This window comes from Sardina pilchardus, chromosome 14 (genome assembly GCF_963854185.1).
Source record: "Sardina pilchardus chromosome 14, fSarPil1.1, whole genome shotgun sequence".
Lineage (NCBI taxonomy): Eukaryota > Metazoa > Chordata > Actinopteri > Clupeiformes > Clupeidae > Sardina > Sardina pilchardus.
In genome coordinates, this window is record NC_085007.1 from 31,908,687 (window position 1) to 31,980,775 (window position 72,089).

Here is a 72,089-nt window from a genome sequence, read left to right on the forward strand (position 1 = left end):
AACCCACTTATAGCCACTAAGTTGGAAGCACTGAAATGGAAATTAAACATGTCAATCATCTGCGGAACGGGCAGGGCTCGAAAAACTCCAGCCAATAGAATTCCTCACCCCATACCATCATTTCACAGCTCGTTCGTCAATCTAACGTCTTACTCCTCTTCCTGCTCCCCCTCCCCACCGCGCGCGACCCTTTCGAAAGCTGGTGACCGCGAGTCAGTGCTGAAACGAAACCAACTGCCTGCTGCTGCACGTCCATGTTCCCCTCTTGTTGTATCTGTCACTTCATTTCTATACAAACTAACTAAGGCAGCGGATACCTACGGAAACTCAATCACCCACGCAATAAATAAGCTATGTAGCAAAAATTACATTTTACCGTGACACGAAGAGTGCTGTAAACATGAAATCGAAACTTAACAGCTTGGAGCTACGGTGGAATAGGCGAACCAACGGGCCAGCACTAAACTCGGATATTTCAGGAGATAATCGCCCTGGTAAGAACAAACCAGATTCTGTTCAAATATACACACCTATGGCTACTGAACCATATGTACTACAACCCTTTGGAGGTGAATAAAGAATGTAATTGGGGAAGTTGATGTGAGTGATTGTATGGAGACTAGAGCTCATAGTGCTGTAGACGCCAGGCTGGCATTTCATTTAGCCTGGCTCGCTCTCGCGCTGCGCATTTGAATTGTCGCTCGTGCATGGAGGGCGGGACTTGAATGTTGTATATGTTCAAACTCTGCCGTCCGTTTTGCTAATTCCGTACCCAACCTTTAAGGTGTTAAAAAACATCGTTGTTTTAGAATTTTCGAAGGAAAGGGCCGACAATTAGTACGTTTACGTGGTATCTGTGACCAACCTTCTTGCGGATCAGTCAGGAAGCCGATTTGTGAAGCGGCAAGAACTCCCCTACTGATTGTGCCAGACAGGCTTAACTAGCCTATAACAAGCCTAAAGTGAGTGAGAACAGTACAAAACTTTTTTTTTTTCACATTAAACTAGGCTACGTTATTCCCTTAATTAAGACGATTTGATATAGGCCTACCTCTCACGTTTCAATGCGGGCACTCACTCTGGCGCGTTTAGCACGTACTGTAGGCCCAGTTCATTCATTAGGATTCAAACAGAGATGAATTCAGAAACGACCAAACATCTCCATGTTTTCCCTATTAAAATACAGTTACGCGAGTAGGCTAGTCACACTATGGTGAGTATGGTGAGACAAAATTTTGTTTTATTTTCATTGGATTGCTTATATTGACACTATTGTTAAGTAGCTATTCTCTTTAGTCAACACTATAGTACAGGGGTCGGCAATTAAGTTTGGCCTCGGGCCAGATATTTTCCAAGCCATTACATAGCGGGCCACAAGTTCACAACCAAAACAATGGCTAATTTAATTAATTAATATCGGAGGAGGTAAAAATGATAGGCGCTCTTGAAATGACAGAGCAGAGACATTCAAGCAGGCTGATGTAGGTTAAATTTGTCGACTGGTCATTGGGGGCGCTATTATATGCCTGTGTCTTTAAAAAATAAAAATAAAAACCACCAGAAAAACATTTCCACGCGTTGCTGTTAGCTGTCAAAAAAATGGCACTATGAAAAAATCTGAAGAGAAAAGTTAACAGCGAAAACAGAATCTTTAATGATGAATGGACAGAAAACTATTCATCCTCCCTAATTGTATTAATGCAAAGCCCACCTGATCTGTAACAACTAACGAGGGTGTCTCTGCATGCAAAGAGTACAAGACGGCACCACGAAACTAAGCATGCTAATTTAAAGGTTGCGTTCCTAAATAACACGCACGTTATGTTTGAAACTCGTGTTTTACTTTTCACAGTTCTATGTGCGTAAATTGCCTGTTTGATGTCAGGCCTGTTTAAAAGAAGTCGTGTTTTAATTATAACCATAAGCCTATGTCCGTTGTTTGAATGACAACATGTGTTCTAGGGACTAGCTTGGAATTTGAGAACCAGCGCTGTCCACTGACTTCATTTGTTTTGCATGTTGTGCGTTAACGCTGCACCTCGCTGCGTGCTTCTTCACTCGTATTCAGATTAAACAAATATCTAAGCATTTAGATTGCTTGAAATTCTTCTGTTCTGGAAAGTTACGTTTCAAAATAAATTAATAAATTGAGACAGGCAGGCCGATTTTTAAATTTTTTTTTTTTTTCATTCTCTGGTTCAAAAGATCTCACGGGCCAGATATTTTTGCTTGCGGGCCGCATCTGGCCCGCGGGCCGCCTATTGCCGACCACTGCTATAGTATGATCAACTGCTAAATTTAATTATTGTGTTGTTTTGTTGGTATGTCGCTTTGGACAAAAGCGTCTGCTAAGCACCACCACCATAACCATAACCATAACCATAACAAAATAAAACGTGGTGCATTTCTAAGCCAGGGGCGCCAGCAAGGGGTGGCCGTGGCCATCACAACATAAACTCTGCATAAATTCTGCACAACATAAAGTATATAAGTAAATAGGCTTTATACATTTTACAGTATGCTCTGCGTTCACCCACGCATCCAATATACTCGTTTCTCAGGAAAAACACGTATTAGGCTACATTACATAGTAACCGGGAAACGGAGTGCTGGATACGGAGTGCTAATAGAACTTTATTGTTGGTAACCGGAATAGGCCTACTGTTATTCGTCATGTAAACAGGGATATTAATAACCGGCTTTCTCTGTGTTCATGTAAACACCATATCCTGAATATTATCAAAATCGGGATAAGCCTCATAACCGGAATACTAAAGTGCATGTTAACGCAGTCAATGACTGCCCTGGCCATTTACCGCCCACCAGGCCAACTGGGTGGCTTTGTGGACACTCTGCTGTCCTCTGTCCCTGAGCATGACTGTCCATGCTGTCCGGAATGTATGTCCCTGATACAATTGAATTCAATTTATTTATATAGCACATTTCATGTGGTACATACAGACTCAATGCGCTTAAAATAGACAGTAAAACACATTAAAACTTAAAGTAAAATAAAATGAAAGTACAACATTCAAGTTAAAATAATAAATGTAGTGAAAAATAAAAAGTTTAAGCCTAAAATTTAACTAAAAGCTGATGCAAATAAATAGTTTTTTAGACTTGTTTTAAAAGAGGTCACTGATTGAGATGATCCTAAGTCTTGAGGTAGGGAGTTCCAGAGTGTAGGGGCATAGCATGGAGGTATTATAAGAACTGGAGAAAGTGAACAAGTCCCGCCCCCATTCATTTCAATGGGAATGCTAGGCTATCCACCTTATTCCTTAACCCGGAAATATGTATCGTTGCGATGGTTACGATACGGTTTTCAACTTCCGTTCATTCTGTTAACATGTGCGTTCTCCGTAGCGAACTAGATTATGCCTCAACTTAGATTTCTTTCGAAATGTTGACAATTCTGCCCTCGGCATGTATACTACATCATATATAACCGATATAAAATAGAAAAGTTTACTTTTATATGCGTTATGATATGTTAAGCACCGTAAACCGTCACGTTAAAACAGATACAATGCAGCTTCGCCGGAAATAGAAAACCGTTTCGGTGTCATGGCGACCCCCATTGTTGGCTGCGGAATATCGTGGATACACATTGATCATGTCAGAGATATAAGATGGAGCTCAGCCATTCAATGATTTAAAAAACAATATGAAGTATTTTAAAATCAATTCTTTGTTTTACCCGGAGCCAGTGTAGTGGTTTTAATACAGGAACTATATGATCATATTTTCTTGTTCTGGTTAGTACTCTGGCAGCTGCATTTTGAATTAACTGGAGTTTGTATAATGTTTGCTTTGGAAGTCCAGCGAAAAGAGCATTACAATAGTCTAATCGACTTGAGATAAAAGCATGCACTAATGTTTCTGAGTCATGTTGAGAGAGAAGGCATCTAACTTTGAGATAATAAAAGGCAGTCTTTGAGATGTTTGAAATACATTTCTGGAAGCATCTAGAGTTGCGCTTAGATTTCTGACATCCTCACATGGAGTTGTTGAGAAGGAGGTTAACAGAGGATGTAGCTTTTCTCTCAAAGCCTTTGGGCCTACTAGCAAGATCTCAGTCTTATTGTCATTAAGTTTTAAAAAGTTTTGAGCCATCCAGGTTTTGATAGCAGAGATACATTGGATAAGGACATTCAAAGGGCTCGGGTTATCTGCAGGGTAGGAATTTCGTTACTTTAGGGGCAAGGCCATTTGGCATTCACCTTCTTTTGTTTTTTAGGGGCACCAAGGCCACATGACAGGGCACAAAGGCCACTGACTGAATAAAATTCGATGGGTTTTACATTTCAGGATTATCTCGACACAAATACATAGACCTTCTAGCCGCTGTAGGCTTCGAGAAACACTAGCACAGCCTCAAACTTCTTTAAGTTGAGGCCCGGTTATGGCAGACTTTGGGGTCATAGGGCCCACTACACGTACCTCCACCCCTCCCCGATCAATCATTATCATTATCATTATCACAACTCTTATTATGCTATATTTTTAGATTTGCACTTTCACTTCAAAGCAGTAAAAGTAAAGTGCCAAAATTGTTCACAAAAAGTTTGTGAAAACTATGCACATGCACATGTCCTATGCACATCAGAGGTCTGCTTTACTAATGTAAGATACAATTAATAGTTCATTGCTTTTGCATGGTTGCATGAGAGATACTTCTGAAAACAACAGCAACTATATGGGTGCTATTGTTTTGGGATATTTCACTCATGCAAGCATCATAAGTCGTTTTCAGACAAGTTTTCTGCACATTGTAATTCTGACGATAGCGGACATTCAGACATGAAGCTATAGCGGAATGTACAGTAGCCTAAGCTATACGGCCACCTGTTGTTCACATCTAATTTAGAATTTCCGTTAATTGGGCTTTGGTTCGCTGGGCAGATAATGATGGCAAAATTATTTAATTATAGTTATGGTTTATAATGAAGTTTCATTTGAATGCCTGAATGTAAGGATTCAGGAAACAATACAAACTTTTGTCTATGCAAACGGCCGTGCAGATAGGCGTAAATCTGGAGATCTTTAAATGAAAGACAATCGTCTGACCATGTTATATTAAAATTTGACTAAACAATACTCAATGTTAAACAATGTGTTGTGCAGTCTCTGCTCTGTTTGAATGGAAGTTGCGAGAATCCACGTTGCTCTATTCAATGTCAAATAATTAAATAGCCTTCCGACAGGTTGAAGCGGAGCTTTGCCATCAACGTTATCGTTTAGTTTCAGTTTCTGTCAAGCAAACGAGCACACGCATGCATTCAACGAAAGCTCCTACCACCGCTTAATTGTAATACGGAACAAGACCTTTATGTGTCAAATACGGGATGATTCCGTATTATACGGAACGGCTGGCAACCCCTACAGGGGCACAAAGGCCACTGTGGCCGTACGATGGGTTTTTTTTCACAGGGCATGAAGGCCAAAGTGTAGGGCAATGGCGGCCATGGCCGCATGGCCGCGGTATAATTCCCACCCTGGTCATCTGAAGAAATAGAAATGTATAATTGTGTGTCATCAGCATATGAGTGGTAGGAGATGTTGTACTGCTGAATAATAGACCCAAGTGGAGGCATATATAAATTGAAGAGCAGAGGCCCAATAATTGATCCCTGAGGCACCCCATATAAAATGTCAATGACATTAGAGGAAAAGTTTTCAATAGAGACAGAGAATGTTCTCTCATTGATGCAACCCAATTAAGAACTGCACCTTTAAGACCAACCAAATGTTCAAGACGACGTAAAAGGATGACATGACAGTATCAAACGCTGCACTGAGATGTAAAAGCACTAAAACTGAAACTTGGTGATTGTCTGTGGCGATTTTAAGATCATTAACAACTCTGACAAGAGCTGTTTCTGTACTGTGGTTTAACCTAAAACCAGACTGATAAATGTCAAAAAGATTGTTTAGAGATAAAAACCTGAGAAGTTCTTTATATACAACCTTCTCTAGTAATTTGCCTAAAAATGGTAAGTTTGAGATTGGCCTATAGCTCTCACAGACAGAAGTATCAAGATTAGTTTTTTTCAGTAGTGGTGTAACAATTGCATGCTTTAGACGGTTAGGGAAGATTCCAGACTGTAGTGAGGTATTAACAATACCAAGGATGTCTGTAGCCAGACAGCTAAAAACCCTTTAGTAGTTGGTACTGGATCAAGACCACATGTAGCTGAACTAAGTTGTTGTGCAGTTTCTTCCAGCTCACACTGGTATACAGGAGTAAAACTGTGCAAAGTGCTAGTGGGCCTAAATTCATTGAGTGATGAATCACTAACAGCAACAATGGTAGATGTTATCCCTAATAGTTGTGATTCTTTCATTAAAATAAAGCCTACCTTACATTGCCAGACTTTGCAAAGATTTGGAAAAGATTTTTGAAAGACTACAGTCTCAGACCCTCTCACATCTAAAGACAATTCATTGAGTTTTTAGTCACAGACTAGTCACAAGCCAGTCTCAGATTAGGATTTTGCAAAGACTGTGGTCACTATTTACAAGACTGCTGCTAGATTCCTTCAAATTATTTCCATCGTGCACTAGGCTATACGTCATCATCAACAGGAACTCACATGATAGGCTACTCATATCAAAGTATTTCTTTCGCGTTTCTGCAGCATTGTTTGATAGTGTGACATCACTAACAGACATACAGTTGTTCTGTCACGTAGAATAGCCGACTAATAAATTATAAGAAATTAAATAACAAGTAATCATACAGGCTACAGCTGTCGCCTATTTTGCCCCTTCCGTTTTCGTGTTCGCGAGAGGTTACTATTGGTTTTTAATGTTCACGTCACTATTTGCATGAGCCACGACTGAAAAGACTTCCGATAATATCAAACATGTTTGATATTGTCGTAACGGCAAAACTAGAGAAAGACTGCCTCCGACGGACTTAAAACCGCTAAGATTGGCACCTTACACTAAACGATTTAGATGACGGGAGCGCGCTGCGATTCTAGCACAACTCTCAAGATTTCCGCCCGATTTTGGAAATGTAGTCGCCGACTGTTAAAACAGACCAAAATCGTGCAATGTAAGCCAGCCTTAAGTTGCAAATTCATTACACTTCTCATGAGAGTGGAGTTCAGAAGGTATCATTCGAGGGGGGTTGACAAGCCTATCAATGGTATTAAATAAGATTTTTGAGTTGTTCTGATGTTCCGCAATAATCTGAGAGAAGTACTGCTGTTGGGACATTTTCATTTCTTTATTATATTGACACAACTGATCCTTAAAGTGAATGAAGTCGGCCTGCTATTTGGTTTTGAACCATTTGACTTGATCCTCACTCGGCACAGACATATTCATGGTGACATCTCTCCATCTGTCAGATCACTTCATCATTCAGTTAGCCTGACAGAGCAAGCAGTGACTCCTCCTCTGATGTCACATCCTCTTCCTTCCGTCACATTCAGCCGCAACCTCCATAATCTCCAACCCACTTCTCCTCTGTTATTCACCTCTGGTCTACCTCCACTCAGCACATTCCCCTTTCTGCAGGTTAATGATGCCACAGGTTCACTCTGCTCCACACTGAGCTCATGTCTGAGCAAAACTGTGCCCTCTAACTGCAGCTCAATCCAAACAATCTCACCCATAGCTAAATTACACCCTCTGATTGCTGCACACCAAGCTCAAAACCACTGAGAGAAAAGGCACACATCTAAACTAACCGATGACCTCCCAAACTACCAGGCACTCCTATCCTCCTTTTCAGCCAGAATCACTGTTGCAAAGACGGCTTTTACAATGACAAAATTAGCAGTGTCACAGACAAATTCAAATCACTAATCAACCTCCTCCTACTAGGCTTACTGCTGATAATTTTTTTACAGACAAAGTGGCCACAATCAGAAGCCAATTCTCTAGTCAGTCCAGTATCAATCTGTCTCCTCCGCTCAAGGGCACTACCAACACTGTAACATGTAGCAGCCCCACTACATGTCTCTCTTTGTCTCCAGGATCCAACTGAGACAGATATTGTACTTTCACAACCTTTGATGGTTGTTGGCACTTGCATTTCTCTCTGAGAGTCAGGTATCTACTACATGCTCTTTGGACCCTCGTTGGAACTTACTTCAGTCCTTTAGGCTCACCATCACACCAGCTATCACATGTGATCAATGTTTCACTAACCTCTCGAACAGGTGGTCTCCAAACAGGTGTCTGAATTCCTCTCATGGAACGGATCTCTGATTGCATCTACATAGAAGAAGGCACACCACCTCCAGCCAAACCTCTCAAAAACGGAACTCTGTTTGTTAATATACGAGTCATTCCGTGTCAAATCAGATAAGGTTGTTGCTTCACCTTCTCAGATTTTGTTCAAACTTTGTCTATCAATAACCATTTTGGTGTTCTCAAAACACCTGTAACTACATGCATGTATTCTGTGAATGGGACAATATTGATACTTTGATAAATGTCCATACTTTGTGCTTTCCACGTAAAGTTTCATGGTCCTACTACCTACCCACATAGCATTTCAGTTGCATGAAAATGACACAAAAATACAAACACGTCTTGTTTTATCCTTATTATTGTCATGACTATTTGTTTTGGAGACTTCACGTTTTCAGACAACATTAATAGCTTGCTGGAGTCTATTGTCACCTCTTCGACCGCTCCCTGGCAGAACACTCCATTCCTTCAATCTGGAAATCATCTATCATCTGCCCCGTGCCAAAGAAGAGCAACCCCACCTGCGACAATGACTACCGCCCAGTGGCCTTAACATCCTTGGTCATGAAAAGCTTTGAGAGGTTAATTCTCTCACAGCTGCAGGAGGAGGTCAGTATGTACACCGATCCACTCCAATTTGCATACAAGCGGCAGAGGGGGGTGGATGATGCCATACTGACGCTGCTCCATGGAGCCTACACACACCTGGAAAAGCCCAAGTCATTTGTCCGGCTGGTGTTCGTGGACTTCTCCAGTGCCTTCAACACTGTGCAACCCCACCTGATGGGCCAAAAGCTTCTCCAGATGGAGGTCAATCCCCACCTCATTCTCTGGGTTCTGTCTTTTCTGACAGACAGGCATCAGAGAGTCAGAGTAAATGGCCATCTCAGCTCTGATAAGTCTATCTCCACAGGCGCTCCACAGGGCTCTGTAATCTCACAGGTTTTATTCACACTTTACACTAACGATTGTCAGAGCACTAACCCAGACATCACATACATCAAGTACTCTGACGACACTGTTATTATGGACCCCACCAATTCATATGATCAACTACAGTCTGAGCTGGCCTCCTTCGCAGACTGGTGTACACATAATTCTCTGGACCTCAACATATCAAAAACCAAGGAACTACTAATTGACTTCCGTAAGGCCCCCACCACCATCCCCACTCTAACTGTCAACAACCAGTCTATAGAGAGGGTTGATACATACAGGTACCTTGGGACAATGATTGACCATAAATTGAACTTCCATCATAACACAGACATCATCTACTCCAAATGCCAGCAACGTCTATTCTTCCTCAGAAAACTCTGTAGACTTCAGGTCCACTCATCAGTTTTGACAGCTTTCTACAGATGTTTCATTGAGTCCATAATCACCTTCAACATCACAGCCTGGTTTGGGGCACTGTCCAGTATTCACCTGAACCCATTCAACAGAATAATAAAGCTAAGTGGTAAAATAATTGGCCAACAACAGGAATCACTCTCCAGCATATACAAAAGACGAACTGTGGAAAAAGCAACATGCATATCCAAAGACACCACTCACTTTCTCCATAGTCAGTACTGCCCCCTGCCCTCAGGACACAGACACTCTTAGTCTTCTTTTATGTATTTATGTATTTTGTCTATTGTATTTATTATTATTTTTAGAGTGTGTGTGTGTGTGTGTGTATGTGAAGGTATGTGCTGCTTCTCCACATGTGAAGTTCCTAACGGAAAAATAAAGTTCTTTGATTGATTTGATTTGATTGAATAAATGATTATATTTCTAGAGAAAATAGAGTCTTGAAAATAGAGTCTTGAACATGCTTGTCTTCCATTCTATAAAGTTTAGTCTAGGAATAATACTTTTTAAGATATGAATACCTTAACATGGCCTCCAAGATAAGGTCATTTAGAGAGTGCAAAAAACAAGGGCAAAATGACAATGAAAACAATAAAATTGAACAAAAATATTTTACAGATTTTAGTTACGGAACCTAAACATTGTGTAGACAAACTTTGAAGAAAATCCGAGTCGGTGCTGCAACCATTTTCCTGGATTTTGTCTGATTTCACACGGAATGACTCATACACCATTACATCAACATCAACATTTACTCTCTCTCTGTTGCACCTACCAAGGCTGCAAGAAATTTAGGAGTCATGCTCGATAACCAACTAACCTTCTCTGATCATGTTGCCTTGATCGCTATTTTAAATTCAGTAAAGGAAAACCGAATATTGATTCTTCATTAAGGCTGCATGTATTCTTGTAGTCATTTAATCTAGTATTGGCATTGCGTAGTTTGTCCATTAGAAGGCGCAACGTCTTGCTGCAAGACACACATTCATTGCTTGACTTTAGGGTGACCATTTCCAAAAAGGAGGACATTATGTGGCATATCGGTAAATTATGTGATGCACATAAGAGTATACTCTCATTTACAATACAATTTTGTGTGGTTTAAATAAAAAATATGTTTGTGTAGCTGTATAGGAAAAAATATTAATGAAAAGTCGAAAAGTGTTCACAGTATTGTGTGTGGTAACAATGAAAGGGAAAGGCTTTGTGTCACAGTGTCACCTACTGGTCACTGAAAATACGCCAATGGCAGGGTGAATTTCTTGGGTCATCAAGTCACAAAACTGATTTTGTGATTCTATAAAAAGCCTGTCGTCCAAGAAATGCGAGCAATATTGCTGAATGTATTTCGTAAGTAATCAATTTACTATTTTGTGACGCATAGGTAGCTCTGTAAGCTGCTGACTCACAAAATGTATTGTAACAAGTCACAAAACTGATTTCGTGATTCTATGCATTTCGAAATAGAACGAAACGGAACGAAAGCAATGTTACTGAATGCATTTCGGAAAACTATTTTGTGAACGGAATGCCTTCTGTAACTGCAGTCATGGAATATATTGTCCCTTGTGTACACATCATAATTTCTGCAACACAACACATTGCTTTTTTTTTTTATTTTAAAAAGAATGGCACAGAATGGTGCATGTAGGTGCATCCCACAATTTACGTGGACAGAATTAATTTTGACCAAAACAAAGTTTATTTCGTCTGCTGTACATGAAGCATAAATGAATATATGTGTACATTTAGTGACTGTACACTACGCACATGCATGCACACACACATACTTGCACATACATGCAGGCACACACAAACACACACACACACACACACAAACACACACACACACACACACACACACACACACACACACACACACACACAAGCACATACACACAGACAAGCACAGACACACACAAGCACAGACACACATGCGCACATACACACATGTACGCACACACGCACGTGCACACACACACACACACACACACGAACCCACACATAAACACACACACAAAGACACACACACAGTAGACAGGCAGGCATATGCACGCACACACGCACCTGCACACACACACACACACATAAACAAACACACTCACAAGTGAACATGCACACACACGGACAAATAAAACACACGCACAAATGCAGACAGGCAGGCTTACGCACCACACATGCACCTGCATGCACACACACATAAACACGTACACGCATATGCAAACACACACAATAACGCACACACACACCATTACCCACACACACACACTCACAAGCAAAAACTCACAGAGATGCACACATACACAAAAGCAAGCGCATGCACATGCACACACTCATTTACATACATAAAAGTTCCAGTAGGGGATGGAGTAGGAGATGGAAACAAATTGACATGATTTATTTTTGCGAAGAGAATATGCAGGACTGAGCGGCGGCCATATTTTGCCAATTGTCATGCCCCAACTCTACCTTGCTGAGTTTGCCTCTTTCTCCCTTGCTAGCCAAGGTATTGTTTGTGGCTTGTTCATGTGTATCCCTCTCTTGGCCTGCAGGAGGAGCTGTGGAGGTTCTACCTAAATGTGCTAACTGAGGGCCTAATTGGAGGGTGGAAATAATCAGTGCTCTCCATTTGGCTCAATTACTCATTGTTTTCAATACACACCACCCGCACACCACCGCTGAACCCTTTCGCCATGCATTGTAGATTATGATTCAGTTCTATTTTTGTCAGTGCTGCGAGTTGCGAATGCTGGTGCTGGTGTGCATGGGGAAGTAATTCTTTGTATTGCATTGCCAGGCATTCATTGCTAAGGTCTTGTCACTGGGCAGACCAGAAGTTAGATTTCTTGACTGTCAAAATAACCGTACTGCACATTCACTTAAGACCACGTTTTTCTTGGTCAGTGGCATAATCATTTTCAGTAGTGTCAAATGTGTGATGTACCTGACCAGTGACCACTCCTTGTTTTTTCATTGACATGCCTATGGGTGCCTAAGTTCTTTGCTATTTAGAGAACTTGCGTGCTTAGTCAGATAATGATAGCAGCGTTGGCCACAAACCAGCAAAGACTGTTGCGTCATGTCTGCTACTGTGAGATGCCAGGTGTAAGATATGGCCAGAGTTAAGGATCTTTGATATGGCCTTATAAGACAAGCAGTGTAATTATAGATGCAATCACAACACAAAGAGGTGTGCAACTCTAAAGTAGCCTAAATGCATGATATTCCCTTGGCCTCTGGGGGCAGTGATCAATGCATGCAATTTCTTTTCTTTCTCTGGCCTTTCTTGATAGCTCATTTCACTATTTGAATGATAATTATTTCATGAGTTTCACTTCTGGGCAGAAGGTGTCTCTTTGCTGCTCTTGCCATGTTGTCTTGTGACAAACCACATTCACCAATACTAGTCCATCTTCTGCTGAAAGACAGCGTTAAGCTGCTTTCAAAACCAAGCCATGCAACTCCCAAAAAAGCTAGATTAAAACCTGATGCCTCATCCAATCACCCTCCCAAATGAAAAAAAAGTATTTTTTCCTCTTTTCTCGCTCTAAAATCAGGGCGAGACAGGATTCAGATTTGTCTGAAACTACATATGTGGAGAACTCGTGCCACCCTGGCAAGCTCCCAAGCAGCTTATTGATAGACAGATTTATTTTTCATTCATTTTGCTGTGGGACATTTTGTCAGATGTGTCACGCATCTGTGACTCTAATGGGCTAGGGAATACTGTAGTTCAGCAGGCATAGTGGTGTGAGGAGACCGGAGAGAACTTCCTAATCAGACTATGTAGAGAACACATTTTTTTGTGAAGAGCATTATCTTAGTACAATTATTGCTAATTCAATTTTATTCTAGAAATGGCCTTTTCATAACATATTTGGTATAAAACTCAACCTTCATATTCCTAAAACCAAAGCCCAGAGGGCCCCAGGAAACAATTTATAACCTGGAATCTAGAGCCACATCCTCATCAGACATCTGCTACCTGGAAACCTTTCTCCATAAAGTAATGGCTTCACTCGTCACTTCTGCATTTCATTATTTGGGAAAATGCCTCTGGAGAGAGAGAGAGAGAGAGAGAGAGAGAGAGAGAGAGAGAGAGAGAGAGAGAGAGAGAGAGCAGATTCCCACTGTGGTAGTCTTTCTTCTCAAGCAAGAAATAACACATCTCATGCCCCTGTTGCGGGGAAAAATCAGAATGCAAGAACAAAGGAAGCGTGAAGGTTGAAGAGGATGCATCAGAGTCACTGCATTCAGTAAGGGAAAAAAAACAGAGTGCAGATTAATTGAGGAATAAAAAACAAGCGATTACAATAAAATTAGTGACAAAGACATGACCCGTGAAGGTATTATGCTTGAAGAAAGTGCCACAGTCTTAGTGGAGAAAGAACTGCTAACCCTCTAATGATTAATCAACACTATTCATGATCAATTTGGATTAGTTCTTGGTGATTCTGTAGATTTTTCTATCCATCATTTGTCATGCATATGAACTTGATAAAGCAGGAGTCTGAAGTATAAAAGAGGACAAGTAATGATTTTCAACTTTGTGTTTAGCAATGTGTGTGGGTTTATCATGTCAACAATATGAATTACATTTACACTCCACAGCAGAAAAAAAAACAATTAGGCCTGGATGTTTAGTTTATAAATTCAAAAAGCTTCTCTTTGGTTTTATTGTCTTTGTCTATAGCATTTTCTCATTGAAAGTGGGATATGGTTAATGCCAATGGCCTGTTATGTGGATTGGTTGCTGTTGTGATATTCTAAATAGTGTCTTGCCATGGGGTACTTGATATTGTCTGTTCAAATTGCATATGTATGTTCTGCCAGTCTTGCAAACATATTTTTGTTCTTTCTGTGCAAACTTTAAGCAACATGCTGGTGATGGCCTAGGACAGAAACGCGTATGGTTGTTGAAGACATGGTCCAACGAAGAGTTATTGAAAGCAAAGGCTTGAGAGTGCAGTTTTCAACTTTATTTTTAGTAGTATTTTTATTATAGTCTTTTTTGAACTCACCCAAAGATGGGTTTTATTTGAATGCATGTTACTGAGTTAACATTGTTCATAGGACATTTAAGTCTATAAATGACCAATTCATGGTTTATGGTGAGGTGTTTTTGAGATATGGAATCTGGGAAAGTCTTGGTTACTCATACATTGATTCCAATGATGGCATGTGTAGAACCCTTGGGTTTGAGATGGTTGTGGACCTGTTTGTCCTGTAGTGTAGGGCATCACCTAAAGCTGACCAGAGGTGGTTCAGGAATGACCTGATTAAGCTTTCCATCACTCTCAATAATCCTTTCAAATAATCCTCTCAATAATGATTTATAAACATCCAGGCCTAAATGATTGTAGCATTTTTCTATGATATTTGGCTATGTTTGTTTGGTTACATTGTGAGTTTTACATCAGGCTGCGGTTTGCTAAACTGCTGTTGATATTCACTGTACGAAATGTTGTTCTTGATTAATAATGAAATTATGCCATCTAGTGAACATCTTGTCAAAAATTAATCTGGGTTGAAGTCGCAGGCCGAAGGAGAAGCGTTCATGTTGTCACTTTATATTAAATTGAAATGTATCATATTACAATATGCCACTATGTCATTGCAGTATGCCACTACTTCAGACAGCACTTCAATACGACCCCATCTACTCACGTACCATCGCCTGTTGATCTCTGCTGACAGTGCGGCAGACCCTCTAAAAGCCATTGGAACAGAAATTCCCAGCGTTTTCATCTGTCATCTGGTTACACTTTGTCTGATATCAACAAATGCAAACATTCACACATAAACTTCTCATTTATTGGTTAAAACTCTTAAAGAGATATTCCGCCATTTTTGGAAATAAGCTCAATTTCCACCTCCCCTCGAGCAAAACAAGTGATATTTACCTTTTTCCCGTTCATGCAGCCATTCTGTGAGGCGATACAACTTTTAGCTTCAGCCTAGCATAGATCATTGAATTGGATTAGACCATTAGCTTCTCGCCTGCTAGCATCTTGCTTAAACGTGACTAAGATTTCCGGTAATTTTCCCATTTAAAACGTGTCTCTTCTCAAGTTAGAAAGTGCAATAAGACCAACTGAAAATGAAACCTGGCGTTTTTCTAGGCTGATTTGACATGGAACTACACTCTCATCTGGCATAATAATCAAGGCAAGTTGCAAACGTACCATGGGCGACCATTTATATGTTGATATAAATGACAAAACATTAATGGCATATTTGTTTTAACCGACCCAACCAAACATGACCCGAATATCATTAAAAATATTTTTTCTTGACACATAACCACGTTGACCGCGGGTGACCGCTCGATTTGGATCAGCCCGCGCATCACTGATGGCTACATGTCGAATCCACCTATGCTGCCATGGGGAGACAGAGCTGACAGTGGTTTGGGATTGGTTTTATTTGAGACCTGAGCTGTCTTCAATGGAAAAGGGGAAAGCCAAAGAAAAGGGATCCTACTAAGAGAAGCTCAATACCAGCGCCAAGCAGTGACATTTGGAGAAACGTAGAGATTCACAACGTCAACTCTTACGACCTACCAGCTATGAGAGACCCCGATGCACTGCCCCCTCTCTCATTTTAAACTTATCTTACAATCTTAAACCCAGTAGCTCTGTGTGTGTGTGTGTGTGTGTGTAAACGGAACTCCTCTGCTCATCCACAAACCTGCTAACTGTGAGAGTGGCGCTCTTCTTTTGGCCATAAGCTATCAAATAAAGCAATCAAAGAAACAAAGTTGTTATTTTTAAAAATAATATTGATTATTTTAGCATTTTGAGTCATAGCATAGGTAGGGTGATGAAGGGAGCAGAAATTGAAAGGAAGTTTCTAGTGGGCACGGCCGAGCTCGGGACAGCTCAAGAGGACTAAGAGACTTAGGCTCAAGGGGTAAGACTCTGGAGAGAAGACGGGTAGATTGGCAAGTATGGCCTCACTTAACCACCTGAGGACCAATTGATGTGGGGACTATGGTGAGACAACCAGGGAAAACGAAGCACGACAGGGAACTCAGGAGACTGACTGAGGTTGAACTGGACCCTCATGATGCCTTTGGCACACAGACAAAAGGATAGGAGTAGTAATGTGGTCAACGGTACCTTCTCCCAAGGGTCTTCCATCCAAGGCAGTCACAGTGAGAAGGTGGTCCAGGTTGGTTACAGGCTGATGAAGATCATTAGCTTGAGAGGAATCCATGAAGTTCCCAGCAGCACCAGAGTCCACAAGAGCCTGCAGGGTGTGGTGAGGTTGATGTCCCCGGGAAATTGTGACTGGAATATGCAGGCATGTGGTAGAAGTTGTGGGAGTAAGAGTCACTCCTGTGACAGTACTCTGGCCCCTGGACATGACTGCACTTTTCCCAAAAGCTCAAGGACAAGACGAGGCACTGGGTCCATGGTGGATTGAAGCTCCGGTTGTCGTTCACATCACCTCTCGCATTTGGTTGTCAACCCGAATGGTCTGATCGATCATGGACTCGAAGTCTGTGGCCGGATACTTATTGCTAGTTCGTCTTTAATGCAATTAAACAGGCCATGATGGAAAGCGGCAATGAGCGTTTCCATATTCCACCTGCTCTCCGCCGGCAAGGTGCGAAAGTGCTCAGCGTACTCAGCCACACTGGAGTCGCCCTGACGCAGCTGGAACAACCTGTTGGTAGCCTCTCTCCCTCCGACTCGATGGTCGAACACTCACCGCATCTCAGCAGTAAAGTTCTGGTAGCTATTACAGGAAGGACCTTGCTGCTCCCCAATTGGCGGTAGCCCAAGCGCAGGCCTTCCCTGTCAGGAGGTGATTATGTGAGCAATCCTAACATGATCAGTCGAGAAGGTGGAGGACTGGAGCTCAAAGGTAAGCAAGAGTCAAGAAACCTATAGTCTCTTGGGTCTCCGTTGAATCTCTCAGGAGTAGATAGACGAGGCTGGGCAGGAACCGATGGAGAAGACGGACGATTAACCAAGGTGGTCAGTCTGGTGGATCTCATGGAGAAGTTGTTTATGGTGACTAAAGGTGCTTTCATGAGTCCGCAGTTGCTCTTTCTGGCGAAGTACTGTAGCATCAAGACTGACCACTGCTGCATACATTGGTTGAAGGACGGGAAGTACATTAGGTGTCTGCTGTGTCAGCTGCATCTGCTGGGTCTCTGCTGAGTCTTCTTCCATGGCTCAATCTTGCTGTTTTTACAGTTAAGGTTAGGGTTCATGTGTCATGACAGTGTCTTGTTCATGACAGCATCATTTCACTCTTATGTAGATACCTTCATGTAAAGTGTCACCAAAGAAATACTTACTTTTGAGAGATGTACATTTTCGTTGAAAAGACAGGTGTTCTTCACCCAGTCTTTTTTGGGGTTTCCAATATTGCTTATTATTTTGTCTGTATGTATTATCTTTTGTGTCCACTTCATTTCACCACTCAGGTTAACCTCCCACTTTTCCTTCTCTCTTGGTGCTCCGCTGACTCCTAGCACAGCCAGCGGAGAATTTGCCGTTAGTCCATGATCGACCTCTGTTACACTGGCACTGGCCATGATGAATGATTCATCCCCCCCACGCCACCCCAGAGAAAGTGCTGAGTCATCTTTGCTTCATAATTTTAGAGGGAGGCTCTAAATGGGTTTACTAGTATTGAAGGGCCCTCAGCTCTGCCTGCCACCTCTTCCAGCACTCGTAAGTGAAAACTGAACTTCTTCCTTTCAGATGGTTAAATGTATAGGCCAGAGAACTATATTTTAAACATAATCTGATTTCCGTAAAGAAAAAAATCTAAAAAGAAAGCATATTTCCATTGCTGTTTTCAACAATGAACTTAAGGTAAAGATGGTTATATATGTATTTTCAGTATACCTCAATGCACTCTTCATGTCTGTTTATAATTGTGTTTGGGGTGCTCTCTCTCTCTGTCTCTCTGTGTGTTTGACCATCAATATCTTCAGATGTATGCCCTTCATTTCCAACTTTGGTTATTATGGACATTTGAAATTCTCTGCTAGTGTGCTACATTGAGCAGGGGGATTACACTCCTGCCTCAGATATTGTGCTCCAGAGCAGCAATGGCTTTGCAGCTGACTTAATGAGAGGGGAAGGCTTTGTTGTGGTGGATTTCTCTATTCAATGAAGGTGCCTCTGCAAAGGTACTCTAACCACTTTTCCCCATGAAAAGGAATGACATCTAATACCTGAGGGCACTCCCTTATCTCCTGTCTGTCAAAAACAGACACGCTGATCATTCAGCCAAGGCTCTAGTCCACAGAGGACACAGCCAATTGGAATGAACCTGCAATATTTCCCTTCATAACCATACAGCCTTTTATCAGAAAAAAAACTCTGCAGTCTTCCTTCATCTTCCTTTCTGTATACTCTTTTAAGCAACACAGAGATGAAGACTGACGTTGTCCACAAAACTGACACAGCTTAAAAATGTGTGCTGAAAAGCATAATATGCTTTCCATATTATGGAAAGTGTATGGGAGAAAGCATAAATGAGTCAGTGAGAAACTCAGTGGCAGTTTCTTTACCTTTACTTAATATCTTCCATGTTGTTTCCTCTCCTATCCCTTCCTTTTCCTAAGGTTAATTGGGAAGGTCAATGTTAAGAGGAACCTTACAGTAAATGTGGTTACGCTACAGCTCTCACTGAGCTAACAGAGAACACAATGGAGATAAGAGCTGGTCACAATCATGCCAGTCTTATCACAGCAAATGGTATGGGCAAGGCCTAATTTTACTACGTTCTTGAGATGACACATCCATGACTTTGTCAGTCGTAGTTAAACATAGTTTAGATAATAACTGCAGTCATGCAGGTTTTGTTAAAGCTTTAGACTCAAAGCAGTTTTTTTTTTAATTGATTGATTTTTGTCCATAATGACTTCACGAGTAATTTTAAGCTGCACTTAGGCTGATTTGCTGTAAAACAGAGGATGTGAGAAGTGGAAGGAGTATGAGGAATCACAGAGGAAAAGACTCTTGAATTTAACCTCCTTGCGTTAATGACTGGATGACACAACAGATGCTCATCAGAGGACCACAGTGGGCATGACTGAGTTTATTGTATTGTATGTGTGTTGGTTACAGTGAAAAATGCATGCAGTTCATACATTGAAAACTGAAATAAGGCCCTGGGTTTTCTTACTATAATAATGTTAAAAGAGAAGCTGTAATAGTATACATACATGCTGTATGTAACAGAATGTATCCATCTCCTCACGTTTTTTCCTCCCAAATCCCCCCATGACTCTCCCATAATCTTATATGTAAGTATGCAACTAGTCGTTGCTCTCCTGCACATTATGGTTTTAGATGTCTTTGTCTTAAGGCCATGTGTGCCTGTACTCTGTGCAGAGTCCCTGTCTCTCCTCATTCTTCCTGCAAGAGCTTTGTTGTGCATTATAGGCCGTTTTACTACTGCTCATCAGCAAATATCTGACTCAGGTGCTTAAATCCTCCAAAAGACTAGGATTTATCATGGCCATTGTTTTTAAGGCATTATTTTTTTTAAGTTTGATCTTATCTTGCATCTGCCATCCTGTTCCAGATTTTCATAGTCTCACTGATCCTAGAGTCACCCTCATGAGCGTTTTCCATTAACAAGGGCAAATAAGTATTTTTGGTCCTTGGCATGCTTCACAATAATTGGTGATATAAATTGTACTAGTCATTCAATTTCTCAGCCATCTTCTTATGGGGCCTTTTCTTTCTGCTGAATTACAGTTAGTGTGTGAGGTCCAGCTCCCATGATGACAGCGTGCGCTCACCACATAATAGATTAAAATATGCACACCATGGTGTCTTAAAGAGGGGGGCAGCTGGCTATTGTGTCCTGGAGCAGATTTGACATGTACAGAATCGGCAGACATCTGTCCCTCCTCAGCTTCCAATTTAAGCAAAGGAGTACGTTCCTCCCGCAAGTAACACAGTTATAAATACATAGGCTACACACATACAAATTCATACATGCACCGGACAGTCAAACACAAATTCAAATGCTGAACTCATTTAGAAAGGGGAAACTGTCTATCCAGCCCCTGTGTTGAGCTGAAGGTGAGCGCTTCCCTTTTCATCTAAAGGTATTGTAAGTGAAATGGGCCTGGTTGTATTGCTGTATTACGGTGGGATAAAGTATCAGTGCTGGTAATCTTCCTGGGATTAATGGCTTCTTTTTTATCTGCTGCGGCTGCTCCGCTCAGATGTCTCGCCTGTCTGGAAGCCCCCTGATGGAATACTAATGATGGCCCTTCTTCCTCTTCCTGTCCCCATCCCTTGAGGTGGGGGAGGAACACTCCAAAAATCCCTCAATTTGAAAGATGGCCCTGACCCTCTAAACACACACACAATTACACACATGGATATGCCTTGAATACACTGTACTTATAGCACATTGAAATATGCGTTCTTTTATAAATTACCTTTACAACATGAGTATGAGACTATGTAAAACTAATATAAAAGCAGGAATGATCTGTTAGAGTTAAAGTCACAGGAAGAGTTGTCGGTAACACTTTACATTACAGATCGGTAATAAGTGGGTAATGTTATGGTAATATGTATGCAATTTAATGGTAGGCCCCTAATAATATTTTTAAACCACAAATTACAAATAATTCATGTGTAATTTCTAGACAATTACTGTGCAATTACCATACAACAACAATGCAAATAACTTGGGTTTAAGGGTAAAATAAAATGGTAATAACAGCTGTAAATACTTACTGAAGCAATAAATATTTAGGATTTACTTATTGTGACATAATATGTGATGCGTTATCTGTTGTTATGATGAAATAAATGAGGTAATTTCACAAGAACTATATGATATCAGGGCTGTAAAATACTGTTTTGTCTTTCGAAAGGTTTTCTGTACGGTGGGGAGTTGTTGAAAGCCTTTCGAAAAGACAAAATAGTTTTTTACAGCCCTGATACCATATAGTTATTGTGAAATTACCTCATTTATTTCAAAATTTTACAGCCCTGATACAATATAGTTATTGTGAAATTACCTTATTTATTTAATCATAACTTTGACCATTGTGTAATTGTGCCATAACCACCCCACTCTGGAGGGTGCTGCTCTCCTTTCAAGGAACATAGACCATCACCTAACCGAGGCTAGTTCCTGACGAACCAGAGGTTAGTCCAGGCAGCAGAGATATTGTCTTACACAGATCTCTGTCGTCCCAGAGTCACCCAGGTAGGCCTACACAGGGCCAAATAGAGAGGGTGTCTGTACCAAAACTGTCTCGTGCTCGACCCATTAGGGGAATTTTAGCAATCTTATTCAGATAAAAACATCTTCTATTACACAATCCCCCCAAAAAACGCAACTTAGGCTTGCTTTACTTAACATTCGATCATTATCAAGTAAGACCCCCTTGGTTAATGAAATTATTACTGACAACCACATAGACATAATGTGCCTTACTGAAACCTGTCTTAAACCAGATGAATACCTTCCATTGAATGAGTCCACACCACCTTCCTATCTAAACCACCATGTACCGCGCCTCACTGGCAGGGGTGGTGGAGTAGCTACAATTTACCACTCTAGCCTTCTCACATCTCCCAAACCCGCACAGCTTACATCTTTTGAAGTCCTAGTTCTTAATTTTATACACATACATTGGAAAACTAATCCGCCTGTAACTGTGGTCACACTTTATAGACCCCCAGGCCCCTACACTAATTTTCTAGAAGAATTCTCTGATTTTCTTTCCACCTTAGTTGTCCAAACAGAAAAATACTTATATTGGGTGATTTTAATATTCATATGGATAATGTGAACGATAGTCTCACAATTGCATTCCAATCTCTAATTGACCATCTCGGCTTCTGCCAAAATATTAATTCACCAATACATCGTCATAACCATACTATTGATCTAGTCTTGTCATACGGCATAAACATAGAGCAGTTAACAATCATACCACAACACCCCACCCTAACTGATCACCATCTAATTACTTTTGAAATGACACTACACTATGTAGTACCTAACTCCACTTACTACTATAGTCGCGGCCTATCTGAAAAAACGAATGCAGACTTTCTAGAACAAATTCCACTTACCCTTTCCACATTTCTGACTGAGGAAATATTAGAGGGCCCTTCTCTTAAAATAGAAGGTCCTTCCCTTAACCCAACAGAGGTTGATTTACTAACTGATAATGTAATGAACGCACTACACTCAACACTAGACTCTGTAGCACCACTCAAAAAGAAAATAAGAAAACAAACAAGACGCGCTCCATGGTATACCACAGAGACTAAAAGCCTTAAGCAAAAAACACGCAAACTAGAGCAAAAGTGGCGCACCACTAAAATGGAAGTCTTTCGCCAAGCATGGAGAGATAGCCTCATCACATACAAACAAGCACTTAACAAGGCCAAGTCAGCTTACTATTCCTCACTGATTGAAGAAAATAGAAATAATACAAAATTTCTTTTTAGCACAATCTCCCGCTTAACAAAGAGCCATAATGAAGTAAGCCCATCTATTCCTTTGAGCTTAAATAGTAATGATGTTATGGACTTTTTTAATGACAAAATTGAAACAATTAGAGTTATGATCAACAACCAGTCAGTTTCTCCAAATACACATACTCCACTGCTAAATGATAGTGAAAACATAACAGAATCACAGCTGCAACCTAGAACAACATTTAATTCATTTACACCTATCGACACATTAGAGCTCACCTCCACAATTTCCTCATCAAAATCTGCAGCTAGTCTGCTAGACCCTATTCCTACTCACCTTCTTAAGACTGCTCTCCCCCTCCTCGATAATGCCTTACTTCAGATTTTAAATAATTCAATGCTATTAGGACATGTTCCACAGCAGTTTAAGATGTCTGTTATCAAGCCATCACTCAAAAAGCCTAGCCTCGACCCTAACATCCTAGCTAACTATAGGCCTATTTCTAATCTCCCTTTTATGTCAAAAATACTTGAAAAAATAGTTTCCAAACAAATTGGCGCCTTCTTACAAATGAACAAAATTCAAGAACTGTGAATCTGGCTTTAGAGCCCACCACAGTACCGAATCAGCCTTAGTTAAAGTGTTTAATGACCTCCTCATTGCTGCTGATAACAGATATGCATCAATACTAGTCCTCCTTGACCTCAGTGCTGCTTTTGACACCATAGATCATGACATACTACTTCACAGGCTTGAACATTCCATAGGTATCAAAGACTCTGCACTTGCTTGGTTTAGATCTTACCTTACTAACCGCCAACAATTTGTACAGGTCCATAATGAACCATCCACCCAGACTATGGTAAAATATGGAGTGCCTCAAGGCTCAGTACTAGGGCCCCTATTATTTTCTCTTTATATGCTTCCCCTAGGTTCTGTAATTAGAAAACATGGCATTCATTTCCATTCTTATGCAGATGATACACAATTATATATTTCCATAAAGCCCGATGAACCAACCCCGTTAGCCAAACTCAACACATGTCTGAGAGACATAAAAATTTGGATGACTAATAACTTCCTGCTATTGAACTCAGATAAAACAGAAGTTATGGTTTTAGGTCCTAAAAAGATTAGGGACATCCTATCTACATGTACATCAAAAGTTACATATAGTGATCTCTCACTGACCTCATCCACAAGTGTTACAAATCTAGGAGTTATAATTGATCAAGAACTTCTACTCAATAGTCACATAAAGCAGATCACAAAAACTTCATTTTTCCATAAGGAACATCTCAAAGATAAGGAAGTCCTTATCCTTACCAGTCGCTGAAAAATTAATTCACGCTTTTGTCACTTCTAGGCTAGACTATTGTAATGTACTATACACCGGCTGCAATAATACCTGTCTAAAAAGCTTACAGCTTATACAAAACGCAGCTGCTCGCACACTCACTAGGACCAAAAAATATGAACATATTTCCCCCATCCTAGCATCTCTACATTGGTCACCTGTTAAAAGTCGCATTGACTTCAAAATTCTACTTCTAACATACAAAGCCATAAATGGCAGGGCACCCGAATATATTAAAGATCTTCTAGTCCCATATAATCCACCTAGACCCTTACGATCACAAAATACTGGACTTCTTGTAACTCCAAGAATTTCAAAAACTACAGTAGGAGGCAGAGCTTTTTGTTACCGCGCACCTCACCTCTGGAACAATCTTCCTCCCTCAATTCGTTTAGCAGACACCCTCACTATTTTTAAGACTTAAGACTTCAAACATATCTCTTTAGTGCTTCCTATAGTTAGGTATGGTGCAGTGTGGAACTGCAACCACTTCAGGGTTTCATTGGAACGGACCACCTCTGCTGTGGGCTTGTGTGACTGGTGATCAATGGATCAACTGGTCAATGATGTCATTCATTAGCAGGGCGCTAGTGTGTTATGGGCAACAACGACCAAGCCTGTGAGAAACCAAAGGGCCATAAGTAATTGTTAATTCAACTTTCGACACATAACCCATATTGAGCTTGCAGAAACTTAAATCCAATCTTTGATTTTTTAATGACAATCAGGTGAAACAGACCAATTTAGCTGTCTAGCCCCATAGACCCCCATTATTTGATCACTTGCTCGTGATCGCCCCTAGTGGAACTGCAACGGGAACTGCAGGTACAATGCAGGTACAATGGAGTTAATTGCGAGTGGACCGGCTCTCCATAAATGGGCTCTGCCTGCACTCAGCCTGTAGAGCTAGAACCCACCATCATGACGTCAATTTAAAGAGTCACTTCACCCCATAACTCCACCCACCTCACATTTCTGAAAAAGGCTTTCAAAATGGGCGAGACGTTCTGAAATTTGGAGAGGGAGTGCAGCACTGCTGCAACCAATCACCCATGGTGATTTCGTGTCAATCTGGGAATGAGTGCTGCAGACATGGCTTATCACAGGTAGGCTAATCAGGGCATCAGGTGTTGGGGCGTTTCATTTCTAATTTGTAACGACCCGGTGACGTATGTTGGACGAGAAGTACAGGACTTCGTCAGCATTCCAATAGCATTTTGGACCAACATGCCATAGCATGTTTCAACCTGTAGAATGCGCGGAGAGCAATATCTCCAATACAAAATCAGACGAAATGTAACTTTTGTCGAGAAACACAATTTTTGTCAATATTAACCCTGGTAATAGTACAGTTCACCACTTATGAGTATTTTCAATCAATCAACAGCTCAAAAAACATATTTTAGGGTGCAGTGACTCTTTAAACACATGATTCAACGGAATCCCCCGTGACGAATGTGACAAGTTGCTTCCTGCTGCTTCCTAGGACTGTGCTAAAATCGAAGGGATGCCTTCTTATGCAACAGACAACAGTACTTAAATCTTTTTGATATTTTGTTATTTTATGCTATTGGGTATACAGATGAGATGACACACAGAGGAAACACTTGATATTGAATGTATGTGCTATAATGTTGTTCAATTTTTGATAGCAATGTTTATTAAAACAACATCACAGTAATTTATTTCATCAGTCATCATGTTCATTTAAAGAATAGCAAGGAAATTTAAACTGTATTCAATGCAAACAAAATTCCATGTTGTTTCTCGCAATGGCTCCTGTGAATCACATCAGGTAAACTGCCTACTGTCTTTTATACAGCCCTCCATAAGTATTGAAACACATGCTAAAGTTGACTATATAAAATCATCTTTTTGGAAATTGATCTTAATGCCTTAAATGAAAAGAATGAGGAAATATCTATTTCATTCTCATTGAGCTCAAGGCAATTCAAACCAGCTATAATAGGCTAACTGAAATAAAACCATGCCAATCCCTTGGTGTGGTGAAGATTTATGTGATGATGTGGGGTTATTTTAATTCCAAAGGCCAAGGGGCCTTTATCAGGGTGCATAGTGTCCTGGAACCATGTAATAACTGGCATTTAAAAAAATACTTATGACCCCTATTTTAGGAAAACATTTATTTATTTATGACACATTATTCAATCACAAAGAAAATTGATGTGCTTAAAGGTTGGATATTTCCTCATTTTTTCATTTAAGGCATTAAGATCAATTTCCAAAAGATGATTTTAAATTGTCAACTTTAGCATGTGTTCCAATACTTATGGAGGGGACTGTAGCTTGATCCAGCCGACACCGGCAATTCATGGACGTTCGAAGCGAGGCGCAGTCAGCCGCAGTTCATCCCGAATGAGCCTTGTGATAATGCTTCAACACAAATGAGCATAGAGCTTGGGTCATGTGCCTCCTAGATGCCAACTTTCTTTAACATTTTGTAAGCTTTGGTTTTGAAAACACACACTCACACTCACACTCACACTCACACTCACACTCACACTCACACTCACACTCACACTCACACTCACACTCACACTCACACTCACACACACACACACACACACACACACACACACACACACACACACACACACACACACACACACACACGCTCAATGGTGTTTTTTACCCCTAACGGCACCTTCCAGGCAGCACAGCCTAAAAGGCACTACCTTAAGCCTACCCTATTCCTAACCCTAACCCCCTCAACCAAACAAATATAAAGAATTATGTCTAATAATACAAAAAAAATATGAGGATTTCATTACCAGTAATTTATGTGTTTGGCCTTGAACAAGGTAGACTAAACCCAATGACAGACTGAGTTCAATTTTTGCCATTCTCCTCACAGTTGCTCTACTCCCCTTACAAGTCGAATCATGAATAGGCTCAGACAGTGAGCTATTTTGGCATTCAATGGCACAGCTTTCAAAAAACCCAGTGTGCATCACTGCTGTTCAGCCATCATAGCCTGATATGACTCCTGTGACTTTATCTCCTCTCTCTCTCTCTGGATGTTTCAGCCCTCTTTCAGTGTTTTTTCCAATTTTGTAGTTCCAACATGTCCTGCAAATCAAGGAATTACACGTGAATATTAAAACTAAGCACTACTGGCACTATCCTACCCCCGTCTTTTCTACCTAGCAATCCAAAACAGCTCTAACCCCACACACACACTGTGACTATTCTGACAGTAGTCCTCCCAATCCCTTTTTTCCACTTTCTCTCTGTCTAACACTCCCCCCCCCCCCCCCCCACACACACACAAACACACACACTCATGCAGTGATGGTCCTATTGGCTGGTGTGCTGCAGGGCTTAGCGTTAGTGGACATTTCCTTTGTCCTCCTTTACACTACTGGAAGTGCTCTCTGCTCAGGATGGAGTGACTACAAGGTCATGGCTCGTCACAAACAAAGCAGCATGGGGAAAAAGACCCTAAAGCTGGCCCAATGACTAATGGTTTAATCACATCATGGAAGGAGGAAATCTTTGGCTAAAAATGATGTGCACAGTGCACATAGATCTGAAGCAGATGATTTAAAACAATGTTTTACTAAATCACTTAACTCAACAAGGACATGGCTGAGAGGTTGTAAAATACAGATGTCTGTTCCCTTGTCTAGACATACAACAGATCAAAGACCTACAAGATTGCTGAGAAAAGCTGAGCAATATTTTTCAGTGAGTGACTGTGTGTGTTCATGAGAATGTCTATATGGGTGACAAAAAGGTTCTCTTTGTGTCGATTTTGATGGACTCTGCCTTTGTTCTGGACGTGCCACTCCGTGTCTGTGGGCAGCTACCATTCTGCTTGAAGAGAGGGGTCCTTGCCAGCAATAAATTAGCCTCAAGAGAGACCCCCTGCCCCCTGGTGGATGTCACAGGGACCTGCATCGGCCCCACACCCAGCACAGGACACCTTCCCTGCCCACTGTGAATGAGCAAGCAGGTGAGTGACAAGCTATGCGGCAGGCAGACAGCCTAAGGGTCAGCTGAATGCTTGACGTTGTCTGTGGGTTGCTGACATTAGAGGGTAGGAGCAGTAAAAGATGACCTATTATTTGAATCTAGTCCATGTTGGCACCAACATTTTCAGCATGTTGAATTTTTCAGCTCTTGAATTCTATTGTGGTCTTTTGTATCTAAACCAGATAGACATCAATGAATGTTTAGTGCAGCACAGTACAATGCAGATTATTTTGTCACTGACATAAACATTTGTCATGTCCATACTATATCAATAACATAACGTTCATTAGAACAATAGAATACATGGTCATAATTATCTACGAAGACAACCCTTGGAGATCTTGTTCACTGACAAAAACATGCACTGACTGATATGCACTGATCTTTGCTCTTTGTACTACTTTTAATGTGTTTTATGCAAACTCTCATCATGACTTCGATGAAAGGAAGAAACAAATCAAATCATTTTAGAAAGAAAAAGCAACAAAGACAACATGAATGAAGGTAATCCCCAAACTCTAACTGTACCTTTAAATTTGAGATCTCCAAATTCAACCACATGGTCAGCTACAACAGCTTGAGAATGCCACCCATATCTTATGGATAGGTATTTTAGAAGATCCTATTCTCATTCAGGTTTTATTTTCCCCTGCCAGTTGAGCTCTTACTGTCAAAAGGTGTTAAAGTACAGTTAATAAACTGTTTACTTTAATTGTTTATGTTTTGTCTACATCTTGCGGTTTGCATAAATACTCAATGGCAAAATACAATTTGTTTATGAGAGTCATATACAGCTATTTATGAAGTTAAAAATCACAGGACACATTTAAAGTGCAACTGAATTTACTCCATTCATTGATTGCATTTCATTCACTGATTGTGGGATGCTACATTCACTGCAGTAGAAATTCTGCCATGCAGACATTTTTTCTTGTGTATAAATGTTATAAAATATACAGTATATAAGTATGTTAATCTCTTATAAAATCATAACCGTCTCACACAAACATAAAATAAATTAAACAAATAAAAGGGTAATTTATAACCAGGAACAGTTTTTCATCAAAATCCTTTAAAATACCAATGCATTGAAGCAGTAGTAAAAATCCTGTGATTTCATTATAAATATGAAAATATATTACAATATCATCCTGTGTCATACAATTAACTTATGAATCATTGAATATAGATATATGGTCAAAAAATAGGAAAGGATGGGAATGTCCATTAATCAGTCTGTTTTCTTGTCACACTTTGGATCCTTCCCTACCTCCTGGTCTACCTTCTTTGCATTGGTTGAGTTCCTCTTCTGGAGCTTGGACTCATGAGAAGGGCTACTGTCTGCGTCAGGTTGCACAGAGCTCTTGGGGTCGTCACAGTGGGCACTAGGGGTTTTAGATGAATGGAGTTGGGCCTGTGAACCCTCCTCAGCTAGAGGGGAGTAGGCTGCTGGACGAGCAAAGAACATGTGATACATAGCAGACTCCATGAGAGCAAACGGTGAGGAAGAAGATCCAGTCAACATCATCCTTGCCTATGATGAGAAGAGAAATGGGGAGAATCTCAGAGTGGAGTCGTGTTAGTCTGCACTGGACATGGCTAATGAGGGCGAATGATGGGAAAGGATAAAAGAAAATCAGGTAAATGAGATTTAAAACCTTCAGCATTCGGTAAAACAACACCAGATAACAGTCTTCCATCAGTGAGGTGGCTGATGCAACACGCTGAGAAGTGATGCAAAAGCCTTGTGAAATCAGTAAGAACTTGCTAATGGGACTCTGCAATACCTGGCCAACTTGTGTCAGCCTGGTCAACCGTGTTCAAAAAGAGCAGCAGATGAAAGAGACTTATAGATGAAAAATGGCTGGTGCATTTGGACAAGATGAAGTCATGAAGTCGTATGTTTTAATGACATAGCATACGACATAACAAATGCATTCAGAAATTACAAAGAAATAACTTACAATTGAGTGTTATGATGCATATTATAACTCAATGAATGACACAAGCTTTATACACAGCAGTACTAATTGACTTCTAAGTTTTCTAAGTTATACCATTCCCTGAGCAGCTGCAGTACGTCATGTAATGTTAATGATATGTATATCCTATAGAATGTTCATGTTAATGTAAATATACAGTATATAATACTTTTTAACAGTGCTTAAGAGTGCTAGACAGTTGAATACATGAAAGTGTAATAAGGATGGTCAAACCTTGTTAATGACAGTGAAGATGGTGTAGATTAACATCAGATGGTGCTTCTTCAGGGGTAAATAGTGATTCTGTTGTAGGGCGAACAATACTGCTCCAATCAGGGTTATCTTGGTTGGACTGCACATAGCAAAAGTTGATGGTCAACAGATGATTAAATACTTGTGTAGGAATGACAAGATACTAAAATAACATTGAGCAGGTTTGTCTAATACATTTCCATTGGAGGGCATGCAAATCAGCCAGCCGACAATCAAACACTGCCTTCCTATCTCAGTTTTCACTCCACTGGCATTGTTTGAAAACAAGCAACTGATTATTATCTATGGAAAATAGAGGAGAAGTTGCATAGGCCTTGGATATAGTAAGGAATGTGATTCCCTGTTTCTCCTAGTTAGATTAGTTTTTAGATTAGTTATATTATCTTTCACTACCATAATCACAGCATTTGTGCCATGAAAGGTTAACTGAGCTTAATTAGCCTAGAAATCTAGACGTCCCTAATGGCAGCAAATCTAATTTGGCTGCCGCGGCAGTCTAGCAACGCTCCGTGGAGCTTGGGAGCTGGGAAATGGAAGAATAACCGGACCAATCACATCGTGCATAGAGTCAGTGGGCGGGCTTAACATAATGGTGACTGACATGCGACCAGAAGTTGCGACGGTTATGCATCCTGCTACTTGAAAACAAGATGATGATTCGTATAGCGTTCTCCTATTGCGTGGAGAGGGAATTTGAAAGACAACCGTTTATCCCACCCCTCCGATTGAGCCCTGCCTACACTGAGTTCCCAAAACCTACATCTTGATGTGGGTCTGGCTGGTCAGGCTAGAGCTTAACTACAATCTTATCCAAATTTGCGACCATTAGTAAGAGCTCCAGACCACAGTGAATGCTATGAGGCTATAAGACAATGATGTCTTGAATCAATGACGTCAATGAGGTCTTGGCTATTGATTGTACTGGATGAATGGACATGACCATTATTTGTTCAGATGCAGCCTTTTCAAGTGGCAGGGACAGGGAACTATGACAAGTGCAGAGGGGAAAAAAAGGGAATACAAAAAAAGCAATATACAAGGCAATTATTCCACCTGTACAGCTCACTGCTAGTGCACATTGTATGAACAGCAAACTCATCAGGCCCCTAACTCAGAGTACAGTCTGAGGTAAGGCCATCTTGTTATTGGCCTTTTTATTGGTCATTTATGGTATTTCACATGATCCTGTTCAATTTGGACTAGGGTGATGATGTTGAGTGATGTCTGTCTAAAAGAGCACCATCTGACTTACTAGGTCATTCTCAGGAGCTCATTGGTCTCAGGTTTCCAGATCCCACGAACAAGCTGCTCAAAGTTACTGATCAGTCCACCACCTGCACCTGCATAAGATAAATTATGTTTGCTATGTATAAAAATAACTAACTTTGCAGTTAGTTTGGAACATCACAAGCATGCATACACACCAGGCATCATCCATTGTCAGATACATTGTATTCAAAAACAAATAATAAATATAGCCGCAAGCGGCAATGTGGGGGGCCTAGCAGTATACTAGCAGAAATTGCATTGCTATGGCATGATCAAGCCGTCACAGCCACTTTCATGGCAATTGGGTAAATACAGTACCCTCCAGAATTATTGGCACCCTTGGTAAAGTTGACTAAAAATAGGTATAAAAAACAATCTTTTGGTGATTTATTGTACTCCCAAAATGAAAACAATGAGGAAAAACACACCCAGGAAGGGAAGCAAATTTATTCTGAGAAAAAGTTAAATCTTATAAAGAAATCCATATTTTTTAACAGAAACACATTGCTCACAATTATTGGCACCCCTGAAAAAATCGTTTGTATAAAATTTAACACAAGCATTTTCCTATCTAACTGCAACTTATTTAAGTAAATCAGAGTGTCACTTTCAGAAGTAGTTCATGATGGGTTTTTTCACTACGGTATGAAAATGAAGTCACTCAGAGGCTAAATCCTCTAGTCATTTGTCAACATTGGAAAGACAAGAGAATACACTAAATTGAAATAAAAAGAAAGTGTGTTGACATTTGTAAGTAGGAGAATGTCTATGGAAACTAGGTATTTTGTTGAAAATGCCTATATTTAAAGTTAAAATGATGGTCAAAAGGTTCTAATCATCTGGAAATGTGACAAACATGCTTGGACAAAGACCCTTGGCTATCTTGACTCCACGTACAGTATGGAGGATGGTATGATGGGCAAAACATTTAAGCAATATAGCACGAGTGGGAGTGGGTTGTTGCTGGATATTCCCACGGGTGTTGTTCGGCCGTAGCCTCGAGGCCGGAGGCCGAGTGGCGCAGGCAACAACACCCGTGGGAATATCCAGCAACAACCCACGACCACGAGTGCTATATTGCTTTTATACAACAATTCTACCACTTGTTTTTTGCGCTAATTTCCCATTATAATGTAAACGTTTAAATCGCTAAAACTGTCTTGTTTGTAGAACTACTTCTCTCCGCCACAAAAACTGCAATTACTAGTTCTAAATGGTTGCTATGGCCAAAGGCCAGTCGTTAGTTCTAAAAGCACGTTGCTATGGCCAAAAGCCAGTCGTTAGTTCTATCTCTCCCGTTGTCAAGCAATGTAGCCTAATAAACGTTAGATCGCATTGCGTCTGGTTAGGACATGCTTTTAGCTTTGAAACATCACTGTTTTACTTAGCCTTCATGCCATCCAACTAGCTAATATCCACCTCCGTCATATTCTATGTTCTGAGCGTCTGTATTTCAGCTTGGATGCAACGTGACAGTTCGTTTTACACTTCACAACTTCACATTGTATCGCGGAGTGATTTATTATTAGCTGTGAAAAGTCCGAGTGGATTATCGTGGGATATTTCAACTCATGGAACGTCTCTCGGCCAATCAGAAACAAAGAAACAGCTTCATAGAACCCAATTGTTGTATAATCCATATTATACCACTGCTTGGTCAAATTTCCTATTGTGATGCGCTATTTGGAACGTGCATTATTTTTCTATATACCGCACGGCTATGAAATAGTTCCTTTTTTTGGGCTTATTACACTTGAATATCAATTCGCCAATGTGAATGTAACAGTAAAAACAGCAACGTTGTATCTAAGACAGCGGCAATATAAACGAAAATGATAGTAGCAGTGGTATAAGCGGGATAATCAACTCCGCGCCCTGTGCGTTTATAGGAAAATAATGCACTTATCGAAGTGTAAAGTCCCCTCCGCCTGCGGCGTCGGGTCCTTATTACCACTTCGAACGTGCATTATTTTCCTATAAACGCACGGCGCGTCGTTGATTATCCCTTACATAACCACTGAGTTACAGACAAATCGATCATCTTGGGGTCACCAAGTCCTCAAAAATATCTTCAAAAGTGACCTCACTGCTACTAGATTATTTAGACGGCATGTCAGGTTAAAGCCAGTCCAGTCATTTCATTAACAATGTAAATGGCAGGAGTTACTGAATGGTACCATGACATGTCTGGGAGTGTGGTCTATTGTCAGATGAAAAAAAAATGGTGCTCTTTGGCTAAAGTGTTTGGCGTACATAGAAGAATGACTATACTGAAAAGAATCCCATGCCTAATGAGAATTATGGTGGAGAGGCTGTGCTATTGTGGGGCTGTTTTAATTACCAAAGGCCTTGGGAACCTAATTAAGGTGCATGCTATCATGAACACCAAGAAAAACCTGAACATTTTCAAAGGAAATCAAACTATCTCTGCCAAGGCCCTAAAAGTTGATCATGATTGGATCATTCATCAGGTCAATGAACCAAAACAAATGTCCAGATCAAAACAAATATGGTTTACTGAACACAAAATCAAGCGTCAGACCATTGCAGTACTCTAATCTAAACTCCATAGAAAAAAACAGTGGAATGAGTCAGAGGAGAATGCACAAGTGTGGACCTAGGAATCTGGACGATCTGGGAAGGTTTTGTAAAGATGAATGGTCTTAAATCCCTTACTTTGTATTCTCAATCTTTATGGGGTGTCATTGTCAAAGGGAGGTTTATAGGAATACGCCACCCAAAAATGAAATGAAGCCAATCTCTGTCACCCCCAGAGTTAGAACAGTGAAAAAACCCCGGTTAAAATCCGTCCGGGCATTGTCCTGCTTTGGGAACAGCGTTTTTAGCTTTAGCTTAGCACAGTTGCTGTAAGTGAAGGGAGTCAGTTAGCACGTCCTCCAAAAAAAGTGACCGAGACATCTACATTTCTTTTAAAATATATCTTGGGAGCCATGTGTCCAAAACGAGTACAAATCATAATGCAAAATCGAACGAGGCTATTACCAGGGCAGATATTTACTTATATACTAACTATATACTGCCTCATCTAAGGCGAAGCACCACTAGATAGGCGTAAAGTTCTCACGCAGCAACATCTCGTGAAGTTCCAGTCGAATGTAGAAGTTTTCAAGTGCTACGTGAGAACTTTGCGCCTATTTAGCGGTGCTTCGCCTGTGATGAGGCTGAATATAGATCCAAGTAAATGTCTGCCCAGGTAATAGCCTTGTTCGATTTTGCATTATGATTTGTACTCGTTCTGAACACACGTCAATAGATGTCTCGGTCACTTTTTTTGGAGGACGTGCTAACTGACTCCCTTCATTTACAGCAACAGCGCTAAGCTAAAGCTAAAAACGCTGCTCCCAAAGCAGGACAATGCACGGACAGATTTTAATCGGGGTTTTTTCACTGTTCTTACTCTGGGGGTGATCGAGACTGGCTTAATTTCATTTTTGCGTGGCGTATTCCTTTAAGGAGGTATTACAAGTAGGGGTGCCAATAATTGTGAGTGACGTGTTCTTGTTAAAAATATTTATTTCTTTATGAGATTTTCCTTTTTCTCAAAATAATTTGCTTCCTTTCAATGTTGGATTTTTCCTCATTTTGTTTTATTGAAATAAATTACAATAAATCACCAGCATATTATTTTTCATACCTGTTTTTAGTCAACTTTACCAAGGGTGCCAATAATTCTGGAGGGTACTGTAATGGCTGAGATATCACCTCATTAACTATATCACAGTGCCCCTAGAGGCCAAATTACGGCAATTTCCTTATGTGTTCGAGTACCAAGGGCTTGTACCAAGTTTGGACTTCGGAGCACTGCTGAGATGAGCTCACTTCCTAATTGTAGTGCCCAATTTAGATGCCAAGTGATTCCAATGGCCAATTGTGTCCTCACAATCAGATACCAAGTCCCTATACCAAGTTTGAACTTCAGACGTCAAAGCGTTGATAAGGTATGCGCTTACTTCCTGTATTGCAGCACCTCCTATAGAGGCCAAATTATGCCAATTTCCTATTGTGTCCTCACAATCAGGTAACAAGTCTCCTTACCAAGTTTGGACTTCATACTGTACATCAAACTGAGATATGAGCTCACTTTCTGTTCAAATTTGATTGGCTGTATTGAGTGAACACTTTCGAAAAATTATTGTGAAAATCTGAAACATTTAAACATAAACAAAGTTTAAAACCTTTAAAATCTTTGTTCACCTCCAAAATGAGAGTACTCCAAAGTAGTGACAAAAACATGAAAGGTGGAAATGGTGTACATATTGTTGCTATATTATGTTATATTGAGCTAAATAGCTAACTCCCTGACTTAGCTAAGGCAGGCAACTAAGAAAAGACCCATCGTTGAAAAAACTTAACTTCAAAAGCTGAACTATTTTTATGCCTCGATTATGTGAATGTGAGGCGCATTGCGAAGGTCAATCCAGTTCCACTGCCTTTTTAAATCTATATCATACAAAATAGGGGAATTGCTGGATGACACGTGGGTCATTTATAATCAATAAATCAATAAACCCCCAATAATCAAAGCAAGCCAATACAACCCTCCCCAATAATCACACATGTTTAACCCAGAGTTAAACGCCCCTGATTACAGAACTCCATGGGCTGTATTAAGTCTGACTGTATTCTACAGTTTATTTTTAAAATGAGAAAAAAGATGAATTTCATTGAAAAGACTGTGATATATTTTGCCTTTTGCAACACTTCTGATTCAAAGACACATCATACAGTACAGTACATTCCATTATTGGTGCAAACAATTAATCAAACAGTGTTGTCTATATGATAGTCATGTCTCATGTACAGCATACCTTTGGCCCAGCCCACTGCAATCATCACCAACAGTCCATTCTCATACTTCTTCTGGGCTTGGACTACACCCCCCAGAACTTTCCAAGTCCGAGTCACCTCTTTCATTCCAGCCAGCACCAGCCTTACAGGTGCTATGGATGCACAAGAGTACATAAGATCCTGAGGGCTGTAGAACACCAGATACCTGTCAGACAAAAAAAAATCACATGTAGTATTTGTGTCACACATTCTCATATCTGTATAAACCTTCATCAGAGGATAATAGAAGAAGTCAGTAGCCTCTAGTATTTTAGGAACATTTACTGGATTATCTATTTCATGTAATGCACACTAGAGGGCAGCGGTGTACAATGGTATTGGGGAATGAATGTTTGCACCGGAGTGCTTTTGTGAACAACACCCCTCCATCCATCCATCCATCTACATGTATCTACCAAATCCTGTCTTGTATTCACTCATTCGTCATACACCATTGCACTAGTTGGTGCACCATGCAGAGGTGACTGTAATGTGACGTTAGCATAAGATGGGTCATTCTGTGTCAAATCAAATAAAGATGTTGATGTTCCATTGATTATTAGATAGGGTTAATCAGGAACAAGATAGAGTTACTCAGGAGGAGCAAGAATGAGGTATAACAATGAGGTGTAATAATGAACTAAGGGATTTATCTGTGAAGGACACACGGTACAATATTGAGGACTCTCAGTGGTACAACATTGAGGCATCATACACCCGGTGCGGTGCCAAGCGCAACACTTCCAAAAATTGCTACTGTATACTAAAGCGAAAGGTGCATATAAAGCACAGCTGAAGACTCATGGTCACAAAATGTAAGCAGCCATTAACAACAAGACCCAAACCACTCCGGTGAAGTTACTTTTACTTTGCCAATGAGTTCAAATGATTATACTATACTCTAATTATTATACTCTATGCTACAGTATGCTAGTTACCCACAGGTTTAGGAAAGTCAGTCTGATCACAAAATCACACCATTAAATTAGCGAATGTGGACTGGACACGCATTAATCCTTGTGTCTCCGGCCAGGCCTTTAAGATCACTAAAAATCACTACAGCCCTAAGACTTTGTACACTCAATTATTAAATACTCAAATATTTCCATATAGATGTTTAGGTGTTTACCAGCTACCCCATATACTTTGTTTGTCCTATGACAAATTTTGTCCAATGACCAAAAAATGCAAACCAAAGGTTTTATATTTTATTTTTATGTTCTTATCCTGGGGATATCTTGAATATTGGCACAACAATACTGATTGATGTCATGTGGGTACAAAACATACTTTATAGTACCGTCAATGTCACTCATTTTTGCCATTTGTACCGAATCTAGGGCCTTATAGGGCCAATGGACATGCAGTACAACTTTGTCCAGTTATACTGAGAACATGTCCAACAAAGTTTGAGCAGGCCAAGAATAATATGTTTTAAGATATTCATGTCCAAATATGGCTCCCTGGCGTTATAATTTATTTGCCTCGTTGGTACTTTAGAGTGGGTTATGTTTTTAGTGGCATGCTAGCACATACCACTGGACCCCTTCCAATTCTCTTGCCGTCAGAACATGCACAGAGGATGCCATATCTATAGCATTTCAATCGGCCCTGTCCCACCTTGACAATTACAACACCTATGTGAGAATGCTGTTCATTGACTTTAGCTCAGCATTCAACACCTAGCCTAGAAATCTAGACACAAGCTAGCGGTAGCAAATGTAATTTGCTGCTAGGCTAGTCTAGCAACTCGTTGGCTTGCAAGCTGGAAAAATTAAACTTCTATCGAGCCAATCACATAGAGAGCCGAAGTCACAGCCTTCTACTTCCGGTCTATGGGACCTATTTCACGATTTTTTATGAACAGGAGTCAATGGAGAGATAACAATTATTTTTTGGTCCCGTTCGAGTTGGACCGTGCATTTCACATATGATGTGTGGGAATTTAAAAGATAATTTTTCACATTAATAAAGTTCTGTTTTTCGTTAGACTTTAAAAGTTATGTAAGTTTTGTGCGAATCCGTTCATGATTGAGAAGTGTTGTGGTATTGCGTGATACTGTAGAGCAGTGTTGTGGTATTGCGTGATGGAGCAGTGTTTTGGTATTGTGTGATACTGTAGAGTGGACTACATCTCTCGTCTCAAACGATGCACGTCACCAACTAGCAAACGAGAGGCTGGCTAGTTAGCTAGCTATTATGCTAGTTAACAGTTACATCTTGCTGTCAGCTAAGTCACTTAACAGTAATGTTTGTACAGTCTATGAATGAAATACAACTTATCTGATGTGTTTAATCCTCTGACTCATGATATTTTCATCGGCAAGGGGGAAGCTCAAATAAGACCTGTTGCTGGCGCCCGTGGCTGTGAATTGGTCTAACGTCACTAACGCGACTGATGTTTGTAGTCGTTGGAAACACGATCTTTCACAATGTTGTAATTCACTAGTTACGACATACTTTTCAAATGTCTTTACATGAAAAATTGTCATTAAAATTGACAAATATCATATGGGTAATTCAAGGCACAAGACAATCGGGACCAGAAAATAATCTATCTTTCTCCATTGACTGCCATTATAAAAAAATCCAAAGATAGGTCCCATGGAGGCAAACGGAAGGGGCGGGACTTCAGCTCAGTGTAGAGTCAGTGGAGGAACTGTCAAGGTGGCTGGACTCTTTGATTGACAGCATATGTCGCAATTGGAGAAGAAGAGTTTCAAGTTCAGGGATGCATTAACGTTAGTGTTGGCAGATGAATTCAAGAGGCAAGGCAAGTTGCAACGCTACGTTTACACATAGCAGGGTATTTTGATAAACGAATATTTCCCTCCCTCCGTTTTCCAAAATAACATCGTGCACACACATAGTTTTCAAAATAGTGTCCGTGTACATTAATCCGCATAAATACGCTGTTGAGAGTCATCATAACTACGCCAAGCCTATGGGCGGCAGTGTAGCAGGAAGGAGAAAGCCATGCAAGCCAATCAAAAGCCTCATCGACAACGACGACTAACACGAGCGACTTCCTGTTCCTTCCTTCTCAAACCAGCAATGGCGCGAGGTTTATTTGTGTGGACAGACGGCGAAGTTGAGTTGAAGTTGAGCCCTAACATGTCTCTGTTCCTCTACATAATGTATTTGCAAATGCAAACATATAAAAAGTGCTTCCACCAAAAGAAATGCTACCGCTACCCGGGCTGCTTCCATTTTACTAGACTCTGACACATAGACAGTAAAAGATATGGACAGAGCTATCACGTAGACGGCAGCAGAGACCGAGGAAGCAAATCTCAACGTTTTTTTTTAGGTCTTCTTGTCTCCTGCGCAGGCTCAGGTGTCGTACATGTGACGTAGGCACGTAGTCTAACCGAGTCTGACCCATAGACAGTAAAAGATATGGACAGAGCTATCACGTAGACGGCAGCAGAGACCGAGGAAGCAAATTTCAACGGTTTTTTTAGGTCTTCTTATTCCGTCATAGGTCTCCTGCGCAGGCTCAGTTGTCGTACATGTGACGTAGGCACGTAGTCTGACCGAGTCTGACCTATGGCGACGCTTTACTCTCGCTGGACGCATGCGCCTTTAACACTTTAGCATTGACTTCGGAAAAACGTTAATTACTCAGCCGATAAGACCGTTACGAGATTATTATGTCAATTTCACAATGTAGTATGTCCCCCGACAATAGAAAATGTTCATATAAAGGCTTAAAACGCTTCAGCTCTAACGTAATTTGATGTCAAAGTGGCGCTTACGCCCCATAGGATTCAATGGAATGGCCAGCTAGCCACGGTCTTCTCGTTAGCATGGCGGCCGCCATACTGTCTACACTCTCAGAACGTTCGCTGCCCCCTTGGTCTGACCTATGGCGACGCTTTACTCTCGCTGGACGCATGCGCCTTTAACACTTTAGCATTGACTTCGGAAAAACGTTAATTACTCAGCCGATAAGACCGTTACGAGATTATTATGTCAATTTCACAATGTAGTATGTACCCCGACAATAGAAAATGTTCATATAAAGGCTTAAAACGCTTCGACCATTATCAAGTCTGCAGATGACACTACAGTGATTAGTCTCATCGGCAACAACAGGGCCTTACAGGGAAGAGCTCAATGCAAATCAAACAGGCTAATAGGCCTACTGGAAAAAGCACCATGCCAATCTCTAGCTATGGTGAAGGGTATGTGATGATGTGGGGCTATTTTAATTCCAAAGGCCAAGGGAACTTTATTGGGATGCATAATATCCTGGATCCATGAAATATCTGGCCTTTAAAAATAAAAATCTGCCTGCCCCTATGTGTTAAATTCCCATAGGGTTACATAGGGGGTCAAATACTTCCTTCCCCTAGCATTTAAGGAAAACATTTATTTATTTACGATACATTCTTCAATCACAAAGAAAATTGGTGATCTTGGCGGTTTGATTTTTACTCATTTTTTAAATTAAGGCATTAAGATCAATTGTCAAATGATGATTTTCTATTCCTGTTTTAGCATGGTATCAAATACATGTGCTCCCCACTGTATCTAAAAGGGGTTCCATTTCATAAATATCTCAGTGAATACATAAATGAGATTATCAAAGTACTCACCACATCAGGGAGGCCAGCAGCACACTGGTGGTATTGGAGAGTGGGGCCACAGGGGGCTCAGCCAGCATCAAACCAGACAAAATGGCTCCCCCAAAGCAGAAGAGCATCGAACTATACCAGCAAGCAAATGGGCTCCGGTGGGCGACCTCCAACACCCCTGCAAGCCAGAATCATGAGTATCACAACTGAGTTTAAACAGCAGATGAGTTTACATATTAACAATGACTAATTTTACCGTCTTCACAAACATAATTTGTGTGAGGGCTTTGACGGTCACAATCAATATGCACACCTGAATGCATTATCATGTAAAAACAATTCATTAGCTTCACAGCAACCACTGAACAAAATGTAATGCCACATATATGGGGAATATCTAAACTTTAATTAGGAAGTGGAGAAGAGTGTGTCATCCTGAAAAGATTTAAAATACAGAAAAATGACCTCCCTAGCATACCATAAATTGTACTGGCTTATCAGGATCACATAACAGACCAAGTGTTATATGACAAAGGTTAAATCATCAGTGGTTCAGCCTAGCTTTAGATAACATACTGCACATACAGTACACTGACTGTACCAGCAGTTTAAACATTAACGTTAAAAGGGAACCAGATAATGTGATGATTATGCAGCTCCATTATCCACGGTACATGCGCTATACAGGCTCCAAAATGTCTTAAAGGGATATTCCGCCATTTTTGGAAATAAGCTCAAAGCCGTTTTTCTAGGCTGATTTGACATGGAACTACACTCTCATCTGGTGTAATAATCAAGGGAAGTTGCAAACGCAGTGATATATGAAAATAGTCCCCATAGGCAACAAACAGTAAGTTGTGCGTGATATCAAAGGCGTCTGCTAAATAACCATAGCCATAGCCATAGCCATATCACTGCGCCCATGGTACGTTTGCAACTTCCCTTGATTATTACGCCAGATGAGAGTGTAGTTCCATGTCAAATCAGCCTAGAAAAACGCCAGGTTTCATTTTCAGTTGGTCTTATTGCACTTTCTAACTTGAGAAGAGACACGTTTTAAATGGGAAAATTACTGGAAATCTTAGTCACGTTTAGGCATGATGCTAGCAGGCGAGAAGCTAATGGTCTAATCCGATTCAATGATCTAATGCTAGGCTGAAGCTACTGTAAAAGTTGTATCGCCAGACTCACAGAATGGCTGGATGAACGGGAAAAAGATAATATCGACTGTTTTGCTCGAGGGAAGGTAGAAAATGAGCTTATTTCCAAAAATGGCAGAATATTCCTTTAAATAAATATTCCTCTAATGCAGGGCTGTACGCTAAGCTTTTTCACTAGGAGCACAGGTGCTCCTAAATGAAAAAGTTTAGGAGCACAGAAAAAAATTTAGGAGCACTATGACATTTCCTTGAAAACCTTCTTGCCTTAAGCAGGATACAGATCATTCACAGCAGTGGCAATCATAGTCTCTGCTCAAACCCTACACACACAGAAAATGGCTTGTCTTGTTTCTATTTCATATTTTGAAATCAGAATTTGTATACATTTTGTTAACAATTTATAGCATTTTAGGATCTGCATAATTACTTATAGCTTAAAATATTCAGTAAACTGAATACTTCATATTGATTACACTTGTCTTTAATGATATTACAGGGGTGGTGTGTAGGTCTAATTGAGTGCCTGTCACTTTAAGATGTACTGAACATAATTAGGTTTCATTCAGTTTTAGGAAAAGAGTCAAGCATAGTTCAAGGATACATCATGTTTTCATTAAATAACTTAAATGTTCAAAAAACTAACAAAGGTAAAGACAAATATTTCTGGTGTAATAGAAAAGATGAGTGTCCACTGTCCAGTAACGTTAACTTGATTTAGCCTACCATGGCATGGCATCCTGATTGTCACTTTTTCCTTGGTCATGTTTAATTGGCTGGGTGCTTAACTTACTCTACCATGACTCGTCTTGGAGTTTGGTAGGCTATTTCTGTTATATCCAATGAGTGACAACCAGTGCTCAAAATAAAACGTTACGGTATTCGGATAACGTTAGTGGAATGGATTTAATGTGAACGTAACCTCCAAAGACGCAGAGTGGCTATGATGCTTGCAATGAAAATGTTCCGCCTTTTTAAAGCAGGTGTAGCCTACACCAAATCGTGGTTAAATCCATCATTTAGACAACAGAATCAGTCGGATTTCTTTCATAGAAGTCAACCAGGCCTATGTCAAATTCAGGCTGGGGTGAAGCTAACACGGTTTCCACACCGTGTTTATCAACCGTGATAATAATAATATTTGAAATGAACACGGTAATTGTAGGCTATATAGTCAACATTCTTATCATGGTTTGCCGTTTCAACGGTAATCGCTACAAAGTCACCAACTGATAACGAACAGATTGAAGAAAAAGAAGAATGGTTTTGGAGTGACATTTCTTGCGTGTGTGAGAGACAGCGAGGTTGATGCTGAAAGCGTGAGTTTCCAGCCAGGAGCGTTAGAGTTGTCAACTATGAAATTTGTATGATGCACGAAAATTGTACTAGCTAGCCTATACTTTGATCCACTTGGTGTGGATTTTTAGGAGCAAAATACGAATAAAAGGGTTGAATTCAGTACTCGCACCTGTGCTCCCATTTCATATTTTCAATTAGCACTAATATATATTTACTCGCATTTGCGACGAGGTGCTCGCAGCGTACAGCCCTGCTCTAATGTGAAATGGGATCATGTGCCTGACTATTCATGGCCTCTGATACTAAGGGTGATTGGCTCACCTCAAGGTTTCAAACTAAATAAAGATTGTACACACTTTATTTATTTTTTATACACATATAGCCTTATTCTACTGCCCTACGTTCTAATCTTACTGATTCTGTATTTTTATTTTTCTTATGTTTCATTTGTTGAGTGTTGTTCTTTGTTCTGATTCTGATTCTGCACATTCCTATTCACATACAGTATACTTCCTAAATGCTATTGCTATTTTTTCATTATACATTTTCTTATGCCTTAACATACTGTACTGTAACTTGTTTAAAGAAGAATGCTGCCAATTTTTGACACAGTACTCTGTTCCTTGAGGTCACCGAGTACAGTCAGTGAGAAATAAACGAAAATCTGCTCTACCTCACTCGAGCTGCTGCAGTCAACAGCTAGAGCTGCCAGGCAGCTACAGTGCTACTTTTACTCATTCATTCCACCATAAATGTATACTTTCAGAAAATGGACATTCACTCATGAAAAATGTGACCATTCAAAGCGAAATCAGCTTTGAGAAAATCCACTATAAACAAACTTCCGGGTTAAAATGTTGAATTTCACGTTTTCGCATAATTCGACAGTTTCATATCGTGAACTCATTTCACGGAGTCTTGACTGTTAAAGCCAGCGAAGATTCAACACATTTGCAGTCATTCCAGTTGTCCACACGCTGCTTACACCATGTCCTAACTGCAAGCGACGCGACCGAATGCGTGCAACAAAATCAGTTCCATCGCTGTATTTGAAAAATTTGTCCTGACTGAATGCGATGTGACCGAACGCGACAAGTTGCTTTGCTACGCAACTTCTTCAACCCTGTTTTGTCGCTCTGTCCATTTCTATTTTAGTCGCGTCGCCTTGACATGAACTTTTTCATGACGTAACAAAGGTTCATTAAAGAATGTTAACGGATACAATGTGGACACAAACTATCCGGCGCAACACGAAAGTCGCGCAGTCGCTTACAATTAGGACACGGTGGTGATTTCTCCTCTTCTGGCATATCGTGACAGGAGAACCATGTCAGCTTTGGATGCGGTTAGCTTAGCGATAGTTTGTGTAATACCCTCGATATACATATCATTGGAAAGCTTAGTTTATGGCCGCTCACGTGAGCACAATAACTTCATTTTGTAAATTTTACCGAAACGACTGGTTTCGCTTTGCACGGTCACAAATAAGGATGTCAACATGTTGTAGATGCAAAATAAGCATGTGACATATGGCATATGTAGATCTCATCTTATATAAACAGATGATGCTTCAGATGAAGCCCAAATAGGTTGTGCTGATAATAATCTAAAACAAAATTGTTATCAGAAGTGTAGCATATGTCTCAGTTCGAGCCACTTGGGCCACTGGGGCAAAACAGCAGATAGTGGACTGCAGGGTGGGAATTTCGTCATTTTAGGGGCAAGGCCATTTGGCCTTCACCTTCTTTTTTTTTTTAGGGGCACCAAGGCCACATGACAGGGCACAAAGGCCACTGAGTAAAATTCGATGGTTTTACATTTCAGGGTTATCTCGACACAAATACATAGACCCGCTAGCCGCTGTAGGCTTTGAGAAACACTAACACAGCCTCAAACATGAGCAGTGAAAGCATGCATTCAATGAAAGCTCATACCACCACTTAATTGTATGCCTCTATGTTTAATCACATCGAATTGGCTAGCATTTCCTCCTGATTGCAGAAACGTTTGCTTTCTTTTTCTGTCGGTCCGCGATTGCGTGATCAATTGCACAGCAAATTATCAGGTGAAGCACCAGACCTAATTTCACTCAAAGAGAGTTCTGTATCAGTTCAATACGGAACAAGACTTTTACGTGTCAAATACGGGACGATTCCGTATTATACTGAATGGTTGGCAACCCTAAGTCAGGGGCATAAAGGCCACTGTGGCCTTATGATGGGTTTTTTTTCAGGGGGCATCAAGGCCAAAGTGTAGGGCAACGGCGGCCATGGCCTCATGGCCTTGGTATAATTCCCACCCTGGTGGACTGACAGGTAGGGGAACAATGGGAGTGTACCTATGGTACCTTAAACTGCACTTTTTATACACATCTCCAAAAACTGCCAAGGAAAAAAGTGCTCAGTCAGAATCAGACTGAGATAAGATGCCTTTTACCTGGCAAAGCCCATGCCAAGGGTAGCACTGGCTGCACTGCTAATCTGGATTAACAGCAAATTAAGATTTTAAAAGGGGGCAGGATGTGCACAGGCTGCTACTTCCTCCACTCATTCACATTTGTTTATTAAATCTACAGCAATGTACAGCAGACAATTAATCTGTATTTGTGTTCTCTGGGCATCATTTACACTGGGATAAAAGAATAAGTCACAAAGTCACACAAAAAATATTACATTGTGTTTTTACTGTGAATGCATTATGTGAGCAGCATATAAGCAGCAAATTTCCCTAATAAACTATATTGTGTCGCATTGTAAACAAACAGTAGCCTGTATTTAATAATCTGAAAATTCGAGACAAGGCTGAGGGGAGTCAAGGTGACTGTCCCCTTGAAAATACATTCCACATATGCTTGAGATTACACAAATGAGTATAGACTTAAAAACAGACAATACAAAATTATGTAAAATTATGTAAAAAGTATGGGAAACATCAAACTTTTGTTTGTCACTTTCCAAATTGAACAAAACCTTATTTGTCTATTCTGATATGACGGACAAGACAGTAAATTTGCCTACCAGTCTGAGGCAAGTTTACACAGCCTAACATAGCATAACTCTACAAAATGAAAACACCAGAAGTACTTCAACAATGAAATGACAAAATAAGAATATTTTGTAAGGTGTATTGTTAGCATGGTATGGTTTTTGCATCGACTTGATCTAACAGATGAGTGCACCTACCTGTCTAAAGCAAGTTACATTTGTCTACATAGTCTAACATATTGTTTTACAAAACGTAAAGTGCTGAAACAATGGAATGGCAAAATGAAAGTATTTTGTATGTAGGGTGTATCGTTAAGCATGGGATGTAATTAATGTGTTTTCATCTGCTTGAAGTAACCTACTGTACGTTATAAATGGGAAATTGAAACAGATATAAGAGAATGTCTTTGCTGTAAAATTTCATAGTATAAAATCAGATGAAGAACTACACCCTAATACTCTACACACAACCATGTTATCACAAGGCTGAGACTGAAACTAAAGTTTCGTTCAACTATTTCTCTGAGTGCATCAGTAGACACTTGATAAGATACATTAAGTTCAATAATGAAGGCCTGAGAAGCTACTTAACCATGTATTTGTGATACTGGCACAAACAACGTAAGTGGCTGGTTAAGCATGCAGCACCGTAAATCCCAGACAAAAGTCGCTCTAGAGCAGAAACTTGTGTCTATGTGGATCACAGTAGGAGCACAGGGTGAGTTGACAGCATGGCATTGACGAACACCGAATGAAATCATTTCTTTATCACATACCTGTCTATGTAGACATGAACAGCAACATCGGCAAAGGCAGAAAAACCTACACAAATGACAAGAGTAATAAAAGATACTTTTGACAGGAATCTCAGAACTTCAGCTAACTCAAAGCAAACGAAATCAATCAGAGGAGGCACTGCATACTGCAGAGGACACAGAGGGGCCACAAGGGGGAAGAATGAAAGTTAGAATATTTGCTCAGTTCTTATTCCTATTCCGCAAAAATGTCAACAACTTGTGCAACAACATTCAGCTTCATCCAAAATCATGCTTGAAAGGAAAGTTAAGTTCTGAACTGCTGGAAATAATTGAACTGTTACAAATGTAAGAGGCTCTACAAAATCAGCTGAGGTTACATGAGGGGATGAAGGAAACTTTGTTTAAAGTATTACATTGACGTTAAATAACGTGACATTTGCCTTTGTTTTTGAGACTAACCACACTTCTGGGTTTATGATAATAAGATCTAATAATGATTAAGCAGGAATAATCTATGTGAATGACATTTTGACACACCACACAACAGCTTCATAAGACTCTAAGTTTTCCCTTTACAGATAGATGGTTATGTATCTGGTGAAAAGAGCAGGATTGATCTACATGAGTGCTCATTTAATCATTGCCCACAATGCTTAGTGAAGAAATATGCTTCAGTGAGAGGTGGAGATGGTGAATCTCTATAGTGTGCTCTGTATGAAGCTCCTCATCTTGTGATAATGTTGCCTCAGAGATGTTTTCATGTCATGTCCTCACACTGTTTGAGTGTGCTTCTCTATCCCTTGCAGTCAACCTCAGGATCAGCTGATTTGTCTAATACAACTACAATTTGCAATTCACACCTCATTATCTTTTATCTTGGCCATGATTAATAGCTGCAGTGTTTCCATAAAAATAACTCATTGATTACCCTCTTAACAGCATCAAAGATCACAGAAACAACTCAAATCAGACAACAAAAGTATGTACGGTCATTTGTTACCAACAGAGTTTGATACGTGTAAAAAGTCAAAATCCCCATATTATCTGACCAAGGAGAAAATTGCTCCATATACAGTATGGGTCATTTTTTGTACTTTAACTGGGGAAGTGTATTGAACTTAACAATAACAATGTGCATTGTTATTCACAATGCATACAGCCTACCGGTCACATACCAACACACAATAATCCACCAGAAATTGGAACTCCAAAACAAAAAATGGGATACAATCCCAGATTGGGTGATTTATATGAAATCTACTTGTGACAAATGTTTGGTGACCTGTTGCCACCAGGGTCTAGTGTACTTCATTCCATTGAGCAAGGCTTCCTATCACTTTCTTCTCTGAAATTTAATCTGCATCTTGGTTTGTAATGTCTGCCAGGTGCATCTAGTCTAATCTCTAAAATTTCACATAGCATCCATTTATGTCACATCAAATTGCTGATACTACTTTTTCAGGTGGGATTGCTGTATTGTTCCCTAACTTACGGTAAATACTGTACATGCCAGCAACGTGAGACTGTGTATTCCACTCGTCTCAGTTGGGAACAGGAATCCTATAACCTGGACACTAACGATTGGGAAACATTACTAGCTCTAGCATTGTGACAATCATAGACTTTGCGTTAACTTTTAAATCATTTCTCCAACCTAACCAATCACCTTGATCAGGGATTTCTAATATCACTTCCTACACTGCCTAAACTTTACAAACTGACAATAGACAGCATGGGCAGTCAGGAAACATAAGTTTGCACATAATTACATTTTTGAAAAAATTTTGGCCATTTTTTTCCATTTTGCAACTTTTTCTTCTTCTTGTTACGTGGCAAGCAAGGTTTGCACGTTATTGCCACCGTCTGAACTGGAGGATGACTCTCTTTTTGCAGAATGTCCAATAAAAATCAATATTGGTTCATGCGTCATTTCCAGCTTGGGAACTTGGCGCATGGTCAGAGCCGACTGGCGCTGGATCCGAGCTCCAGTGTTTAATAGGCGTTGACTATGAATTGGCCGGATTTACTAGCCTAGCCTCTGCCATTTGAATGGAGGGCAGGACTTAGTCACGCTCTCCAGTTATATATAATACCTCCATGCTAGTATCTCCCTGACAAGAGATCTAGGTGGGCGTGGCCAGGCTAGCTCCAGACTATCTCCCTGAAAGGAGATCTAGGTGGCGTGGCCACTGGCCAGGCTAGCTCCAGACTAATATCTCCCTGACAGGAGATTTACAGTTCCTATTGAGGATTCCTAGTTGATGTCACAGACGTGCAAAAACACATCTGGAATATTCTGCTACCATGTGGAAAAAGGTTTTATGGTAAAATGAGACTGAGATTGAACTTTTTGGAGACGAAGATTGAACTTTTTGAACTGAACTCCAGGTGCTATGTTTGGCAAGAACCAAACCCAGTACACCACCCAAGACACACCAAGCCTATTGTGAAGCATGGTGGGGGCAACATTATGTTGTGGGAATGTCTCTATTCAGCGGGGACTATTGGTCAATTGGTCTGGATAGAAAGGAAAATGGATGCGGTCAATTACACCCAAATTCATGAGGAAAACCTGCATCCCTCTGCTAGACAGCTGAAGATTGGCAGGTCATTCACCTTCCAACGACAATGATCCTAAACATACTGCCAAAAGAACAAAGGAGAGGAAGGTGAATGTCCTTGAGTGGCCAAGTCAGAGCCCTGACTTAAATCCTATAGAAAATCTGTGGATTGACTTGAAAGCAGTCCATCGCCGTTCCCCATATAATTTGACTGAATTTGAAAAATTCTGCAAGTAAGATTGGGCAAATATTCCCCAATCTAGGTGTGCAAAGCTAATAGAGACATATCCAAACAGATTGATGGCTGTAATCCCATACACAAAAGAAATATATTGGGCATATATTTTCAAGATTGTATGTTAATATATGTCAGAATATACAGTATTTTGAAATACATTTCTAAATACATGTATAATATAAGGTGAAAATACATTCAAATATAGGATGAAATATATTTTGAAATACATTTTTGAAATATATTTTGAAATACATTTAAATATTGGGTGAAAATATATTTAAATATAGGGTGACATATATTTTTGCAATACATTTAAATATAGGGTGAAAATACATGCAAAGATAGGATGAAATATATTTTGAAATACATTTTTGAAATATATTTTGTAGCTTAACTACATTTCTCAGTGGCTTGATGGCGTAACTATTTTCTGAAGCAGATAGTTTTTCAATAGATTAGCTATTTTGTAGAGCTTCTTTCAGGCCACCCATAAATGTATAATTTAGGCTATATTCTGTATAAACTTGAAAGACAAACTAATTTTCCAAGCCAGAGACGAAGCAACAAAATTGTACTTGAAAATATGTTGGTGGTAGTGTACTGTGTGGTTTTGTTAAACAAACAACTTGCTCATGGTAAAGATAAACTGAATGGGTAATTGTACTTTTAAATGTAGCACCAACATTAGTAGAATGAAACTGGGGTAATCAAGAGGTGAAGCTTAGAGTTAAGAGCTTGAGTTGAAGTAAAAAGTTAGCTTGCCGTTTATCCTGCAAACTTAAGAAATGGCAAAATCTAATTTGGGCTACATACAGTATGCACATTCTCCGTGGGCCACATATGCACACTCTCTCAGTAGGCCCTACCTTCTTTTCATTATTACTTGGAGCCTGTTTTTCTCAAATTGGTTTTGGTTATCGTTTTTGAACTGAACATATGTTATAGCCCACATGTAAAAATCAACATTGTCCAACATTGAAATCCGTATTTCTCCCATCTCAAGGCAAACTGAGGGAATGATGCACGACCATTCAAAAACATGACTGGTTTTCTAAAGATACAAAGCTTAATGCTAATCGGTGAAGTGTCCCTTTAAGTTACTGTATTTGTTATGCTGATTATGTTGGCTAGGTAGGTACCTTGCTTGGTCAGGGATTGAACCAGCAACCTTTTGGTTACAAGTCTGAGGGCCAGATGTACTAATGTTTTGCGCCCATTTCAGGCGTAACATGCGCGTATTATGTGGAGGATATACAGGCCGCAATGGGAGAAACGCGCAGACTGCCTGCCGTGGGAGCTGAGAATGGCTATTTGCGCTTTTCCGTGTCATGCATTAATTCCTGGGCGGATCAGCTGAAAATGGGTGTAACACGCAAGTACAGGGGAGGAGAGGTGCTAAAAGCAGGTGTAATCCAAAATTGCGGTTGACTGCGTCTCTTATAAAAACTTTTAGAGACAGCTGAATCAGTATTGAGAGCATCAGTTTTCTACATTGTAGGCCCTACTATGTCAAAAGCAACCTTAACTTTCGTTTGCCTTTCTAATATCGTATTGTTTCACGACATAGTCTGAGTCACGACATAGACACAGATTGAGAAGTGTGGGTATTAAGTCATAGCCCTAGTCTACGTGCAGTAGGCTAAGTATTTTATTTATTTTTTTAAAGTGGATTAGTAGAGCTACTAGGCCTACTCTGTCTGTCGCTGTTCGTTGACATCTTTGCATCATGTAAGATCGCTAAACTTTGATTCTTTTTAATGTTGCAATATTCTACTGCGCTTGTGGTTCAGCTATGCACACGTTGTAGAGGGGGCGGGGACGGGCGGTGAAGAACGCTGTTAACATAATGAAGTGACAGCTTAGTAAATTCCACGCAATATAGTAAAGCACAGCGTTCGCATTCTGCGCATACGAAAACTCGGTATTAGCGCTGTCTTAGTAAGGCCTGGACACACCAACCCGACCGGCCGACCGTCGGCAGAAAAGCAGTCGGACTATAAGTCGGGCTCTCGTCTCCCCTGGTCAGTCAAAAAAGTGCCACTGCACACACTGAAGCGACGCCGACACCGATTGTACGTTCTGCATGTGCGTGAACTCTGATACATTACCCATAACTGCAGGCTTCAGAGTCAGCCGAGCCGAGTATATATCATGCAGGATTCGCGGAACTAATAGCAACTAGTTTTCGGACTTCTCTGATTAAGCAATAAGAAAATATAAATATAATTATATAGTGTGTATTATTTTATTGCCATTGCTTGTGTGTTATTTGTGTTGTTGTGTTGTTGAGTTAACGCACGCGCAGAACATACAATCGGTGTCGGCGTCGCTTCGGTGTGTGCAGTGGCACTTTTTTGACCGACCAGGGGAGACGAGAGCCCGACTGATAGTCCGACTGCTTTTCTGCCGACGGTCAGCCGGTCGGGTTGGTGTGTTCAGGCCTTAATGTAGCACAACAGAATTTGAATTTCAATGCGAAACTTGCTATAGAAGATCGTTGAAGACCAGTAACCACTCGGTGAGCTGCACCTTTTTAAAAACGAACGTTTAGGGGTGTTTTAAGGACAGAATAGTCCATGCACAAAGCGAGCAATGTTAAAGCCATACAGAGCTCCATTCTAAAGCTGCCAAATTCCACAAACAGGCTCAATCGTCGAGATTTCAGTGTCAAACACTCGTTTTCATAGGCAATACAGAAAACTGGCTTAAAATGTAAAATACCGAACTATTCCTTTAAGACACTATGAGTTGACTTAAAATCCAATGTTAATTCAATCAAGTTAGCTATAGAGCAGGTAACACTCTTGAAGCTGGATGGCAAAGAGACAAGAAAACCACCAATATTCTTCAGACCCTGTGTGCTCTGATCCCACAAAGCAACTGCAAATTCTTCATCATACAATCCACATCATTCATCCACACCAATTCAACCAGGGCCAACTCAACTTCTAATTTTATGAAAAAATGACCAGAGGTGCGTTCAAGTTCACGAACATAGGCGAACGTTTGCGAACACTCGCAAACAGTATTCCATTAGCCTTGAGTTTTTGGCGAACGTTTGCTAACAATCACAAACAGTCTGAGGAGGTAGTGCTCCGCGAACATACAGTGGAACTGGACGTGGGTTTGACGAACGCAACAATGCAATTACTGTTGTTGACACCGTGACCAAATCGATCAAATTTAACTATAAAAAAAAAACATGTTCAACACGAACGTTCGCCACTGTTTGCCAAATTTGAACGCACCTCAGGTGTACCTATGTTTTCCAGGAGGCACACTGTAAAATCACTTTTATGTAAGATAAATACAGTACTTTGCAAGATATAGCCAGTTTTAAGGGGGGAGGGGGGGTTTGATTTTGTCCAGCCTCTTTTTTTGTCAAAGTTTAGAAGCCCATAGCACAAGAACTAAACCATGTAAGAGGCTCAAATTTTACATAAACAGGAATAGGTTGCAGCAAAATCACGTTTGGCCTGGATGATCCTGCATGGTCATAGCCGTCCCTCAAAGTTGTTACAATTTTTATTGGAGATTTTGGCTGGTCTTTGTTCATCACTTCAATATCAGACAAAAGGACCCTGATTAAACTAATCAACATCTTGGACAATGACTGTCATGATTCACTCCACAGCACTATCATTAAGGAGAACAGCTTGACCAGTTGGAGACTATGCTCACTGCTATGCACAACTGACAGACTGAGGAAGTCATTTGTACCCTTGGCCATACAACTCTTCAATGCTTCACTAAAGGAAAGAGGAGAGATAGACTTCTCTGCATAGTCTGTCTGCATCTTCACTCTCCTCCATGACTTCATTTACCAATGCTGTGTAGGCCTACTGACTGTTCACTGGCCCAATGTGTTACTGCCTACACTGTCTATACGGTTTACTGGCTATATTAGCCCACTTGTACAAACCCCTCCCCCATCTCCCAGTCTGGACTCTGTGCAGGCCAGTCAAGTTCATCCACACCAATCTCTGTCATCTTTGTCTTTATAGACCTTGCTTTGTGCATTGGTGCACAGTCATGTTGGGACAGGAGAGGGCCATCCCTGAGCTGGGCTTGGTCCCTTAGTTCCAGTGAAAGGAACTCTGAATGCTTCAGTATTAACCAAGAGATTTTGGACAATTCCATGCTCCCAACTTTGAGGGAACACTTTGAGGATGGACCCGTCCTGTTCCAACTTGGCTGTGCAACAAGCAAGGCCCATGAAGACATACACACACACACACAAACACACACACACACACACACACACACACACACACACACACACACACACACACACACACACACACACACACACACACACACACACACACACGTTGCAAAAGTAGGGGATATCACATACAGCTGTAAAGGCCCATCTAGTGCCAGCCTCGGAAAAGTGATATTTTTGTTTATTCATTAATTTCTATATTTAGCTGTTTATTCACTCATGCTGTTGTATTAGCAAATGAAACTGCTCATCATCCAAATGGACAATGGGAAAAATGTATGACCACAAGCTTAGAACAAGTGTGTTGGTAATTACTTTCAGTTTACTTTTCAGTTTATTTACTTGCTTAGGCACAACAAACATTTATGGCATGTAGAGCCATTCCACTGACCCCAAAACAGTCACAAAGGGGAAAAGGTTACAGGGGTATATGGGAGGGAGATGCCAAGCAGGGCAGACTCAGAATGCCATTTTAAAATAGCCTGCAGCTAAGCCAACAACCAGCAGGAATACAATAGAGGATTGTGGGAAGGTCAACACTGTAATAAAAAAAGAGCACCTGTCTCTATGACAATTCTCATAATGAAGACAAACAGAGCACACAGACAGGCTGTACCAAACCCACGTGGACCATGATGCAAAGATGAAAACAGTGGACTAGACAATGTGTAGCCTATAGTTTAACATGGAATGCAAATTCAAATCTCTCTTGCTATGCACATAGAGAGCTAGGCTGTGTTCTATCTAGTTCAACAGGCACAGAGGTTTAGGCTACTAGCACTATTATCTGTCTAGATAGACTATAGATTGTTTATCTATAACGTATTATGTCTTTTAGTGTGTGACTATTCTTTTCAATCCAGAATCTTCTTCCTCATTTTAGGAAACACTTTAAAAATACTCACAGCCAGATTAAAGTCCAGATTTCCTAACTAGACATGCTTGCGTAACTGTAGCAAGCAGTAAGTCTACCTGTGCAGTGAGTGCTTCTCTACACTTTACAAGATCTGCAAACTTTGCTAACACGCTCACCTCTAGTGTCCAGGGTATGAGTGCAGCATCATTACATTTATTTGTTTTTTAAATAGAAACTGAATCATAACTGAAGAGTGTTAATTTTAGATGAACATTTAGCCTATTAACTATACAACTCATACAACGCCTAATACAACTCATATTTCTAATATTCTTGGTAACAAAAGTTGAATAGTCAAGCACTTTGTTGTTAGATGACCCCATGTCTTATTTTGGTAAACTGTAGTCAAGGCTACATAATTCTAGTTTAGCTCCAACAGGAATACTTTGAAGGCAGATAGCTGCAGGAAGCCTATGAATTATCTCGAGACGGAAGTACTAAAGAAAAGAGCTGAAGACCAGTGATAATATGCCTCGACTTGACAGTCCGGTCGAAATGATGTACGTGGTTCATTTTGTTTTCATACATCTGAGCTGTTAATCTGATAATCCCTCGGAGTGTTGGGTTGCAACAATCCCAAACAAATGCATGAAGCCACTAGCATGTCTTCAAACACCGGAAGAATTCAAACAAACTAACTACCACAATTCAATAGAAGATACAATTCTTTGTTAAGGTTGTAACTAAACGAACATAAATAGGCCGCCAAACAGGCGTGCTCTAAATAAATGCCAAGTGATAGCTGCTGCTTAGGCTACTGTACGTTGACTGTCGAGTGGGACATACATTATGTTAACAATGTCACGCGGCTGAAGGTGCACGTCACCTAAACAGTGATCCGATACTTCTCTAGCCTAGTCATCTGCACTGAACCAAGTAGTACCCTACCAACTGCTGTAACAATAGAGACACTTATGCTTTAAAAAGACTTTGGTAACAATCCCTAATGATAAAGACGTTTTGGACAATCGAGTCTTCAATAAGGCACAGTGTTAAAGTAGGCGAACTATAATGTTACTTAACGTTACCTGGTTGTTCACGGAGTGCCATCACTGATATAATATAATGAGCTGTCTCAAAGAAGGGGAACATTTGTAGATTGGACAGTCCAAGCGACAGTTCGTCCAAATTCAGTAATGTAAACAAATCCATTCTTCTTCTTTTGACGTTGTTGCCGCTGAATGATGTTATTCCTTTTAATCTCCGCTAGCCTCCACCGTAGCCGCCCAGCTCCACTATCATACAGAACGCCAGTTTCATCAGTGTTGTTCACTCCCACAGCTGGGTATGAGCTGTAAAGCTTCCGCAGTTACCTAGAGGGAACAGCTGATCTAAACTGCAACCGGATAGATTACACTACGTTTTCCACGCGAGCAACTGATGGAACCGTCGCCATTCTCACAATATGGTAGATGCTGCGATTTCGAGCTCTGCGGTTGGTAAAAGACAAGAGCATTCACCAATACGAGTGGTGGCTCATCTTCTCTTGATAACATTCTGATGAAAGAAAACGTAGTTAGTGGCTGAATTCAGTGGCGTCGTTATGTTTTTGGAACCGCCCCGGATCTATCATGGCAAAGCAGGACTACATTAAAAAAAAATAGCCTTGGCTACAGGAAACATGCATAAGATTAATGAAATGTTCCCCGGACCAGATCTGTCGTTCATATCAATCGTTAATGCAACAGTGTTCGAGTCAGAACAGACCAGGCAGATCCGTATTAGCCTAGAAATCTAGACGCACCCTAGCGGCCAAAAATATTTTTGCCTAGCGGGATGGTCTAGGCGGGAGGCCAAGCCTGCGCTAGGCTCCAGGCCAGCCTAGCCAATCAGAACGCTCTATCTGTGTACGGAGTCCTTGAGCCCGCCGACGCCAGGGGGCTGGACCATGCGTCCTCGTTCGACGAGTTGGGTGTGAGACCGTGTTGCACAACCATAGAGAAAAACAAAAGATGGATGAGGCTAACGAAGCGCGCTCGTTTGAATCGGCTTTGGAAGAGTTAGGTGCTGTGTCCACCAAACGCGTTTTTTACAGCCAGAGCGCCCTCAACCTCCTCCTCTCGGCGCTTCGATAAGTGTTTATATGTTGCTAAGTTACCAAAACCAGAGACGGTTTAACGAGAAGTGCCATTGACGAGCCCAGCGCTGTTCTAAAAGTTGAACAGATTTCAACTTTGAGCGCTCTGAGCGCTGCGACAAAAAACGGTCGGCGCCGGCGTTTTTTTCCGCTGTGAGCGCTGAGCTACATAGACTTTACATTTAAAATTGTCGCCGTCGGCGCAAAAAACGCGTTTGGTGGACACAGCACCTTAAACTTGGGCTTTTCTTTGAAGGTTGAGCAGAAAGAAGCACTCAAGTCATTCGTTTTAAAGATGTATTTGCCGTTTTGCCGACCGGCTACGATTGGTCAAAAATGCTGACCTATTACGTGCAGAGGCAGTTTGAAAGACAACTGTTCATCCCACCCACAGGCTTCAGCTCTGTGAATGGGCTTGCCAGGCAATATTGTTAGCCTGACACATCTGGCTCTGGCTTGACGTTGATCATACTCAAAATTCTAGTCAGAATATGAGTCTGATGCTGCTCCATTGGGACCATGTTTCAACAGGTAGCCTACAGGGTGCCTCTGCACTGGATAGACCAATCAGAGAAACAAACAGCTTATGTGCAGCTTCTGGGTTTTTTAAAAAAGTTATTGCACGTCATATATCGTACAACATCCAATAGCAAAATATAAGACAATGAAATACAGTGCTCTACATAAGTTAATAGCCTATACACATGCTAAAGTTGACTTAAAAGAGGAATTTAAAAAAATCATATTTTGGAAATTGATCTTAATGCCTTAATTAAAAAAAAAACCTTAAGGACAGCTCATTTCTCTGTGAATTGATAATGTATTGTAAATAAATAAATGTTCTTCCTTAAAATACAGGGGGCATGTGAGTAGCCTACACCCTATGTTAAATCAGGCAGAGTTATTTCATGGATCCAGGGTACTATGCATCCTAATAAAGTCCTGTTGGCCTTGGAATTATCACAAACCCTTCACCATACCTAGATATTTATATGGTGTTTTTTTATTTTATTTTATTTTTTTTAGTTAGCCTATTAGCTGGTTTGATTTTTACTGATCTTAATGAGCGTTTCTGTTGCAAATAAAATCAACCCAAGTCTGGGTCACTTCTCTCAAAGCAGGGGTCAAGATGACAAGACTTTACAACAATGACCTTGAACCAGGAAAGGTCATGGGAGCATGGGTCTGATCCCTACAGAATTTCCTGTAAGGGGTGGAATGCAGCATCCACAGGACTTTTTGGCAGGGGGATGGGAGTGTGTAAACAACTGAGACTGGAGAAGGAAAGACAAGAGAATGTGACATCCAACGGTGTGTTTATCCTCTTGCTTAAAAAAATACTTTGTGCATGTACCATTTGCTTTGATTGATGTCACACCAAAGTAAGACATTAAAAGGCAAACAAAAGTTAAGGTTGCTTTTGACATAGGCCTGGTACAATGAAACAAAAGTTGTGCCCTATACTGATGTTGTTGATTTGGATTAGGCTACTCCTGCTTTTAAAAGGAGGAAACATTTTCATGCAAAACATTGTACATTACAAATGTACACAAATTCATTTATATGGCGAATTTAGTCTACTTTTTTTACCACCATGGGTGTGAGATAGAGATTTTTAGACCATTCGCCAGACAGCACATTATTATTTTCCACACCCTGCCACCTTGCGCCAGGTGCATGATAGGACGCTTTATGTGCATTTTACATAGTGTCCCAGGCAGTAACATCACATGGTATGGGGTTTGCACAGCTCACCATCACAGTATCCTGCAGAGAGTGGCACGTATTGCTGAATACAAAGTCAGAGCACTTTTTCCTGCCCTGAGGAAATGTGGTATTTCACACCCTGATGATCACTGAGGTCAGGTAGACTCCTCTGTTACCACATGGTTAAAACCTCAAGCCATCTGGATCTTAAAAACACTTTAAATTCTAATCTACAGGGAAACAAGATACTGTGCTTAATGTCAGTCAACCCTAGCACCCACACAAGTCTTTTTAAATATTCTATATCCTATTTTATCTCGTTATTTATCTTTATATCTTTATCTTTAGTAATAGTCCATCAGGGCACCCTTAGCAATTGCAACTATTGCAACGCTATCATGTATTTCTAGGGATGTCACAAATAAAGCTCCCTGAGTCTTTGAGTTATTATGGGGTAGTTTTTTTTGTATATGTGTGCCTCTAGAGGTCACTATTGTTCTTCATTTAGCAGAGACTCCAATGAGAGTATTTCATTACGAATCAGGACTCTTAGTAAAAACATAAAATTGGCACCTTGTAAAATGGAATAAGAAGGCTTACAAAAAATAATCTTGAATGATGTCTAAAATTGAAAAAAGTATAATGAGGCCCCGGCAGTGGCGCAACTGGCTGGGGCACCTGCACCGTACGCCGGCGACCCGGGTTCGATTCCCGCCCCGTGGTCCTTTCCGGATCCCACCCCGACACTCTCTCCCACTCACTTCCTGTCATTCTCTCTACTGTCCTGTCCATTAAAGGCATAAAAAGCCCCAAAAAAAAAATAAAATAAAAAAAAAAAAAGTAAAATGAATGACAAGACCGAGATAACTGTTTGGGAACAAAGAAGGACGATTTAAACTCAGTGCAGCACAGTTATGTAGCCTATTGTCAAATGTTTTTTTTTTCTTTTGATTTTTTCCCCTGAAACTTTCAGTCTCCGGAATACAAGAGCACTTGTAACTAGGTGGGCATGTTTCCGGTTGCCAGTGATTTAATTGCATTAGTTTAACAAGATTGACCCTCTATAGATAGATGGATGGATACATAGATAGATAGATACAGTAGGTAGATATAGATAGATACAGTGGGGAGAACATGAAACCATGCTTAAGTTGTCTATAAAGAGGAATATAAAACCATCATTTGACAATTGATCTTGATGCCTTAATTTAAAAAAATGAGTAAAAATCAAACCGCTAAGGACAATTTTCTTTGTGATTGAAGAATGTATCGTAAATAAATAAATGTTCTTCCTTAAATGCTAGGGGGAAGGAAGTATTTGACCCCCTATGTAACCCTATGGGAATTTAACCCATAGGGGCAGGCAGATTTTTATTTTTTATAGGCCAGCTATTTCATGGACCCAGGATATTATGCATCCTGATAAAGTTCCCTTGGCCATTGGAATTAAAATAGCCCCACATCATCACATACCCTTCACTATAGCTAGAGATTGGCATGGTGCTTTTTCCAGTAGGCCTGTTAGCCTGTTTGATTTGCATTGAGCTCATTACATATTCCTCTTTTTAGGCAACTTTAGCATGGTATCAAATACATGTTCTCCCCACGGTAAGCCAGATACACTAAGGCTGGGATTATACTATGCGCCCGTGTGCGATCTGCTGTGTCCTGTGTACAGACTCGCTGCAGCATTACGCACCTTACTGGAGGTCTTCACCAGGGGGAGACTATTAGCCTAATATCAGATGTGGATGTGGCCATGTGCCATTGTTTACTCTCATGATTGCCCCCAGCTTTGATGTTGATAATGCATCTTGCAGTCACTTTCTTTTGTTAATGATCGCCCCCTACTTTCTTGTCAGTATTGCATCTCGCGGACGCGTCGTGTTCGCTTGCGACGACGTGCACGACCGACGCACCAAATGACCGCAAAATACGCGAGGCAGCCATGATGCGTACACGAACGCGTTGTCTACAGCAAGTCTAAACGTGCCTTAAAGAAATGCCCTAATTGGGTTGTTTTCAACCCAGCCACTGAGTAAAATGGCTATCCTAACCCAGCGAATTTGGTTACTAAATTCAACCCAACAAATGGGCTGAAATGTAACTAATGTTTTGGGTTATTTTGACAAAATTGTTTAGTTACATTATAATGTTTGGGTTATATTTGTAACTAAATCCAATAGAATCCACTGTTTCGTTTTTAAAATGACCTAGGCTACTCTGCTTGTTCAAACTATTAAGTTAACAAATTATAATTAACATTCTCTTTGATTGGTGATGTTGTTTTATTTCTTGTTTTTGAAATAATTACTCCATCTTTTGCAGAGCATTTCCATGGATGTGAGGATTTTGTTATAGTTCAAAATTAAATGCACAAGGCTCAACAAAATTCCTATGGACTGAAGAGTGCCGAATATATTATACCTGCATGTGCACATTCTTATTTGAGCCATGCAAATGCCAATAGAGAAACAGATAAGTAATTCATTTCTGCGGTTTGATTAATATGTTTATTATTGTTTTAACACCAATGAGTGAGGGTTACATATAGGCTACCAGTATAGTGTTTCAATTAACACCAGTAGAGTGAAATTAACACTAGCCCATTTTTCTGTGTGTTGTCAGTTTGTGTGGCTATAGTTATTTTGCCTACTTACACTATGCACAATGAAAACCCTTATGTCCTTTTTCTTCTTCAATGGCTTAGCTGATCTAAAAAGCACAGAAAGAGGCAAACATCACGGGCAAAAGGAATATTAAAATGTTTTACACTGCTTTTTTGGGTTAGGCCTTATGTATTGCTAGACAGCCTAACTTAGCCTACCCGACCCACCCGCTCGCTTATCTAGCAGCGCTACCACAAAATGAAGTGTTCTCCTGCTGGTCTGACAACCCTCCTTCAGTTTCAGCCAATCAAATGTCAGCATGCGTTTAATGTCATTCTGGCCATTGCAATCAATCCCAATAGCACAAAAGAGTTTGTTAAAATATGGGTGCGGACAATTTTGTAATCTCAAAATATTGATGGTGACTACTGACCAGCGTCCCCACCTTTTACCTTCGCCAATGCATCTTGATCAGCTACAGACAATGAGCGGCAGACAGATTGTTTTTGAATCACATCGCAAATTTCATATGATGACACATCATTCCATCTTCTCTATCATCAAATTATTCAACAGGCTAAACATTAAGCCTTTACTCAAAATATCTGAGCTTACAGTATATCATTTGATTCAGTACAAATGTCACATGCAGCCATGCTTAAATTCTGCTCAATGTAATATAATATTCAGAATGCTAAGAGAATGATGTTTTTCCCTATCCTACTTTTCAATTTTTTCATGTAATTGGCTATGGGTTTTCTACAGGAATTGCATGTTTTCACGGGCACTGCAGTAGTTTCATTAATATTTGGGGGAAGATGGGACAACTTGAGTCTGTAAGTGTCTGTTCTAAGACTGACGATTTCACTTAATTCCCCTCTCCAGACAGTTTTTAAAAATTCAGGAGCATAAGGCTGGAGTCTGCATTTTTAAAGATGTCTCTAAGTTTACATAACTATGGCAGATTTTATCGTTTGACATATTCAACAGTCAAACAGAAGGTTAGGAAAAATAAATAGTATGGCCATGTTTCAGAGGTGACAAAATGGCAACGAATGGCAGGGATAGCAGCAGTAAGGAGGCTCAATATCACCTTGATGACACATGTCACAAGCAGTGCTTGAAGTGGGAAAAAATAAGTGCAGGAACTCTAATTTTCAGACATTTGAGCGGTGAAATCAAGTCTTTAAGATGTGTTGGTTGAAAAACTTTTTACATTTAATCATTCTTTCAAGCAATAACCTATAGGCCTAGGTTACTTTTTTCTAATTCACAAATGGAATACTGAAAAAACATTAAAACAACATGACCAGTGTGATAGCCACTTGTAGGCCTAACAATAGACTGGGCTAAAGGCCCTAGAACCTTAAAGAAACCTTTGGGCTAAAGGCCCAGATGAAGAAAACTGTGAAATAGGCTGTAGCCTACTCGTTACTGTACATTGATTTAATTAACAATAACTGGCCAAGAACAGACTCAAGGTCAAAAGTCAGAACAAGTGAATAAGTGTTACTGTAAGTGTTCTTTCTATTGCTATTTTGGGTCCTGAAATGGTATATCAAGCATCTGCCATGGCTATATGACAAACAGGGGTCTGAATACAACTTCTGATATGAAAAAGAAATTATTTTGAAGTAGGGGACATGGAGAGGTATGGAAATTTGATGTGATTTCCAAAAAGGATTTTTCGTGATTACAGCTAATTATACAGAGGCATTCTATATGCCATTGGAATTAGTATAATCACCTGTTTATTTTGATGTAGTTTGGGGCAGTAGGGCAGTAACGAAATCGTCAAATATTTCACAGAGAAGAATGGGTATGACGCAGAACTGAATGTGACATTCATTTTTGTATGTAACTGTAATTTTCAACGCTAATTATCTCGCGAACCGTTCATCATAGAAACTAGCGGCTATCGCCATTAGAAAGGTCAGGTTCTGCAGTTTCATATGATATGCCTGTTATTTCTGTGCGATTTTCTCGCGCAGCAATATGACCGAGAAGAATGGGTCTGGCCGCGGCAGCTTGGCGCGTCTCTCGAAGAGGGCAGAGACGGTCGGCCGGCAGCCCGATGGTAATCTTCTCGCGGCCCGGTAGAATGAGAAACACTGTGATAGGGCACTGTCATGGCTCGTATAGTCTTTCATTGGTCTTGTGATTTTCTATTCTCGGGCCACTGTCACTGCGTCAGATCAGTTTCAGTAAGTACCGGAACGCAGAAAAAAGTGGCGGAACTCAAAAGACGAAAATACAGAAGTTCCGGAACTGCGTTCCGATGCGTTCCACTGCGTTCCGGCCCACTTCAAGCACTGGTCACAAGGTGACTTGGGAGGGAACTAACGTGTGGCAAATTGTTCCCTTGGGGAAGGCAAATGAGGGACGCCGCCTGGAACAAGATGGCTGCCCCAGGAAACTAATGGCAGAGAATGGGTGCTTCTCAAAGTCAAGGATTGCTCCTTCCAAGCCACTTTTTCAAGGACGTTACGTCATCAAATCTCGTCAAGCACTGTTCCAAAGTCAAGGATGCTTTCAAATTCTAGCAAGTACTGAGTCCTTCATTCTGAGAATTTCGGAGAATTTTGGAGGATGCATCTATGGATCCTCGGAGTGAAGAAATAACCCACAATCCTTTGCGTATGAACAATTAGAAATTTTCTGACGGTGCGGTTTAAAAAAAAAGAGAGAGAGGGAGATGGAAAGTAGATGCAAAGAAGCAGTGCGTGTTAATGTAGGCTAAATATGATTTATCAAGTGTTTTGTTAATGCCATCGTATATTTGCTCAGGCATTTATATCAAGTTATTGTGCATATTCATCATAAATGCATATGTCAATGTGCATGAACAAGTTGCGATAGACTTGTTATTAATTTATCTCAGAACTTCGCCCAATACGAACTTTGTAGAAGTTTAACATTTGCTGTTGCCAATTACCGGTATAACTTTCCATTGACACTAACATAATTATAAACTACGGATTGTGATATGTGAAGACCAAGCTGAATGTGGAAATACTGTAGGCTACTCCAAAAAGTTTATTTAGAGGAAAGTGCAGCCGCAGTTGTCGGAACTCCTGTAAAAGCAGCACAATTTCCACGGTTCTAATTAAGCGCGCAGCCGGAACCGTGCACAATTGACGTGCACTTCCACACTCGCTAGGCTGTTCCATTGCATGTGATCTTGACGGCTGGAGAGGGTACTGGGAAGGTGTGTAGCCTTGTCTCTCTAGCACTCGACTTGAAAGAAAGCATTCTATCAAGGACGAGCTCTTGACTTTGAGAAACACCCAATGTCTAATAAGGGGAGAAGGACCACTAGCGAAATACTTCCGCATGGTACTGCAACTAGAGGGCGATCGCGAGCAAGTGATGAATGAATGGGTAGCAATGGAGCTGAACCCCCCAGTACCACATTTCTCGTTATATAATTTTTTCTCCTAAAATTGCATTAATGCATGCGATGCAGGATAACTTGACTTGACAATCAGCTGACCAATACAATTTTCAATATGTGTTGTTATTCCTAAAAACCCTTTCAAAGTTTTCATGTCACGTGACACAAGCGAACCACTTTACGGCCATAGACCTAAAAGAAGGTTCAGCTTCACGACGGTCGTAATCGGTCGCGATTGTCGCGAGCATCCATGAGCTAAATGCTAGCATGTTACAGGGAAAACGGCCCATCCTATGAAAAGCAGAAAGGACATGAGTGACTTTTTATTTCATTTCCAGTGGAAAACCTATACTCAGGTAGCTACTACGACAATGTACATTAAGAAATGAAGTTGTCAACTGTGAAAAAAACGAGTTCTAGCCGCTTAGCCCCATAGACCACAATTCATTTATCACTTGCTCGGCAACGCCCCTAGCGGAATTTCAACAGATTGCATGAACAATCCGGTACAATGGAGTTAATAGGAAGTGGACCGGCTCTCCCTAAAGGGGCTCTGCTAATGGAAAACAATGGACTTTTTAATCAGTGTGAATGAGTTAGGTGTGATGCATGTCAGCAGGGACGGCGATTGGCAAATTGGCCACAGCCCCTACCCTTTTTAACACATCGTCTTTTGGACGTGAGGGAGGACACAGACAGGAAGAAGTCCACACGGAGCGGCCGCACGGGCGGGCGAGCGGACTGAACTATGTCGGCAACGGGAGGCGAGCGTGGGGCTAGGCCCAAGATGTCCCAAGGAACCGGGAATTGCGCGCTGGGTCTGAGGCCCCACATCGACCTGCATCAAGTGAGGAGAGCAACCCTCTGCCATGCCGATAGGGCATGTGGACTGAACCCGAACGTGTGAGTAGGAGTCGCAGGCTGCCGGATACCGCACCGTAGAATGGACTGTCTGGCCAGTTTTAAATCATGGGATGAGCAGCAGCAACAGGCTGCATGCTGCGCGGACTACTGAACTGTTTGCACCTTTTTATTGAACTTTTTATGCCGTGTCGTGGATACCTCCGTCCAAGGGAAGCCCCTGATCTCTGCCTGTTTGTTCACGAGTGCGGTTGCTCCCCTGTGTGGAACTGTAGAATGGGTGGACGCCAGTGGCACCCCCTACCTGTGACACACATGATGGTGTGTTCAAAGCATTTTCTCAAAGGTAAGTTACAATTACTCTAATGTAATGTTGTCGGCAAATAACCAGTGTGTTTTGTTTGGCTTAACCAGACCATTATATTTGACGTTAGGCCAATGTTAAAGAGACCCTATGCAACTTTCTGCAAAAGACGATCGCTCTTTGTTTACATCTGGAAGTCTGAGACGAAGAACCACGCTTGCAATTTATATATTTAAATATAGCCTATACATGTATAAATATACACGCTAAAGCTGTCGGGGAAGCTCTGCAGAGAAAATGCAAGCATAAAACGAGCGAAAACTAACAACGAAACCGAAACCAGAGATGAAATCGCCAATCCTGCATAGTTCCTCTGTAACTGTTAACTAGCATGAAATGGATAGACAATTAGCTTAAGTTACCAATGTACTAACCTTAATCAGTTTTAAATGTTGTACATAACAACATTGTACGTAAAACCTTAATCAGTTTTAAATGTTGTACATAACAATTTATTTGGTGACTGTGTTTGCAGGCAAACCTGCCTTTGAAATGTTGGAGTATGATCCTGACAGGGCCCTTTCTCTGTACCTGGGCCTTACTGAGGTCAAAGCTACCACACAACACAGACCGGTTCAAGCGGTTTAGGAGAAGAGCGACGAGGTCACAACAACAGCAACCCCCATTGCCAGGCACTGACCACACTGGTTGTATAATGCACACCTTTATACCCAGGTAAAAAGTAAAAGAATACAATATATGTTGCCCCCTGTGTATAGCTGGATTCCTTAGGAATAGAGGTTGTCACATGACATAACATTTCTTTTTGTTACTGTCAAACAACACTACACCTGCAACTGAGATGGAAATGTGAAAAAAGGTGCCTTATGCTCTTGTATCGTCTGCCTGAAGGCAGGAAGGTGAAAAGACAGTGGCTAGGATGACTGGGGTCAGAAACTACGCGATTGGCCTTTCTTATGCAACGCTGACTGTAGAGGTTCTGAAACTCAGTCTTACCAAGTTGTACCAAGTTGTTATGCCACCAGTCAGAATGCTCTCTATTGTACAGTGGTAAAAGTTGGTCAATATTTTGCGGTCCATACCACATTTCCACAGATGGTGCAGAAAGAACAGCCGTCATCTAGCTGTCTTTGTGACCACACCAATATGGTGTGTCCAGCTCAGATCCTCACTCATGTTTATACCCAGGAATCTGAAGCTTTTGACTCTTTCCACAGCTGCACTGCCGTTGTGAATTGGTCCGTGTTCTTCTCCCTGCAGCTTCCTGTAATCCACTATCAGCTCTTTTTCTTTGTTACATTGACAAGCAGACTGTTATACCTGACACCAAGATCTATGTCATTGTTGCGCACCTCTGCTCTGTAGACTGTAGACAGTGGCTGCACAATCATATTAGGGTTGCCACCTGTCCCGGTTCCAACTGATTGTGTTGTTTTTAATGGTCTGTCCAGGGGGGAAAAAAATATTCTCCCGGGACACTGAATGTCCCGGTTTTTCTATGTTGTCCAAACTACGGCCCGCGGGCCAACTGCGGTCCGCCACGCACTTTAATGCGGCCCGCCGAGCATGCATTAGTTTATCATTGGCTGTTAGCTATTTCTTTCCAGCAACGACGTTGTGGTTAACATTACTGCAAACTGCTTTACACTCTTATTAGAGAACGTTTACAATGTCCATATATCAAAACAGCATGTTACTTAGGCCGCGTTCAGACTGCAGACGAATCTGGTTCAAATCTGATTCCTTCTCATATCCGATTTTTAGGGCTGACTGTTCACACTGCCTTTAGCAAGTGTCCAAATCGGATATGGCTCTGTTCAGACTGGGTCACATCAGTAACAGATCTGACAGGTTGCTGTAGCAACGAAAACAAACATTTTTGCCATCAGGAGGAAATACTTGCCAATTTGGTGTGATTAAACATAGAACAATACAACTAGGTGAGTGTTCATTGAATGCATGCATGCGTGTGTGCATTTGCGCGACAGAAACCGAAACTTATCGGTGGCAAGCTCCGCTTCAAACTGTTGGAAGGCTATTTAATTATTTAACGGCATTTAATAGAACAAGGTGGATTCTTGCAACTTCCATAGAAACAGAGCAGAGACGGTATAATGCACTATTTAGCATTGAGTATTGTTAAAGGGATAATCCGGAGTGAAATGCACTTTAGATCAATTTTTCGGACTATTGGGAGTACATACGTTGAGTTGACACCAAAATCATGTCATTCGGATGTATTTTGAGAAAGTTCGAGCTCACCGTTTTTAACCAAAACTCGTTAGCCTGGAAGTGACGCGGGCATGTCCTTTCGCCGCTACAAAACGCTATCCTCTTCTACTGTTCCAAACAACACTACACTTACGTGGTAGTGAGTAGAGGATCCCTAAAGCCAAACCGAAGTATCCCCACGTCTTTATGTGGTCGGATAGAGAGTCCAGAATGAATTTAATCGAGTCAGTACCTTTCCGGAAATGTTAATAAAGTGTTGTTTTAGCGTTGCCAGCTGCAGCAGCGACATTTCCGGAAAGGTACTGACTCGATTAAATTTATTCTGGACTCTCTATCCGACCACATAAAGACGTGGGGATACTTCGGTTTGGCTTTAGGGACCCTCTACTCACTACCACGTAAGTGTAGTGTTGTTTGGAACAGTAGAAGAGGTATAAAAATAGCGTTTTGTAGCGGCGAAAGACATGCCCGCGTCACTTCCAGGCTAACGAGTTTTGGCTAAAAACGGTGAGCTCGAACTTTCTCAAAATACATCCGAATGACATGATTTTGGTGTCAACTTAACGTATGTACTCCCAATAGTCCGAAAAATTGATCTAAAGTGCATTTCACTCCGGATTATCCCTTTAAGTCACGTTTATAACATGGTCAAAAGACATAGCCGTAACGTTGGCCCACAACTCGAAATAGGTGGGCGGTCACGCACGTAAAGTCACGTCACGGACAGTCAAATCCGATCTGAGTGTTTGGAGCTGTTCAGACTGAGACGCATCTGTCCATATCCGATACGAATGCGATATGAAACTACCTCCTGGATGTGGTTTGCAAAAATCGGATTTCATGTGACCTGTCACTGTTCAGACTTCAAAAGTGACATCCGATTCAAATCTGAATGGGCTAAAAATCGGATTTTGGCTGGCAGTCTGAACACAGCCATAGAGATGCATTATGTTACTCATAAGTTACTCATAACTTAATTGGGAACGCGTTTGAGCGCGCACGAAAGGGAGAGAGAGCGCCAGCTGGCTTGTCATTTTTGATAACTGATATCTTATTTTTATAAGAAACGTTTAAAAGAAAAATGCGAAGAGTAGTTGCCGTCCTAAGCATAGACTTCTGAAGTTCGCCTACAAAAAAGCCGCCATCTTTGCCCAAATAAGGAGATCCGGTATCTTGAGATTTTTTCTATGGGAAATTACATGGGGATTTTCAATTATCGCACCTGTTAAACTCTCGCGGGGATAATGACATTGGAAATGCAGACGTTTTTCACTACACAGTTTTGTCCACTGCCGTCTAGTAGATACTGTGATCTTCGGTAGGTGAAGACAGCACACTTAGGCCGTGTTCAGACTGCAGACGAATCTGATTCAAATCTGATTCCTTCTCATATCCGATTTTTAGGGCTGACTGTTCACACTGCCTTTAGCAAGTGTCCAAATCGGATATGGCTCTGTTCAGACTGGGTCACATTAGTAACAGATCTGACAGGTTGCTGTAGCAACGAAAACAAACATTTCTGCCATCAGGAGGAAATACTTGCTAATTTGGTGTGATTAAACAGAGAACAATACAACTAGGTGAGTGTTCATTGAATGCATGCATACGTGTGCGATATTTGCGCGACAGAAACCGAAACTAATCAGTGGCAAGCTCTGATTCAAACTGTTGGAAGGCTGTTTAAATATTTAATAGAACAATGTGGATTCTTGCAACTTCCCTGAAACAGAGCAGAGACTATATAATGCTATATTTAGCATTGAGTATTGATAAGTCACGTTTAATATAACATGGTCAAAAGACATAGCTGTAACGTTGCTCCACAACTCGAAATAGGTGGGCGGTCACGCACGTAAAGTCACGTCACGGACAGTCAAATCCGATCTGAGTGTTGGGAGCTGTTCTGTGCTGTTTTTACTCAACATAGACTCTTGGGGTTTTTTTCTTATTGAGATAAGTAGAAACACTCTCCGAGAAAGCAATGAAGAGAAAAGAAAATCCATCAGGGACTGAACAGCAGACCTCACAAGTTTGAAAAATAAATTTGGATCTCATTCAGAGCACCCTAACACCTTGTGGAAATATACAAAGATTTTTTTTAATATTTTTTTCTACAATCTGCATTACCTCTTCTTTTGAAAAACACCATTTTGACTTGTCTTATGCAAATCTTTCTTTTTCATTTCCCACCCTGAACAAGGGCAAAATGCACCATTGAGATCTATTGAGAGATGTGTTTTGTATAGAGTAACGACTAGGTGCCACTAAAATCACTGAATCACTTAAATTGCCGGGGTGGGGACAAAACATATTGATCTCAATGGTGCATTTTGTCCATGTTTAGGGTGGAAAATAAAAAAGAAAGATTTGCATAAGACAAGTCAAATTGGTGTTTTTAAAAAGAATAGGTAATGCAGATTAAAGAAAAACATATTTTAAAAATCTTTGTATATTTCCACAAGGTGTTAGGGTGCTCTGAATATGAGATCTAAAATTATTTTTCTAACTTGTGAGGTCTGCTGTTCAGTCCCTGATGGATTTTCTTTTCTCTTCATTGCTTTTTCGGAGAGTGTTTCTATTGATCTCAATAAGAGAAAAAAAAATCAAGAGCCTATGTTGAGTAAAAATATGTCTTCTGTAAGCCTAAACAGAGCCCAGCCAAGAACTCAAATAAAATGTTGATCAACTTTGAGGGACTGCTATGACCATGCATCATCCAGACTACTCGTGGTGATTTTACTGCATACTATTCCTATATATGCACCAGCCTGCAAAATTTGAGCCTCCTACAGATTCTAGTTCTTGAGCAATGAGCTTGTGAACTTTGACAAAAAAAGAGGCAGAACAAATTTGCATACCTGTAAACTCAAATGTGTGAAAAAGGTGACACACTTTTCCAAAAATGGATTTTATATCGTTTTGGAGAAGAGCTCTTCAAAATGATGCACTGTCATTTTAAGGCTCTTTTGCCAACTCCGCTGAGAGGTTTGCTATGTCCCCTCAGTTTAGGCCTATAATAAATGCTCAGTAGTGGAACTACTGTTGTTTTCGCGATTTTCCTTTAGAAGTTTCTCATAAAAAGAAGAAATCAGTTATCAACAATGACAAGCCATCCTGCATCCAGCTCTCTCCCTTTCGTGCGCGCAGAAACACGTTCCCAATTAAATGGAGTAGAATAACGTACACTCTCAAAAATAGGGGTACTGTTGGGGTACATTTTCGTTCTTTCAAGTACAATTTTGACCCTGTACCTTGTATTGGTACTAATAGGTACCATTTCGGGTACATATATAATGTACCTTTTCACCAAGGGACCATATTGTACCTATGGGTACAAAAAGCCCATGGACTGTCACTCAGAAGTTGATAGGGGAGGAGATTCGGGAGCAACCGTTATTTTTTCGTCTCACTCAAAGTAATGGAGGAGCAGTTTTCAG

General features: G+C 40.7%; 1 protein-coding gene across 2 annotated transcripts; it reads right to left on the bottom strand.

The window, feature by feature from the left end:
- Positions 1-29,182: 29,182 nt before the first annotated feature.
- On the bottom strand, positions 29,183-56,810 carry tmem38b (transmembrane protein 38B). Of its 2 annotated transcripts, XM_062554471.1 has the most exons (7): positions 56,476-56,609; positions 47,526-47,571; positions 41,331-41,487; positions 36,711-36,895; positions 31,865-31,952; positions 30,574-30,691; positions 29,183-29,891 (listed from the first exon to the last, which is right to left on the bottom strand). In XM_062554471.1, exons 3-7 carry the CDS (start codon positions 41,435-41,437, stop codon positions 29,589-29,591), a joined length of 801 nt encoding a protein of 266 aa, XP_062410455.1. In that variant the 5' UTR covers positions 41,438-41,487; positions 47,526-47,571; positions 56,476-56,609; the 3' UTR covers positions 29,183-29,588. The 2 variants fall into 2 exon arrangements, with proteins under 2 accessions (XP_062410455.1, XP_062410454.1); XM_062554470.1 differs by lacking the exon at positions 47,526-47,571 and having other exon boundaries at positions 56,476-56,810.
- Positions 56,811-72,089: the final 15,279 nt, after the last annotated feature.

Bases quoted from the DNA above. Each gene is read 5' to 3' on its own strand.
- tmem38b (XM_062554470.1), bottom strand. From the start codon at position 56,599: ATGGATTTGTTTACATTACTGAATTTGGACGAACTGTCGCTTGGACTG. The intron at 36,896-41,330 runs GTGAGTACTTTG...TTTGTCTGACAG, and splicing joins CTGCTGGCCTCCCTGATGTG to GTATCTGGTGTTCTACAGCC. The intron at 31,953-36,710 runs GTATGCTGTACA...TATCTTATGCAG, and splicing joins TGCAGTGGGCTGGGCCAAAG to GTGCAGGTGGTGGACTGATC.